General features: G+C 33.9%; 2 protein-coding genes and 2 pseudogenes across 3 annotated transcripts; all 4 read right to left on the bottom strand.

Annotated features, from left to right (window-relative positions):
* Positions 1-31,351: 31,351 nt before the first annotated feature.
* Positions 31,352-41,809, bottom strand: LOC136207435 (pentatricopeptide repeat-containing protein At1g12300, mitochondrial-like). Its single transcript, XM_065998688.1, has 2 exons — positions 39,920-41,809; positions 31,352-33,007 (listed from the first exon to the last, which is right to left on the bottom strand). The coding sequence occupies exons 1-2, from the start codon at positions 41,660-41,662 to the stop codon at positions 31,682-31,684; spliced, it is 3,069 nt and encodes a 1,022-aa protein (XP_065854760.1). The 5' UTR covers positions 41,663-41,809; the 3' UTR covers positions 31,352-31,681.
* Positions 41,810-43,513: 1,704 nt separating this feature from the next.
* On the bottom strand, positions 43,514-47,150 carry LOC136207434 (pentatricopeptide repeat-containing protein At3g22470, mitochondrial-like; annotated as a pseudogene).
* Positions 47,151-62,888: 15,738 nt separating this feature from the next.
* LOC136205791 (pentatricopeptide repeat-containing protein At3g22470, mitochondrial-like) lies at positions 62,889-68,076 on the bottom strand. Of its 2 annotated transcripts, none has more exons than XM_065996580.1 (4): positions 66,109-68,076; positions 64,689-64,806; positions 64,513-64,592; positions 62,889-64,394 (listed from the first exon to the last, which is right to left on the bottom strand). In XM_065996580.1, the coding sequence occupies exon 1, from the start codon at positions 67,886-67,888 to the stop codon at positions 66,146-66,148; it is 1,743 nt and encodes a 580-aa protein (XP_065852652.1). In that variant the 5' UTR covers positions 67,889-68,076; the 3' UTR covers positions 62,889-64,394; positions 64,513-64,592; positions 64,689-64,806; positions 66,109-66,145. The 2 variants fall into 2 exon arrangements, with proteins under 2 accessions (XP_065852652.1, XP_065852651.1); XM_065996579.1 differs by having other exon boundaries at positions 62,893-64,394; positions 64,662-64,806.
* Positions 68,077-71,278: 3,202 nt separating this feature from the next.
* LOC136207433 (scarecrow-like protein 13) overlaps positions 71,279-72,089 on the bottom strand; it is a 1,528-nt pseudogene continuing 717 nt past the window's right edge.

The raw sequence follows: 72,089 nt of genomic DNA, 5'->3' as shown, positions 1-72,089 counted from the left end.
AAAACAATCCAGATATCTACTGATTTTTTAGAACATTATACTTAATTTTTGGACCACAAACTATAAACTTTAGAACATACGTTATGTTTTTTAGAATATACGTTATGTTATTTAGAATATGAGTTATAAATTATATTATAGAACAAATGCAAAAATGGTCCATATATTTACTGTTTTTTTAAACATTATACTTAATTTTTAGAACACAAATTATAAAGTTAAGAACACATGTAACAATATTTAGAACATCGTCCTTAACATTTTAAAACATAAATTATAAAAATATGGAGGAATTAAATAAATAAAAAATTAGAGCATGTTTTTGAATTTTTTTCTATTAATAATTCATTATTATGCACATTTCTTTTTTTCTATTAATAATTCATTATTATGCATATTTAATCAATATTAATAAGTGCATGTGTAAAATATTAAACAATGAAAGCTACAGTGTGGTATATTAATCCGCGCGGCACACATTACACAAGTAAAATAATTAGCTTAGTGGTAAGTAACATGCATTGTAAACTAAGGGTCCTAGATTTGAACCCCCTTGGCAGTAGTGTTTTTTTTTTGTTATTTTTAGACTCAAAACTACGTAGTTTTAGTGGTTCTCACCTAAGAAAGGGTTCTCACAAGAGCGCTCTTATATATATATATATATATATATATATATAAACACACACACACACACACGTTAAACTAGCATTTAATTTTTTTTTTGCCTAAGGTCTATCCTCCCGACCTATAGGTCCTGTATCCGCTACTGATTCAAAGATCCATAAAACTCATATATACCGTCATCCCTAACTTTAATAATAAGTTAAACTAGTGTTTAATTTATTCACACAAATTGAAAATAATTACTTAGGTAAGATTCTATTTCGATTTTTAATTTTACCCTTACTTTTATAAATTGTAAAAGTTTACCATTAATAAAATGGATTTTTTCTTAAAATAATGCTAAATATACAAATAATCCTGGGTTAAATGTTGGGTTTAAAATAAAGACCCCTGTAATGCTCTGATTTTCCTGACATGGTTAGTGGAAACCGGTGAATGGATCACCGGTTTTATAAATTGTAAAGAACCCGGTAAATCATTTACCGGGTTCACTGCCATGTCTGCCATGGAACCAGTGAATCATTCACTGGTTTCATAGGCGTGCGAGTCTCACTATCGTGAGATTCGCACGCCAACTCTGCTTCCTCCTTTGGGGAAGTAGAGTCCGTGAAGGGGCAAAATTATGTTTTGCCCCTTCAATTCGAAAATTACAAAAATAACACACTTTTCAAATTCAATTTATATATACACTTCACTCTCATTCTTTCTTACTCTTCAATTTCTACTCTACACTCTTCACACTTAACTCTTCCCTATTTTCTTCAAAAAAAACTCTTCCCTCTTTTCTTCAAAAAAACTCTTCCCTCTTCATTCTTCTTCTTATTTCATTATCTTATACACAATTAAATTCTCTACTTTTCGTTCCACCATCTTGAAGAATTACTTTCGTAAAAATATTAAAGGTATGTATTTTAATTTACTTAATTTTGTATAAAATGTTGTTATTGATTTAATTTATGTACTTGTGTTATTGTTTTTGCAGTTTAAATATTTTCTGTGTTGCTCTAAAAACAGGTATGTCTATTTACAGTTAATTTATATTTAGTTATGTTGTTAGATTAAATCAGTATTTTGTAAAGTTAGATTAAATCGGTATTTTATAAAGTTAGATAGTATTAATTTTTTTTTATGTAATTAGATAGTATTAGTGCTATTATTTTGTATATATTATTTGTATAATAGAATTTGTTCTTCATTCAAGTAGTATATAACTAGATAACTAATAATAAAAGTATCCATAAAATTAATAAATATAGGTAGTTAATAAAATTATTCATATTGTTATTATTTTGTATGTATTATGTATATTACTAGTTAGTATATTATGTAATTTAAAATAATTGTATAAAATTAAAGTAATACCACCCATAAAATTAATAAATATATGCAGTCAATAAAATTATTCATATTTTTATTATTTTGTATGTATTATGTATATTACTAGTCAATATATTATTTAATTTAATATAATTTTATAAAATTAAAGTAATATCACCCATAAAATTAATAAATGTACGTAGTCAGTAAAATTATTCATATTGTTATTATTTAGTATGTATTATTTATATTACTAGTTAATATATTATTTAATTTAATATAATTTTATAAAATTAACATAATACCATCCATAACATTAAAATGATACGATCAATAAAATAACCACATACATAATAACTATAAAAAAATACTACACAAAATACACATAAAGTGTACATAATATCTCATCCATAAAATATGACTATACATAATAATCATAAAATAATACTATCTATAAAATATTACTACTCATCAAATTAAAATAATACTATCCATAAAATATGACTATACATAATAATCATAAAATAATACTATCCTTAAAATATTACCACCCATTAAATTAAAATAATACTATCCATAAAATATACTATACATAATAACCATAAAATAAGAATCTTAAGAATGACCGAATATACTATGTAGGATTTTTTAAGCTTATAAGAATATTTGACAATATTTGATCATTTTTTATATTATTTTAATTTGTATATTATGTAGGTATTTTAGAATGACCGAATATACTAATTACATCATAAGTTGGGGAGGAGAGATGAGTTTTATTGGCGCCAGTTTTGAATATGATTGGTCTAATGCATTGGCTAGGAATAAGCGACTTAAGTTGAGAAGGAGACCATCATATAACAATCTTGTATCTAAGATCCGAGCAGCTATTGAACTAAACAGTGGTGACAGAATAACCCGAATCGTGTACAAGTATCCTATATTTGGCCAAGCTTCACTATCGTTTTCTCATATGCTTATTTCGAGCGACGACGATGTTGAATTCATTTACGATAATTTGAGCAACGTACCAACATATAATACTGTTGAGTTATTTGTTCAGTTTGAGAGAGTAACCAATGACAGACCCATGTCAAGTATGTTTCCTGTAACCAATGAGTGTGTGAATACTAATATCGGTTATGGGTCTACAACTGCTGGACCTAGCTATCAGCCAACATCATCTTTCTTATCACTAGGCACGAGAGAGTGGGACCAAGCCGGACCATCTTATGCTATCCCAAGTGGCGATTTCCAAGACGACAGACATACTAATATTGGTTACCAATCCAACGTGACTGCATTCCCTAAATATGATGTTGAAATAAATCGATATGAAGTGGGCACAAGCCGAGATTATGATGAACCTGATCCAGTAATTGAATATGGTCTCGATGATCTAGTTGAAAGTGAGAGTGATGACGGATTGGATGTGGAGGAGGATTTTGATTATGAAGAATATGCCGATGAAGACGACGAGGTGGAGGAAGATGTGAATGTGGATCATGAAGGAATGGTAGGGGGTGATTATAGCACAATACCTTCAATTCCTGTTGTGTCTTCATGGATGATGGATTTGAATGTAGCTCCAACTGATGTGCCTGAGTACTATGACATCCCAACAATTGCTCCTTTATCATCATTTACATTTCCAGCTCCTGCATATTCAATGATAGAGGAAGACCGTGTATATGGTGCTTCAAATGATACCGAAGAGATATGCGTATGGGATGGAGTTTCAGAGTTGAGAAAAGGATTAGTGTTTGCTGACAAAGACGACGTTCAATCAGTTGTGAAAAAATATTCAATGAGTAGAAATGTTTCGTACTCAACAGTTGAGTCCCAACCACATAAATTAGTCTTGAAGTGCTGGAAGTCAGAACAAAATTGCGATTGGTGGTTAAGGGCACTTTTGAAGAAAAAATTGGGCTACTGGGTAATAAGTGTGTATCATGGTCCTCACACATGCTTTGGTTCAATGTTGACACAAGATCATAATAAGCTTGATAGTAAAATGATTTCAAACTGCATTATGGATATGGTTACAAAAGATCCAAGGTTGAGTGTCGGAGTTATACAAGCAAACATCAAGACTCAATTCAAGTTTTGTGTCTCCTATAAAAAGGCATGGTTTGGGAAAAAGAAGGCGTTAGAAAAGATCTTTGGCAATTGGGAAGAGTCGTACAACATGTTGCCTCGATACTTGAATGCCATGAAACACTATAATCCGGGATGTGTTAGTTGTCTAGTGACCGATGAAACATATAATCAACAACATCAAATATTCAAACGAGTTTTTTGGAGTTTCAAACCGTGCATCGAGGGTTTCAAACATTGTCGACCCGTGATATTGATAGATGGGACATTTCTCTATGGTAAGTATAAACATACATTGTTGGTGGCAACGTCATTTGATGGCAACAACCACATACTTCCTATTGCATTTGCAATTGTAGAAAACGAGAATCAGTCCAGTTGGTCATGGTTCATGGATTGCATTCGGAGGTATGTCACTCAACGCATTGGTTTAAGCATCATCTCAGATCGACATGCTGGAATTTTGTATGCAATGTCCCAACCAAACTTGGGTTGGGCTGAACCGATGGCATTTCATAGGTTTTGCCTCCGACACTTTGTCAGCAATTACAACCACAGTTTCCATAAGACTGGAATTAAAAAACTTCTATACCGGGCTGGTACGTGTTAGTATATATGTTTCAAATGATTCCATCTCAATATGTAGTGTATGTTTTGACAAAATGTTGAATTGACTTATTTAGGTGCACAAGCACAACCGAGGAAGTTTCAGAAGATAATGGATGCAATCAAGGCAATGGATAAAGCATCGTACAATTGGGCAATGGAGAGACCTATGGATCGATGGAGTCTGTCACATGATAATGGTGCACGGTGCGAGACTATGACAACAAACATTGCAGAATGTGTAAACAGTGTTCTAAAAGGCATCAGACAAATGCCTATACAAAGCATTGTGGAGCATACATTTGCAAAAATGGCGCATTACTTCGAATCGCGCAGACAGGTGTTTAGTAATTTGAAGGATAGAGGTGAGACATACACACCTGTTTGTAAGGATTTGTTGAAAAGGTATGGAAAAAAGGCGAATGGTCACACTGTCATTGAATACGACACTCGAACTGGGTTATGTCAAGTCCGGACAGCTTATGATCCCATCAAACAGAAAGGGAACAACATCCAGAATGTTAACCTCGAGGCTCGTGAGTGTACATGCTACAAATTCCAAAATTTTAAACTACCTAGTTCTCATGCAATTGCAGTGTGCATGCACCTACAAATAAATTTATGGCAATATGTTGACGTGACACATACATTGGCTGAGACTTTGTGTGTATATAACTATCCATTCCAACCGTTAGCTCATCAAGAATATTGGCCTGAGTTTAGTTCACCGAAACTGCATGTTGATCCAAGGTTGAAGCGTAAGCAAGGACGACCTAAGTCAACAAGAATTAGTAATGAGATGGACTTGATTGAGACGGGTACGACTAGTTATACCTGTAGCATTTGCAGACAAAGTGGTCATAATAAGAAGTCATGCCCAGAAAGAGCAAGCAATGTTGGAGGCCAAAATAGGATGCCCAGTTCTACTGGTAGAAATGTAGGCTCTTCGTCTAGACAACGGGGGCGAAATTGATTATGTATTTGTTTTCCAATATGTTGTTATGTTTTTCAATATGTAGAACAATTAGGATATGTTACTTATCTAATTTGTATGGATACATTATTTGTATGGATATATTATTTATGTTGTTTTATGTTTATGTTGTATGGATTGCAACTTACGTTAAAACTTCCTCAAATATTTTGATTAATTCATATTTATATGCTTTGATTTAATAGGATATGGATATTTGGAGTACAAATAATTTCACTAACGGAGATATACTAGATATCTACATTGATCCAGATTGTGAAACATGGTACAGAAAAAAAAGAAAATTTGCCAATGCTAGAACCCACTACCATTTGGTGCGGACAGATGTAGGACATATTTTTGAAGGATACCACACAAAAAACCTACCTGATAATTGCATAGTTAATGAGTATACTCCACCTGAATGGATGAGGTTATGGGAAGTTCGATGTGAGCTTGAAGCATACTGTGTTTGCCACTGTATAAAAAGGCCGAAGATCATATCATCCATGTTGCCAAGACGAACAACAGCAGAAAAATGCATTGTGAAAGAACAACTGCAACGGGAAATAGATATAATGGAGGTTCGACTAGCTAAGGTCCATGATGAGGAAATCACAAAGGAAGAACCGACCACATCAACATCTGATTTATCTTCTGGCAGTGACGATGACGCTTTTCAAACATTTTTACCTCGTTCGTTGCCTCGTTGTTGTTTTACAACTTTTCGCATGTAGGCCATGTCCACATTTTTTTCCAATACTTTTCAATATGTATTTCTGTTTCTTAATATGTACTTGTGTTGTTTATGTTTATGATGTTTGAATGAATATGTTATTTGTAAATGAATATGTTATTTATGTTATTTGTGATAAAAATAAATTTGAAGTATGGAGAGATACTTTTAAGCATGGAAGTATAATAAAAATAATATATATTAAAGCATTTTAGAAATAATACATATTGAAGTTTGCTATAAATAATGTATACAACTTATCTACGTGGTACATATGGTTGACAACTTCCTGTATAACAACTTCTAGCAGTAATAGGTCTACGTCCTTGTTCATCTTCATCCACTTCAGGATTATTAGACCCAACCACAGCTTGGTTTTCATCCACAATTGCCATTTCAGGATTACTAGACCCCCCCACATATTGAGTTGCATCCACAGTTTGGACCCATGATCCTACATCTTGTTGAGTGAGTGAAAAATGATCATAACTTGGCATGTTTAGGTCTAGGCCTATGTGGGAATTATACGGTATAGGTGGTTGACACAGCATATTACCTGCAACAGAAGCACTGCCACCAAATAACCATTGGGTAGAGTCCATTGTTGAATTTCCCACCAAATTGTCTTGTGCACTCCACTGACTCATACCATAATTTGGATTTTCAAAAGAAGGAACAATATTTTGTTGCAGAGTGTAGAACATACTTGACTGTTCTCCTATATCAGTTCCTTCAAATTGATGTGGTGATGTATAGTGGAATGGTGAAAAGTGTTGTGGTGACGGTAACACTATTGGTGAGAATTGTTCAGCAGCCAAACCGAAATGTGATTGTGTCGGTTGGGGACCACTATCCCATACAGATTGTGGACCTGTCTCGGCTGTGGGTTGTGGAATTATTTGAGGTACTTCTGACGGTACTTGGGGCATTTCCTCCTCCGCAGCATGGGAATAAAGATCATAAATCCTTTGCCTAGGTATTTGTTGGATACCAACCGGTGCCGGAAGGTATGGCAATTTCTAACGTCGCGACAATAAAGTCCGTCGCCGCCTCCTTGTTTCGATCTCTGGCTCTTCCATATGTGGAATTGACAATGAAGCTGGAGCAGGTTGTGGTTCATATGTATTTGCCATACGATGCTCTTCATTCATCTCACCTAACATGCTGGCCGTCATTTCTCTTACATTTTGCAAATTATCAGGTTGCATATGATACATATGTTGCAATCCGTCTCCCTACGCACATAAATTTTTGCAAACATTACTTTTTATTTAATATTCAATAAATTAACCTTAATTTAATACTACTTACAATTGCCGGTCTAGCAGCGCTTGTAGGATCAATCCACTTTTTTGTGTGTTGTAGGTACCATTGCATATATTGTGCTTGGGAATGCAATGCAGCTCCTAATGGAACTGATTCTGCTAACCTAGAGTGTCTTTCGTTCCACAAACCAAGTGAAGGTTGATGTCGGTGTTCCCAATTTGTTCCGTGACGCCCTCGCATGTCAAGTGTGTGGTATGATTCAATTTGGAAAGGGTGTTGGGGAATAGGTTGGTTCATACCAAATTGACGAAGACATCTATCCGGTTGATGGAATTCCACTGTGGCATTGAATATTAAAGGAACAACGGATCGCCATATGCTCTCTCCAGCACGACAATATGGAGGCAACATTTGTAGCACATTAGTATATGGCTCCCAAATAAACTAACAAAAATCACATGCAAAATAATTAGTGAGTTACATTAATTAACTGCATACATATGGTGTGATTTTAAAAAATATGTATTTACCTCATCGTCTCTCTGGTGATCTAATGCTATTCTAATTTCTTTAACATTATGATGTACTGTTTGCGCCATATTTTTTGGAAATTTCCACCTACAAGTATAGCACCATCATTTGTACATGTTAATTCATATATATATAGTACTCAATAACCGTATTAAAAATTAAAACAAATTTATTTACTTGGAAGCGAGTGGCCGATCTGTGTGAATTTATGAAGGCACATTCAGCAAGCGTGGCCGAACCATTGGAATTCGCTCGTATGCCCATATTTGCAGAAATTGTAGGCATCCACTAATTTGTTTAGTGGGTGGATTAGTAGCTTTGCACAACTCTCGATATAAAAAAGCTAGCATGGCAGCCCCCCATGCATACTTTTTTGCCCCTTCGTCTGTGACTAGGTCGATTAATAGTGGCAACATCGTCATATGCACTACATCACCACTCTTACTAGCAAACAACATACCACCACATATCCGCATTATCAAAACACGAGTATGGCACTGGATTTCAAAATCAGTAGCATGCTCGGGAAGCTTTTCAAAGTTTTTTTTCAACCAACTAAGTTTTATATTTGCACCAATTACATCATCAGCAGAAGGCAATTGTCCTAAAAAATCTAGGCAATATTGTTTCCAATCTAGATTGGCTTCACCACAAATAACAGCCTCACCATCAACTTTTAATCCGGTTATAACTTCCACGTCTTGTAATGTCGGAGCTGCCTCCCCGACAGTGAGGTGAAAAGTGTGTGTTTCTGGACGCCATCTTTCAACTAGTGCAGTGATTAAAGATTGGTCAACTGACATACCACCAATACTAGTAATCCAGATGATTTTAGATATGCCTCAATCCTTGGATCTATGTTGCGGAATTCCTTGAACCCCAATGCTCCTTGACATCGCAACACATCACCATCATCCTATATATTTATAAACGCAATATGTTAGAATATGTTTGAAAAAAAATTTAGTAAGACTAATATGCTAAGGTTGAAATTTTACCGGATTCATTCATATATTTTGTGAACGATGAGCGGATTGTAGATGCAATAATTCTGCATTCTGTGGATGAGATTGTATAATTTGTTCAGCTCTGCTTTCATATGCCATTGTCTCTTCAGAGTTCACATACATAATAGATGATAGTGAAATTTGATTAGTATAATATTTTGATAATTAAAATGATAAATATATAAAAGCCAACTATTTACCTAAGCATAGTTGTACATTATGAGCTAACTAAAAATAATTTTATTAACAAAGCAAAATATTTTCATACATTATTAACTACTAAATATACTTAGTTGACTAAATATATATTCATCTGCTAAATACTAGTTAACTAAATTTACTACAATATATACTTTCTCACCTTTTAAAACATATTTAGTTAGCTAAAAACACACATTTGCTAACTAAAATTATATTTACTAACAAATCTAAACTATTTAATTATATACACTAATTTAATTTACACTATTTTATATACACTAACTAAAAGATATACACTCTTTTACTAACTAAGAGATATTTAATTAGCTAAAAACACTCATTTCCTAACTAAAAACACATATTTACTAACAAACATAAACAATTTAATTATACTAATTTAATTTACACTATTTTATATATACTGCCAATGTATACACTATTTTACTAACTAAAAGATATTTATTTAACTAAATACACTCATTTACTAACTAAAAACACTAATTTACTAACTAAAAATATATTTGAAAAGTAAAATATACAAGTATTAACATTTTACTATCATCTAATATAAACATTTTAATTACTTGGAACTATAAATTATACAAGTATTAACATTATCATACAAGTTTTCCTCAAAAAAAAAACATGATCATGCAAGTATTAACAATATAATTAATTAGAAAAGTAAATTAAGAGTTATTAATTACCTTGTAGAAGAGAAGTAAGTATGTAGAATTCTTGAAGAAAATAAGTATGTAGAATACTTAAAGAGGAGAAGTATGAGGAAGATAGGAGTTGAGAAGAGAGGATTGTGAAGAGAAGAAGATATGTTTTGGAATTGAAGAAATGAATATGTAAGGGGTATTGTATTGATAATATAGAGAATTTTAAAAATGTTTTCGAAATTGAAGGGGCAAAACAGCATTTTTGCCCATTCATAATTAAAAAAATGACTCTGCTTTCTCTGTGGAAGCAGAGTTGGCGTGTGAATATTATTCGCACGCCTATGAAACCGGTGAATCATTCACCGGTTTCATGACTGCCATGTCTGCTTTTGGCAGACATGGCAGTGAACCCGGTAAATGATTTACCGGGTTCTTTACAATTTATAAAACCGGTGATCCATTCACCGGTTTCCACCAACCATGTCAGAGGAATCAGAGCATTACAAGGGTCTTTATTTTAAACCCAACATTTAACCGAAAATTATTTGTATATTTAGCATTATTTTAAGAAAAAATCCTAATAAAATAGGGTAATCTTAATGTTACAAACTAATAGTTCTTAAAAGTAAGATAACATACTTTGACATTTATATTTATTACTGATTTGATTTTAAGGAAAAGTATGGAAAAAAAATATAGAACTTGTCAGATCTTTGTGATGATATATTGCGACAGCTCATAATATGTCGAGACCTTTTTCTTTCAAGGACTAACTTGATGATTTTATTACTTAAATAAAGCATAAGTATTGAGAGAATATCATTATCAATTAAGATTGGTTTTAATGGTCAAGAGTCGCTTAAGCTATATATTTTGAGTTCGAATTCTAATGTATGGAAAAAACTTTAATTATGAGAGAATCCACTTAAAGGGTGTCAAACAATCCTCGAGTTGAGCCCTTAGAAATTATATAAAAAAACCAGAATGCTATTGGACCAGTTGAAAGAAGTAAAACAAAACTTAATACCTTCGCAGCTCCCTCAACTTTTTGTTTATTTTATATTTTTAGTTGATTTTAATTCGGTATGAACCATGAGGAAAATGCATTGGGGTTGGCTCCCTTGTTTAACTCCGAAAGCTAAATTAGTTCAAATATAGGTGATAAGCACCCAAAATGGCAAGTTTACTAGGCCCTTTTTTTATGGTTATTTCCTCTTTTATGTGTCATATTGTGACTTTTTTACTTGTTTTCTTACATAAGCACTTTCAGGGATCAAATTGGAGAAAAGAAGGCTTGGAGGACTGTTTTGAACCTTTTTCACTCAAAGTTCAGCTTTGCTGTCGCCACTGGTTTAGTCTTGCCCAAGACTAAGGGGGTCGACTTATTCAAAATCGCCAAGTTAGCAGAATCAGAAACTAACTTATCTCCACAGTCTCAAGAGCGTATTTTGAACGAAGGAAATCCCTGAAATCAAGGAAGAAACTCAGAAGAATAAAGATTTTGTGATCAACACTATAAAAGAATTCTTCTATTGTTTTGGGGCATACTTTTTTAATAGACAATTTTATTTTCCTTGATAGGGTTTTGTTAATTATAGCATCATTTTCCATTTTCCTTTACATTCACCATTTTTGTCTTTGTAAGCTATCATAGTCGATTCATGACTATGCATAGCTAAGTTCCCCTATCGATTAAGGGATTAATCAAAGGCTAGTATTATTTTCTATTGTGAGATTATTGTTCTTAATTTCAGTAATCTAATTTTATGGGATCTGTTTACATGTTTATCAGTCTATGAAATCAGACCTTCAATGAAAGTTTAGGTTATAGTTCGGTCGGGCTTCGGCTTTTTCATTCATTGAAACAACGTTAGGTTATAGGATTTGTAATCATCTGAAATCCTAACTATGTTCAAGCGCATAAGCATGTGATTTGGTTTAAATCGGAATCGCTAAGAATTCGGTTAACTTAGATTGGGTCCTTCTAATCCCTAATGCTTTCGACGGATTAAATTCTAAGCGCTAAGTTAGAACTATCTGGTCGAATAGGAGCTTAGCTTTAGGAGCTCTAGTATTTGCTTTACAATTAAGGAAGAATTAGGTCGGGAATGAATAAGGAACGACTATAACCAATCCAAATCATGTTAATTATGATGTCATCTCACTTTCAATGATCGACGAGGAAATAATTGCTCAGCCTGCAAATTTCCCTTGATCGAAATTTCATCATAAAAGAATCACAAATATAATTTCATTTCAATTTTGCAAATTTATTTTAAGAAAACCACCAAACAATCATTTTCCCCTAATTTATATTAATTAGATTTAGTTATATACCTAATCGATCAGTATTAATCCTTCGGGTAAGATCTTTACTTACCATTTCTATAAACCAGTAGTTTGGTCTGTAATAATTATTTATTTGGTGGATTCGACACCTATCAATAGGTTTAAGTGTAAAATTGACCGTTGGATTGCTCATATTGGGTTCTAGGAAGGAGTTGATTTATATCAATGTTATCGGGATCAGACCGGACCGGCCAGGAACCGACGAGGAAGCCGAGCGGGCTTTGAAAATTAGCAAAAGTGGTGGTCAAGTTAAGGGACCTTATTACAATGTGGCATTCGCGTCGCCCACGTCGTGCGAGTGCGCCCCTAACCCGACAATTAATCGATTGCACACCCTGCGCGTGAGAGAGCCTTTTTCCTAGTAATTAGTTAAAGGCTTGTAAATATCATTTACTTATAAACTAGTTAAGTTTATCATTTTTTTCCTATGTGGGATGTGAATGCTTAATTTCCTTTTATCTTCCAAACCATTTTAAATCGTCCATTTTGAGCATCAACTTCTCATTCACCACTTGTCCGTTTTGAGTATATAATATATTTTTAAAAAGATCTCATGGCATAGAATACGTTGATATATTTCAATTTATTCTGAACTTACTTTATTCGTTATATATTTAAGACTCAAATTAACAAAAAAAAATTAACAAACCAAATGTTATTTATAATTTATTTTGGATATATATAATGTATAAAAATAATTTTAAATTAGTTATATATATTTAATATATGTAAATATTATTTATTTATTTATTAGGTTATCCGATTCGACTAATCCGAATCATCTGGTCCGATCAAATGACTCGTAACCTCCAATCTGGTTTGATATCCTGTCCAGTTTTCAAAACATTTGGTGGACCTATCCACTATTGAGTATAAGTTACATGGACTATATCCATTATCAAAGTATTTTTACAGGAAATTACGATAGGAGGAGAGTAGAAGAAGGTGAGAAATAAATAAGGCTATATCAGAGACAAAATCCTTTCACATAGCGACTTTTTTAGGGTTTTTCTGCGACTTTTTTTCTGGAGAAATGAGAAATTAGACGACCTCGCTATTGTTGAGCCTTAGATCTGCCGCCCCACCGTTCGCTTGCTCTGTTCGCCGGCTTCTTCCCTACCTTGCTCTGGTCTCTGTTGTTCGACGCCCTCACCATCTGCTGTTTGCTCTGCCATCGCCGTTTTCCCTATTTTGATTTGTATCCGCCGTCTGGTCGCCGGCTTTCGTTCTGTTCTTTGCTCTGATCACTGCGAATTCGGTGCTGGTCTGATTCCGCCGTGGCGGCTGATTTGGGACTAAAATTCCGTTTGCCTTCCACGGTGGACCTCCTTCCCTGTTTTGTGTTCCATCTCCGTCTGGCCCTATACAACTATCTGATTCCTTTGCTTCAGGTGTCACCGATCTCAGGATTTGTGGCCTAAAATTTAATAACTGACCTAAAATTTAATAACTACTTTCCCTGTTGCTAATGGATGAAATTATTGATAGGAGTGCCCTAATCACCTTTGAGGAGGAAGTTCAATCCGGATTAGTTATTCAACCTGATGTCGCTGAAGTTCAATCCCGTCCCCAAACTTGGTGTTTAATAGGGTCTTTTCTGAAAAACAGGCCAATCAAAACCTCTTTTATGAAATCCACATTAGCGGATGTTTGGAGTCCCTCAAAAGGGATTTTCATTGAAGATATAGGTCCCAATTTATTCCGTTTTGAATTCTACCATCCATGGGAGCGGGATAGGGTAATTCAGGGTGGACCATGGACTTTTGAACAACAATTATTGATGCTAAAGAGCAATGTTATCAGAACCGGACCGGATATCAAACCGCATTTGTAACTGGGGCACGAGTCATTTGGTTGGATCGGATAGCTCGGATTGGTCGGACCGGATGAACTAATAAATAAATAATTATATATTAATTATATATATATTAAAATTATGTTTATAAATATAAATTCACTTCCAATTAAACCAACAATTTAGATTTACATTTTGTCAGGAAAAGAATAAGCATAAATCAATATATCAAAGCATAAATCAACAAGCATAAAAGTATCAGATAACAATAAAAAAATCAGTATCTGGATCACTTCCAAGGAGAATTTCAGCATAGGAGTTTAATTTTTGAAAGGGTTCGATTAAATTAAAAGAAGGTTAAGTATTTCTCACCTGTGAAGTCGATGCAGTCAGAGGCGGAGGAGGCGCTGGGTGGCGGAGGAGCTGGCGCTGGGTGGGTTGGAGAAGGAGGCCAGATGCGATTTTGGAGAGAAAGAAGAAAGAGACAGAAAACTTTTAATTTAGGGTTGGTTTTAGTACAAATCTTTGTTTTTTAATTGGTTGGGGCTGCAGAAAACTTTTAATTTAGGGTTGGTTTTAGTACAAATCTTTGTTTTTTAATTGGTTGGGGCTGCAGAAAACTTTTAATTTAGGGTTGGTTTTAGTACAAATCTTTGTTTTTTAATTGGTTGGGGCTGCTGACAACTTTTCATTTAGGTAGAAAAAATCGAAAGTTTAAAGACCCGGGGTCACAGCGGTTCCTAGGTTTACCCCGGGTCTCTCCGGTTTGTTGAGGATTCAACAAACCGAAGTGGCTCGGACCAGTTTTCTGGCCGGTTTCCGGTTTGACCGGTCCGACCGTCCGGTCCGGTCCGAGCCTGATAACATTGCTAAAGAGGCTTGAGGAGGATCAAAATCCTATGGATATTCACTTGTCTCACACTGATTTTTGGCTGCAGGTTTATGATGTCCCTGTCGGGTTTATGTCTGAAAAGGTAGCTGTTAGCATAGGTAACTTTGTGCGTACTTTTGGAGAATCTGACCCGAATAACTTCACAGGGGTCTCTTGTACCTACCTACGAATTCGTGTTTCAATTAATGTCCTTGCTCCGCTTAAGAGGAAAATGCAAATAAGTGTTCAGGGAGGTACTATTTTTTGGGTAAACTTTAAATATGAGCGGCTCCCAACCTTTTGCTTTGTCTGTGGATATATAGGGCACACAGATAAATTCTGTCACGTTCTATTACAAGTGGCTGATCCGATGAAAGTTGAGAGAGCATATGGGCCCTGGCTTAGAGCCCCTACTCGTCGTTCCCAAGTCCCGAAGCAATCAAGATTTCTGTTTAGCCGACCTCCTCAGAACCTTTCTCAGACGAACAACGTAGTCACTTCAGTTTTTGTCTCAGGGGCCGGTTCAGGTGAAAAGGAGGTTAGTATTCCAAAAATTGCTACAGCTATTCCCCCAGGTTTTAAGGCACTAAATAAGAGTAAGACAACTTCTCAAGACAAGGAGTATATCCATCAGTCTCCAGAAGATATTTGTGTTGAAATTTCTGACCCGAAACGTAAGCGCTCAAGATCATTGGCTGAAGATACACAGGAAAGTTCAGAAAGTCTTATGGATTGCGAAGAGAACAATACAGTGAGATTGGAGGTAGTTGTTGAAAATATACCAGAAGCGAGTCGTGGTAGCCCGACTCGCAAGATAGCATGAGTATACTGTCCTGAAACTGCCGGGGGATAGGGAACACCTAGACAGTTCGTCAGTTGGTGGATTTCTCGGCCAATTTACGTCACGAGTTCATCTTTCTAATGTAGGTTAAATGCAGTCGTCTTAAGGTGGAAGCATTGAAACGAAAGCTTTCCTTTGAGGGCCTGTTTTTTGTTGATCCAATCAACAATGGAGGGGGCTTAGCGCTCTTATGGAGAACTGTTAATTCAGTTCAGTTGCTTGGTTATTCTTCTAATTTTATTGACTTTAGGGTCACTTTACTAGGTCTGTCGGAGTATCGATTAACTGGTTTTTATGGCTTTCCCGAGAGGTCGCGTAGGACAAATTCTTGGCAGTTACTGAGGAGTCTTAGCTTGAATAATTCTAATCCATGGGTGATCATTGGGGACTTCAATGATATGCTATCTCATTCTGAGAAGGGATGAGGTAACAGACACCCGCCTTCCTTGATAAGGGGATTCAGTGATGCTATTACAGATTGTGGGTTGTCAGAAGTAAGTATCAAGGGTTATCCATTCACGTGGGAAAGAGGTCATGGTTTAGGAAATTCTATAGAAGAGAAACTCGATCGGGCCCTTGCTAATAATAGTTGGTTTGCGCAGTTCAGTTTGGCTTCTGTCTTGAATGAAGATGCTCAATGTAGTGATCATACGGTACTCTTCTTGTCTCTAATTAACACTATAGATTCTATGTCTCGCCACTTTCGGTTTGAAAATGCTTGGATCAAATAAGCTGATTGCAAAGACCAGATAGTTTTGGCTTGGCAACAGTCAAATGCCAGAGGAATTTTGGTTAAACAGGAAAAATGTGGCGAAATACTTGCAGCTTGGGGAAACAACATTCGCAGCCGATTTAAGAGAGAAATTCGTTGCTGTAGATCAAAAATTAGAAGACTAAAATCTTGTACTGATAGGCTGGCGATCGAAGCACTATTGGCTGCTAGGAATCGCCTTGATGAGCTTCTCCTCCAACAAGAAACATATTGGAAGCAGAGAAGTAAGACACTTTGGCTCAAAGCTGGGGACCAGAACTCAAAAAATTTTCACTCGGCTGCTAACAGTAGGCGCAAAAGGAATGAAATTCGACGACTGAAAGATGAGGAGGGAAACTGGGTCGACTGGGAGACAGGGTTACCTTCTCTAATTTTAGACTATTTTAAAGAAATCTTCACATCTTCAAGGTATCGCTCTGAACCTATTTTGAGCAATATTCAGCCAAAAATCTCGGCGGAACTAAATGCTGATCTTCTCTAACCATATACTGCAGATGAGATAAAGAGGACGATTTTCTCAATGCATCATGATAAAAGTCCAGGTCCTGATGGTTTTAATCCATGCTTCTACCAACAATATTGGGATTTGGTAGGCGCTAATGTGATTCAATCATGCATTCAATGGCTGAATGAAGGACTATTTCTGGAAAGCATCCATAACACAAATATTGTTCTAATCCCAAAGAAATCTTCTCCAGAAAAAGTTTCAGATCTCAAGCCCATAGTTTTATGCAATGTTATTTACAAGATTCTGGCTAAAACTGTTGCTAACAGGCTAAAAAAGATTCTGGATATTATTATCTCGCCCACATAGAGCGCTTTCATCCCGGGACGACTGATCACAGACAATATTATGCGTGCGTTTGAAGTAAACCATTTTATGGAACATAGAACTCGAGGTAAACATGGGTATGTTTCTCTTAAGATTGATATGGACAAGGCTTATGATCGGGTTGAGTGGGCGTTTTTGGAACAAATGATGCAGAGATTAGGCTTTGATGATCGGTGGATATCTCTGGCAATGCAATGTGTTACAAAGGTCAGGTATAATGTTACTCACAATAATCATGTTATTGGGCCAATTCTGCCACAGCGTGGCCTGCGTCAGGGTGACCCTATCTCTCCCTATCTTTTTCTGATTTGTCCAGAAGGTTTATCAGCGTCGTTGCAAAGTTTATGATATAACCCGGGTTGAAAATCCGGATTCTCATATGGAGCGAATACGTCTACCAGATGGACCTGTTACTCGAGCACGTGCTAAGCAGTTTGAAGAGGAGCTCCAAGCATATGTGGTGCAAATGTTGGATATGTCGGACCAAATTGACACTGGTGGAATTCAAGAAGCTATAACTTTTTCATACCTCTCTGGTTATTCGGAAAGCGGACACATCAAAGAAACCGAATATGGACTAAACAAAACAAGCAGTGAAATTGAGTCAAAAATCACCATGTGAATTTTAACCATTTGGATTTATTAGGAAAATAAAATCAATTCAATATGAATTGATTTAATTATTTCAATGTTCAAAATGACAAATTCAACACAATGTGAACCTTATCAATTCCATATGAATTGACTTGGTTTTTTCATTATTGGGTTTCCATTGTATGGAAACATTTATGTAGTATTTTGTTTTTATGGTTGACTAAGTTAATTCCCTAATTACCCTTGTACTATTGTTATTGTTTAAGGTACATAAGGGGCAATTCTAGTCATAGTTTATTTGTGTTTTATGTATTTAAGGGTGAGCCCTTTCATTTGTAAAAGGCACATTTGATTAAATAAGAAAAAGAGTTTGTGAGTGATTTCTCTTGTGCTCTTTGGGGCACTACTTTGAACAGTTCGGGATTAAAATCCTTAATTGTTGAAGACTGAGATTGGGTCTTTACAATCTAGTTTTGTAAGGGTTCTTTTCTGTCCGACCCTGATTCGTTAGCTTTCCTAGGGATCAAATCTAGTTGTCGGGTTTTCGAGGCACTGTTCCTCGTGGGTTCGCATCAGTTTTGGTATCAGAGCTGAGCTCTAACTTTTCAGGTTTTAACTATCCGTAAATTTATTATTATTATTGTTTTTTTTTTCTATCAAATTTTGAAATTAGAATTATTATTTATCTTAATTTTTTTTTCTAAGTATTTGCCATAATTTTAATCTTGGGTTCTGGAGAAAAAAAAACATATCTCTATTATTATTCACCTTCTGTCATCATGTCCCTTTTCATTTGAAGGGCCAAATCTTCTTTAAATATAAATTATTATATTTGACATTTTTTCCCCTTTTGCGAGATCTTAAAAATAAAAAAAACAAAAAAAACTGAAAGTTCATAATTGAAAAAAAAAGAAAGACTTACGAACTAAAAAAAAAAAAGAAAAAAAGATATCCGAAAAAAAAATCAGTTACATAAACTTACACTTTTTCTTTTTATGTTTTTGTCATATTCAATTGTTGAATATTTGTATTCATTTTTTGTTTTTTTTTTGTTTTTTTGTTTTTTTTTTAAATTTTGTCCCGTTTACATCAATTAAATTTCCAAATCGTCAATATTATATTTTGGTCATCGAGTTGCTTATCTGCGTTCCGTTCATTGTTTCACGTTTTGCTTCTTAGGTTTTACGGTTTAATTTGGTTTTTGACTGATGAGTTTTTAAAACTGAATTTGTTCTACTGAGTTCTTTAAAGAACACTGTAAGAGAAATCGAGCGGTAAAAGGTAGAGTGGTGAGCATATAAAAGAGAATAGCAAAAAAAGAGAGCGAAACACCGAGTGAATCGTGAGTTTTTTTATTATTTTTTTATTATTTTTTTGAATTTCTTTTGCACAATAATATGGCTGACGATCAAGTGTTAACAATGTTGAACCTCTTGATGGAACGTATGGACATCATGGAAGGAAATCAACGAGTTGCTCTAGAAACCAACCAAGGCGATGTAATGTATCATTATGATGGCAGTGGAAGATTGACTAGAAATCATGGTGACCATGATAGAGAAGAAATAGGTCTTGGGAATGTAAAATTCAAAATATCATCGTTTGGTGGAAGAGACGATCCCGAAGCTTATTTGAAGTGAGAGAAAAAAATGGAAATGATTTTCGACTATAACAATTTTTCAGAAAAGAAGAAGGTACAAAAAGCTATTACAGGATTTTCAGATTATGCTTTAATCTGGTGGGATCAATTTGTGACAACCAGAGAGAGGTGTAGAGAGCCACCAATTGATTCTTGGAAAGAGCTAAAAGCCGTTATGAGAAAACGATTAGTTCCTAACAATTTCTATGTGGGTTTGTACAAACACATGCCGAGTCTAATGCAAGATTTCAATCGAGTCGAGGACTGCTACAAAAAACAAGACTTCATATCTCGATATGAGATTATTGGTAACAGCGATAAACGCACATATGTAAGTGAAGAAATAACAGGTGAAAAGACTGGAAAAGTTATTGATGAGTCTGGCAAAGTGAAGGTAGAGTCTAAGAGCACTACATGCAATGATGAGGATGATGCTCTTGAAATTGAAGAACTAACAAAGAAAGATGAAATGCCGCCGAACAAAAAAATTGAAACAAGATCTCAAGTTCAGAATGATGTAGACAAGGTTGAGATTCAATATGTATCTGCATCTGACCAATGCTATGTTTCAGAGATTCTGGTTGCAAGAGAAGATGAGGTAAAAATTGAAGAACAACTATGTGGAGTTGAAAAGACAAATTTTGTTGATTTCGTGGTGTTGAAAAGATACGTACTCACACTAACAAACTTGACATTTGTTTGTTTAGTGTTCTAGATTCTAAATTGCAGGTGTTCATATCTATCCACGAACAATATTGCGATTCGAGGACGAATCGTCTTGAAGAGAGGGGGAATGATGAGAATTGGATCCATGCTAAGAACGAGACTATATTTATAAATTTTAATCCTCTATTCGATAATCATATGAAGCGTGCGAAGTTCAAAATGAAATAATTTATCGAAGATAAAATTGATTAAAAAATCACCATATGAATTTTAACCATTTGGATTTATGGGGAAAATAAAATCAATTCAATATGAATTGATTTAATTCTTTTTCAATGGTCAAAATTACAACTTTCACAAACCATGTGAACCTAATTAATTTCATAAGAATTGATTTTTGTTTTCTCATTTACAATTCTCAATTGTGTGTTGATTTTCTTTGTTTTAATGGTTGACAAAAATAAGCAAAAGGGAGAAGAGAAACCGAGACCAAGCAAACTTCAGTGTTTCAAAGACTCTGAGGAGGCGGAATGCTTCACTAGAGCCGAACGAGGGGAGTCGTTAGTCACTGACACTGACACTGAAAGTGACTGTGATGAGGCCGAAGAAGAAGACGAAGACTCTGAGGAGGCGGAATGCTTCACTAGAGCCGAACGAGGGGAGTCGTTAGTCGTCCTGCGACTATTGAATTCTCAAATGAAGATTGCCGAGGAAAAGATACAATGGGAAAACATCTTCCACACTCGATGTCTCGTGCAAGGCAAGGTATGTAGTGTGATTATTGATAGTGGTAGTTGTGTTAATGTAGCTAGTACCACCTTAGTAGAGAAGCTAGGGTTACCAGTCACAAAGCACCCGCGCCCTTATAATTGCAATGGTTAAATAATTGTGGGGAGATTAAAGTAAATAGACAAGTCTTAGTGTCCCTCAAAATTGGGCAATACAAGGATGAAATACTATGTGATGTCGTACCCATAAAAGTTGGTCATATTTTATTGGGTAGACCATGGCAGTTTGATAGAGATGCTATGCATTTAGGGAGAAAGAACCGTTACAGTTTTGAACATGCTGGTAAAAAAATTGTTTTAGCTCCTTTAACGCCTACAGAGGTCTATGAAGACCAAATTAAGCTTAGAAGTCATAACGGGGCTGTTTCTAATAAACCTCATGTATCATCTGATGATAATCGAGAGTCGAGAGAAAAGCATTGTGAGAAGAGTGATGGAAATGAGGATTTGGTGAGAGAAAAGCAAAATTCAAAAAAAAAAACATGAGAGAATTGATAATGATGTGGTCAAAGAGCGAGAGGGTCGAGGTAAAAGTAATTCTGAAATTACAAAAGGAGAGGGGCCACATGCAAAAGGAGAGTCAAGAGAGAATAAAAGTGTGGGGTGAGGTAAGGCTAATTTCTTTGCAAGGTCCAGCGAGGTTAAGTATGCTCTTTCTATAAATAAACCTGTCTTATTACTTGTTTATAGAGAAGCATATGTAAGTCAAGCTGATAATGTCCTGCCTAGTTCTTGTATTTCTCTTTTGCAGGAAAATCAAGATGTCATGCCCGAGGAATTGCCTGAAGGATTACCACCTATTCGGGGCATCGAACATTAGATCGACCTAGCACCTGGGGCAGCCATTCCTAACCGTCCAGCATATCGGTGTAATCCTGAGGAAACGAAGGAGTTACAACGATAAATGGAAGAGTTACTTGAAAAAGGGTACGTGAGGGAGTCGATGAGCCCGTGTGCCGTACATGTGCTTCTTGTTCCTAAAAAAGATGGAAGTTGGAGAATGTGTGTTGATTGTCGAGCCGTCAACAACATTATGGTAAAATATCGTCACCCTATTCCTAGGTTAGATGATATGTTGGATGAATTACATGGAGCTATTGTGTTTAGTAAAATAGATTTGAAAAGTGGATACCATCAGATTAGGATGAAAGAAGGGGATGAATGGAAAACCGCATTTACAACTAAACACGGATTGTATGAATGGCTCGTTATGCCTTTTGGTCTGACCAATGCACCGTCAAATTTTATGCGCTTAATGAATCATGTGTTGCGTGCATTTATAGGCAAGTTTGTGGTGGTCTACTTTGATGACATATTGGTATATAGTAGGTCTTTAGAAGAGCATTTAGGTCACTTAAGGAGTGTCTTTGATGTGCTTAGAAAAGAACAATTATATGCTAACTTGTCTAAATGTTCCTTTTGCATAGACCAAATTATTTTCCTTGGTTATGTTGTGTCTGCTAAAGGAATTAAAGTAGACGAGGAAAAGGTTAAGGCAATCCGCGATTGGCCTACACCTAGTAGTGTGTCTGAGGTGCGAAGCTTTCATGGCTTAGCATCATTCTACAGACGATTTGTGAGGGACTTTAGCACTTTAGCTGCTCCCTTCACCGAAGTGATTAAAAAGACAGTAGGATTTTCATGGGGAATAGAACAGGAGAATGCTTTTAATATTTTGAAGGATAAATTATGTTCTGCTCCTGTACTTGCATTACCTAACTTTGAGAAAGCATTTGAGATTGAATGTGATGCCTCCGGCATAGGTATTGGTGATGTTTTGATGCAGGATAAAAGACCAATTGCTTTGTTTAGTGAGAAGTTGAGTGGGGTTGCACTTAATTACCCCACCTATGACAAAGAATTATATGCTCTAGTGAGGGCATTGGAAACATGGCAGCATTACCTTTGGCCTAAGGAGTTTGTTATTCATTCTGATCACGAGTCCCTAAAACACCTCAAGGGACAAGGTAAGTTGAATAGACGACATGCCCGGTGGATGGAGTTTATTGAGACTTTTCCATATACTATTCAATACAAGCAAGGTAAAGAAAATGTGGTGGCTGATGCACTATCGCGCAGGTATATTCTTTTAAGTTCCTTGAATACTAAGCTCTTGGGATTTACACATCTTAAGGAGTTGTATAAAGGTGATGTTGATTTTGGTGATATGTATCTTGCATGCAGTAAGTCTGCGGTGGACAAATTCTATTTACTTGATGGCTTTTTATTCCGTGAAAATAGACTATGTGTGCCACAATGTTCATATCGAGAGTTGCTTGTTCGGGAAGCCCACGATGGTGGACTAATGGGACATTTTGGGGTTCGTAAAACTTTAGCTATTTTGCATGAACATTTTTTTTGGCCAAAGATGCGTAGGGATGTCAACAGACTTTGTTCTAGGTGCATCGCTTGTAAAAAGGCTAAGTCTAAGGTTTCATCCCAAGGTCTCTATACCCCGTTACCCGTGCCTACGACATCCTGGGTAGATATTTCGATGGACTTTATTGTTGGGTTACCTAGGACAAAGAAAGGTCGTGATTCCATTTTTGTCGTGGTTGATAGATTTAGCAAAATGGCGCATTTCATTGCATGCAACAAAACCGATGATGCTACTCATGTCGCTAACCTTTTCTTTCGAGAGGTTGTTAAATTGCATGGAGTCCCAAAAACTATAGTATCCGATCGAGATGCTAAATTTTTAAGTCATTTTTGGCGTGTTTTGTGGAGTCGATTGGGTACTAAGCTTTTATATTCTACTGCTTGTCATCCTCAAACGGATGGACAAACCGAGGTCGTTAATCGAACTCTTGGTCAAATTTTGCGTACTGTGGTTGGGAAAAATCTTAAGAATTGGGAAGAGTGTTTACCTATGGTAGAATTTGCATATAATCGTAGTATTCACTCATCTACTTTGTTTTCACCATTTGAAGTTGTTTATGGTCTTAACCCTCTTACTCCTATGGATTTACTACCTTTACCTGTGGATGCCAGGTTTAGTACAGATGGCGTTAAAAAAGCAGAATTAGTGCAATCCATTCATGAGAAGGTTCGCAAGCACATTGAAGAAAAAAATGGACGAGTTGCTTCTAAAGTAAACCAACATCGTAAACGGGTTGTGTTTGCACCTGGCGATTTGGTGTGGGTGCATTTTCGAAAAGAGAGATTTCCAGGACTTCGTAAAAATAAGCTTCAATCCCGAGGCGATGGTCCTTTTTGAGTTTTGGAGCGTGTTAATGACAACGCTTACAAAATTGATTTACCTGGTGAGTATAATGTATCTGCTACTTTTAATGTTACTGATTTATCTTTTTATGAAGCAGATTCTGATTCGAGGTCGAATCCTTCTGAGGAGGGAGGGAATGATATAACCCGGGTTGAAAATCCGGATTCTCATATGGAGCGAATACGTTTACCAGATGGATCTGTTACTCGAGCACGTGCTAAGCAGTTTGAAGAGGAGCTCCAAACATATGTGGTGCAAATGTAGGATATGTCGGACCAAATTGACACTGGTGGAATTCAAGAAGCTATAACTTTTTCATACCTCTCTGGTTATTCGGAAAGCGGACACATCAAAGAAACCAAATATGGACTAAACAAAACAAGCGGTGAAATTGAGTCAAAAATCACCATGTGAATTTTAACCATTTGGATTTATTGGGAAAATAAAATCAATTCAATATGAATTGATTTAATTATTTCAATGGTCAAAATGACAAATTCAACACAATGTGAACCTTATCAATTCCATATGAATTGACTTGGTTTTTCATTATTGGGTTTCCATTGTATGGAAACATTTATGTAGTATTTTGTTTTTATGGTTGACTAAGTTAATTCCCTAATTACCCTTGTACTATTGTTATTGTTTAAGGTACATAAGGGGCAATTCTAGTCATAGTTTATTTGTGTTTTATGTATTTAAAGGTGAGCCCTTTCATTTGTAAAAGGCACATTTGAAGACTGCAAAATCCTTATTAAGGATATAGATAATGTGTCAATCTCATTTATTCGTAAGTCAGCGAATTCCGCTGCTCACTCTTTAACCCGTGCAGCTACACCTGCTTTTGAGAGGAAGGTCTGGATTTCAATACCTCCTCCTTGTGTCTGTACTGCTCTTGCTGCTGATAATTAATAAATTGATCCTTCCTTATAAAAAAATATTGCAATAAAGGTACAAATTAAAAAGACAGAATTACCCCTATAACAAAAAAGGAACCCTTTCTTCATTGTTGTGGTTGTAGCCGTTTCTCATACGGGTCCACATTTCACTCTTTTTTCGTGATTATAAGTTGATCTTCCACAGCCTAGCTAAACATTAATTAACTACACTAAACTAGCTATATTAACATACTAGATGAAAGAGAAAACTAGGTCAAATAGGAGGCTCATTTACATATTTAACCCATTTACTCAACCTACTACATATTTAGATTGCTTTTGTGTGACTTTCCCATAATACCCTCAATATTTACGCGCATCTCGCCCCCTCCAGTCTGACTTTGCAAATTCCATATTATGCGAAGCCTGCGAAGCTAATGTTTGGGTTTATATGCGAAGCCTACGAAGCTAAAGTTTGGTTTACTTGATGAATTTAGTTCGCATATGCGAAGCCTGCGAAGCTAAAGTTTGGTTTACTTGATGAAGTTAGTTCGCATATGCGAAGTCTGGATATGTTTTGAAGCTAATTCGCGAAGTGGTATATAACAAAAAATGGCAAACAACAACGGATTCTAACATTAAAATCATAACATTATCAAAATTTAAAACAAGATTGCCACAATAACAACATTAAAATCATAACATTATAAAAATTTACAACAAGATTGCCACAATAACAACATTAAAATCATAACATTATCAAAATTTACAACAAGATTGCCACAATAAACTCCTAACAAAGCACTTCAAAGTGAACCTAACTAATCCGGTGCACCGTGGGACACATCCATCCCAAAAGGTCTGGACTTCCATTTCTCATCCCAAAAATGGCAGTCCAGACCTTTTGGGATGGATGTGTCTCACAGTGCACACCAAGATTACTCATCCAATTCAAAATTGGTACCGGATTAGTTAGGTTCACTTTGAAGATTGGCACCATGGGATGGACGTGTCCTATGGTGCACCCGAAGGTTGGAACAATCTCTCCTAACTAACCACTTCAGGAGTGAATGTGTCAATCTTGAGGGAATTTCATCCCTATACAAGAAGGAAAATCATCACCCCTACAGACCAGTACGCCGCCTTCCAGAAAGGGATGTTACATATTCAACCACCTTCAGAAAAAATTAATCGTGTTAGGCAGCGAAAAAGACGATTTTGGCTTCGCGTAGCGAAGCTTGCGAATGTAAATGTGCAGGGAAAGAGGTGATTTTACTTCGCTAATCGATTTTTTCACGAGGTATGCGAGGTCTGAAACATGATGATCTACGTCGCATATCGATGCTTTCGCGAAGTCTGCGAGGTCTGAAACGTGACGATCTATTCACAAACTTCGCGAGGTAGATCCACACATTTCAGACTCTTTCTCTTCGCAGATCTTCACGAAATCATCGATTCACGAAGTAGATCGTCACTTTCCAGGCTCTTTCTCTTCGCAAAGCTTCACGAAACCATCGATTTACGAAGTGTATTCATGAAAAAACACAGAAAAAACAACAGATACTTATATTTTTCGCCTCTTTCACCCCCAAAAGCGACAATAACAATATGATAACATGGGAAAAACTAAGGAAATAACGTAGAATAACCATTTCTAACATGGTAACAAGAAGAAAGAAACCAAGTAACGAACAGGAAGATGAAGAACCATGGCTTCGTTTTCTAGGATTAGGAAGTTGCAGAATCAAAAGATGAAGAGAGAAAAAAGAGAAATTCATTGTGATTTGGCGAAATATTGCAGATTTCGTGCAATTTAAAGGAAGAAATGAAGATCAAAAGTCTTGAAATCATTAATGCAGGAGCCAACTTTTCGCGTAACCAATGAGATAGGGGGAGCGACCGTTCGCGAGTAGTGTGAAGTGGGAAGGTTAGGGGTATTATGAGAAAGTCATACAAAATCAGTCTAGATATGTAGTAGGTTCAGTAAATGGGTTAAATATGTAAATGAGCTTCCAATTTGACCTAATTTTGTAATTTTTCCTAGATGAAAAAAAATTAATAATTGAGAGACCCAAACAAGTTACATCTTCAAATTGTGTAAATTATTGGGAAAATTACAAAACTAGGTCAAATGGGAGGCCCATTTACATATTTCACCCATTTACTCAACCTACTATATATCTAGACTGATTTTGTGTGACTTTCCCATAATACCCCTAACCTTCCCACTTCCCACCACATCACGAACGGCCGCTCCCCCTATCTCCTTGGGTACGCAAAAAGTTGGCTCCTGCATTAATGATTTCAAGACTTTTGATCTTCATTTCTTCCTTTAAATTGCACGAAATCTGCACCATTTCGCCAAATCACAATGAATTTCTCTTTTTCCTCTCTTCATCTTTTGATTCTGCAACTTCCTAACCCTAGAAACGAAGCCATGGTTCTTCATCTTCCTGTTCGTTACTTGGTTTCTTTCTTCTTGTTACCATGTTAGAAATGGTTATTCTACGTTATTTCCTTCGTTTTTCCCATGTTATCATATTTCTATTGTCTCTTGTGGGGGTGAAAGGGGCGAAAAATATAAGTATCTGCTGTTTTTTCTGCGTTTTTTCATGAATACACTTCGTGAATCGATGGTTTCGTGAAGCTTTGTGAAGAGAAAGAGCCTGGAAAGTGACGATCTACTTCGTGAATCGATGATTTCATGAAGATCTGCAAAGAGAAAGAGTCTGAAATGTGTGGATCTACCTCGCGAATCAATTAGTTCGCGAAGTCTGCGAATAGATCGTCACGTTTCAGACTTCGCGAAAGCATCAATATGCGACGTAGATCGTCAAGTTTCAGACTTCACATACCTCGCGAAAAAATCGATTAGCGAAGTAAAATTACCTCTTTCCCTGCACATTTACATTCGCATGCTTCACTAATCTTCATTTCGCGAAGCCAAAATCGTCTTTTTCGCTGCCTAACACGATTAATTTTTTCTGAAGGTGGTTGAATACGTAACATCCATTTCTAGAAGGCGGCGTACTGGGCTACAGGGGAGATAACTTTCCTTCCTGTATAGGGATCAACTTCCCTCAAGATTGACACATTCACTCCTGAAATGGTTAGTTAGGAGAGATTGTGCCAATAATCCGGTACCAATTTTGAAACGAATTAGTAATCTTGGTGTGCACCGTGGGACACGTCCATCCCAAAAGGTTTGGACTTCCATTTCTCACCCCAAAAAGAAATGGAAGTCCAGACTTTTTGGGATGACAAATGGAAGTCCAGACCTTTTGGGATGGACGTGTCCCACGGTACACACCAAGATTACTCATCCGATTCAAAATTGGTACCGGATTATTGGTACAATCTCTCCTAACCAACCACTTTAGGAGTGAATGTGCTTTGTTAGGAGTTTATTGTGACAATCTTGTAAATTTTGATGTTGTTGTGATTTTAATGTTGTTATTGTGGCAATCTTGTTGTAAATTTTGATAATGTTATGATTTTAATGTTAGAATCCGTTGTTGTTTGCCATTTTTTGTTATATACCACTTCGCACATTAGCTTCAAAACATATCCAAGCTTTGCATATGCGAACTAAATTCATCAAGTAAACCAAACTTTAGTTTCGCAGGCTTCGCAGGCTTCGAACAAACTTCATCAAGTAAACCAAACTTTAGCTTCGCATATAAACCCAAACATTAGCTTCGCAGACTTCACATAATATGGAATCTGCGAAGTCAGACGGGAGGGGACGAGATGCCCGTAAATATTGAGAGTATTATGAGAAAGTCATATAAAATCAGTCTAGATATGTAGTAGGTTGAGTAAATGGGTTAAATATGTAAATGGGCCTCTAATTTGACCTAGTTTTATAATTTTCCCTAAATTATTTCCTAGCTGCTGTTCATCAGAATGACCGGTGAAATCCTCTTTGAGAAATAGAGGAAAGCGGTTCTACTTCATCAAAATTTGCATCTAAAAGATAACCAATATTTGTAGAATCTTGCAGATCATCGTATGACAATGTTTTTAACAAATCATGTCGCCAAAATGGAAAGATAAGAGCTCCAAAACAAAAATGACGTCCCATTTTAGGAGACACTGTTTCATTTCAAGCATTATTGGAAAAGATTACGTTAAGCCTGTGTCAATAGCTAATGGTTGTGTGAGAACCAAACCAACAAAATTGGACGAAAAGGAGTTCCCAGCATCTGTACTATGGGGAGAGCAAACTGAACTGTCAAAGAATGGTCAAATACAGAAAGATAATGTGGGTTTTGTCTTTAGAATGTTAGGGGTGGCTTTCATCTTGAAAACCACATGATTCAACAAATTCTTGGTAGTCATGCTATATTATATATGTGTATATGTTTGTATGTCTTCAAAACAGAAAATAATATACACATATATAATATAGTATGACTACCAAGAATTTGTTGAATCACGTGGCTTTCAAGATCAAAGCCACCCCTAACATTCTAAAGACAAAACCCGCATTATCTTTCTGTATTTGACCATTCTTTGACAGATCCAGTTCGGTTTCCTCTCCCCATAGTACAGATGTTGACAACTCTTTTGCGTTCAATTCCATTGGTTTGGTTCTCATACAATCATTGGCTATTGGCATGGGCTTAACGTAACTTTTTCCAAGAATACTTGAAATAGTTCCTCCTGAAATGAGGCGCCATTTTTGCTTTGAAGCTCTGACCTTTCCATTTTAGCGATGTGATTTGTCAAAAATATTGTCATATGATTATTCGGAAGATTTTACAAATATTAATTCTTTGTTAGATGCAAATATGGTTTCCCTGCATCTCAAAGAGGATTTGTTAAAAATGACCATTAACCATAGTTGTTAAATCGAGATTCGACTCGTGACTCGAAATCTCATTTGCACAAGCCTTTCTGCTCCTAAACACTCAACAATCAACATGAACTCCGAAGGTTTTAAAACATACCCTAGGGGAAAATAGTTAGTGAAAATAATTCCTACTTAGAGAAACAATTATTATCTATTATGAAGCTAAATAGATCAGGTACACTTTAAGGATATACTGTCCAACCTAGGCATCTATCTATTAAACAATTCGCAATCGGATACGTCTAAGTACATCGGAAACACTACTGAAATGAATAATTTAAGTGCCGTTTTATCTTCCTCCATTGCTTAAACCTCTAAAAACATAATTAAAGGAATGTTCAAGTAGTAAGAACAGCATAAAAAATCATATTCAAGTAGTAACAATCTGCATATTATACAAACTCTGTAATATTCTCACTTGAGAGGTATGACAATATTCATCAATCAAATTGATAAACCTTCAAGAGAAGTAATTTAATTAATAAAATCAACCTCAAAAAGGAAAATAAAATAAAAGTAGTCACTTCATGTTCTTGGGTTGTTTATAATCATCCATTCTTCTATTTTTTTTCTCTATAGAAGAGAGATGGCAAGCCTTCAAGAGATTTTCTAAAACAAACAATATATAATTAACTTAAAACTATATTTGGCAACACACAGAGAAAGAACATACAATGATAACACAATAATCTCTCTAAGTTCTACATAATCATGAGATTTGCAGGTTAGGGGAATTTGAGTATATAGATTTGGGTGATCTTAAACCAAATTTGGTTAGTGGTTGTGGAGAATCAACGAGTAACAGTGAATGAGACATACATAATCAGTAAATACAATTTTTAAGGGGCTTAAATGAGGTATATAACAATGCTAAGGATCAAATCATGATGCTTGATGCACTTGAAATAGTAAATAAAGCCTATTCCATCATACAAAAAAAAAAGAAGGCTAGAAAGTTGTCATAAGAAGCTAGAAGCTAAATATTGTTTAATTTCTGGAATTAGTTTGAGGAAATACTATAGGAACCTGAAACTGTTATTCCTTTTGGGTTCATACCATTAATTATCATTACACAATACAGACGGCTAAGAGAGGGCGAGCCTTGGCGCAACGGTAAACGTTGTTGTCGTGTGACCAAGAGGTCACGGGTTCGAGTCTTAGTACTAAAATAGAATAACACTCAATAAATGAACAGAGCAACCACATGATATGCAGCTTTCACCGAACTAACATCATTTATAGATATCATGGAGATATTCATCCACACCAGCTTTGCTTTAAGAGAAGAATGTAAAAAAATTACAGCTAATTAAGAGTCTCATATTTACCACACAAAAACAGAATAACACAAGCTGTAGAAAAGCAGTATTTTCTGATTTGCTATTCAAAGATCAGTATTATTACTCTCTGTCCGCAGCAAAGACTGAAACATCCTTCAGACAAGCCATACATCTTCTTATCCCAATTCACAACAAATAGTTTTAGTACCACTAATGGAATGCAAATAAATATTACCTAAACACAACAGCTCTTTTAACCTTCCCTTAGCATGGATTTACAAATTTTTCAGAATGTCATAGCCTTTCTTGCATGATAAATCCACTACCAAAGCTACTGTAGTGTTATCTGCTGAAAAGCCATGATCACGCATTTCACGGATAAGCTCTATTGCCTTGGGAAGACTCTTGTGCCGAAGAAATCCTTGAACAATCACATTGTAAGAGCAGCTATTTGGTGAGCAACCATTTTCTTCAATTTCCTTAAAGACATTGTATGCTTCATCTAGTAATCCTTCTCTGCAAAGTCCACTAATTAATATAGTATATGAATGAACATCAGGTTGCAACCCTTGAGCAGGAAGCATTGAAAATAATTGCTTTGCATATTTCAACCTTCCGGCTTTGCACATCCCATCCATTAGAATATTATATATACATGTGTTTGGCTTCAACTTCCTCATTTGCATTTCATGTAGTAGGTCGAAGACAACATCAAAATTCTTAAGTTCACAGAAGCCATGTAGCAAAGTTGAGTAAGCTATTATATTTGGACGATAGCCACCAGCACACAAGTCTTTAAAAAGCTTCATGGCTGCCCCAGGACTTCTTGTATAGCAAAAGCCACGTATAAGAGCATTATAAGTATAATTTTCAGGACTTAAACCTTTACGAAGCATCTCATCCAGAAGTTGCTCTGCCTTATCAATCATTTTCCATTTACAATACCAATGAATCATTATGCTATAAGTACGAACATCAGGATTACAATCCTTGTTTGCCATCATATCAAACACTTTTCTAGCTTGATGCATCTGCCTATCCAAACCAAATCCATCTATCAACGAATTATAAGTGATAACATCGGGCTCTATACCCCTATGAATCATTGTTCCCACCACACATCTAGCTTTATCCACCATGCCTTCCTTACATAATTCATCAACAAGCATATTGAAGGTAACTACATTTGGTGCTATCTTCTGAGTCGGCATTTCATTGAACAATGCAGAAGCTTTTCCCCACTTAGCCGAATAGCATAAACCTTGAATTAAACAAGTGTAAGTAACAACATTAAGTGAAATTCCTTCAATTTTAATCTTTGAGAATAGATTAAATGCTTCGTCAACTTGACCATACTTGCAAAGACGGTCAATAATAGAACTGTATGTCACAACATTAGGCTGGCAACCTCTCCTAGCCATTTCTTCAAGCAAACCAAATGACACGTTGAATTTTCCCATTTTAGACAAAGAATTGACAATCACATTATAGGTCTTCACATTAGGTTGATATCCTATTGCAACTATTTTGTCAAAACAATTTACTGCTTCAATAAGGTTACCTTGTATACATAAACCATTAATTAATAGCAATTGATCAAAATATTAGCAGTACAAACATCAGGAGAAATTCCCACAAAATCCATCTTATTGGAGAAAGAAAGGACAGTATGGAGATGATTCATTCTAACAAGTGCAGATAACAATTTGTTAAATTGAGTAATAGAAGGAGGTGGGTTCATGTGAAGCATGTGGTGAAAGGAAGAAATGAGATCAGGAAAGGTGTATTGGGTTTGAGCTCGTCTTAGTTTGGCAGAGGTTGAATAAAGAGCATGAAGAAGAGAAAATGAAAAGGTAGAAATAGGCGTTACCTGATGATGAAGATGAGATGAAAAAGCAGTGAGAAGGCGTCTGGTGCTGCAGCTTAGCATGGTGGATGGAATGTTAGGGTTAGGAAATAGAATGGAAGGGTGTGAAAGTGTAAAGAAGAGCAAGGAAATGAATGAACAGCTGAAAGTTGTTCGGGAAGAGTGAAATGAAAGTGAGGAGAGATTGGGGATAGAACGGCAATTTCTGACACGAAAATACGATTACAGAGTCAACCCGACAGACATTGATACGAAAATCATTTTTCTGACATTTATAATATATAAAACCATATGGAACATAAATATGAGATAACACGATTTTGACACAAAACACGATAATTGACAGGTCTAACCTTAGATTCAACCCGGCTAAGTTTGTTAAAGCCTGTTTATTTTTTAGACGAGTTTAGGATTTATAAAAAATAATACGGACCGATCCAATCTGGCCTGTCCACAATACCAATCAATAAATTTATATCTTTATTTATTAATATATCTTTTTTGAGAAAATTAATTTTTTAGTATAAATTTTATTTTTATTATTAAAAAATATACATATATATTTATGTGAGTTTAGGTGGGTGGGTTTGGAATTTACTTTCCGAGTCCTTTTTAATTAACAACCGGCTGTACTGGGCCAGAGCCGAGTATTTTTAGATAAAAGCCCGTTGAGTCTTGTCTATGAACATGTCTAATTAGTATATAATGTGTAAATTGATCAAATTCATAGAGGTAATAAAAAGTAACTTTGATTTAACATATATATTAATCTAGCTTAAAAGATTATAAAATGGTTTTAATTATCATCAAAACTTAATGTTGTAATTTAAAATTTATCTTTTTTGTTAGCAAAACACACCATATATTTATAAATTTTTAAACCATAAGCATATGTGAAGAAATGGTAAATTCTAATGAGAAAAAAAAATATAATTCCAAATACGAAATGCACAATATTTTTTAATTAGATTAGATATATATTTAGCAAGCAGAAATTTTAATGTGTATGATTATAATTGTAAATATAGTTTAAATAATTTTAATTTTGAAAAGCTCTTTTCTATGAAAAAGTAACGGTATATTCAATATATAATATACTAAAATGATAAAAATGAATAATCAAATCGTTTCAACTAACTCAATATCTCAATAATTGTATTTTTCTTTTTCATTTTTTTGATAAAATAATTCATGAAATTTTAACTCTTAAAAAAATTGATATCAATATTATAAGAATTTTAATAGTGACCCCTACTATTTGGACGACTTGTGCTCTCACACTGAATGTATGTATCAGAGTTGGCTCTTCTAACCAATTTCTATTATGATCACGTAATAGGTTAGCCAACACAAGACCTGAATTACTTTTACAGACTCCATCCGTATTTAAATTTAATCTTTTTGGTCCCACTGAAAGCATCCCAAATAGTCCAGAGATTGGTGTAAAGTAGTCTACTTTTACTTGGCGCATATGATGTGAAGCTTTCAGTCTTAACTTGGAGAATCCTCCTTCTATCTCTTGGAATTCTACTTGGGCCTTAAAAGTCTCTTATCGCATTAGGAGCTTCCTTTGGCTTAGTGCTAAAAATAGGTTGCTTACTAATGTGGAAAGGAAAAGACGCCATTTAGTGGAGGCAGATACTTGTGGTACGTGTAAAATTCAGGCAGAAACTATCTGTCATGTTCTTAGGGATTGCGCTAAGAGTAAGAAAGTGTGCAAGGATTTGTTTCCGAACCAGTTGCTTCCTGGCTTCTTTGACCATTCTGATGACGAGTGGCTGTTGAATGGTATTAAAGGTTTGTTATTTCCTAGGATGGAGCATGGTGCTACCCTTTTTGCTGTTGTCTGTCACCAGCTTTGGCAGTGGAGGAATTTTAAGGTGATTGGTGAAAAAGCGATTGTGATTCCTAATATTCCTGATTACTTCTCCAAGAAAATTAGCTCTATTATCAATAGATTTAAAGGGGAGTATTTAGCCAGTACTAGCCAGAGATCTGTTGAGCATCTTCTGGGTTGGAGTAAACCGGGCGAAGGGTTGGTGAAATTGAACACCGATGGCTCTTGTCTTGCGGATGATAGAATTGCGGCTAGAGGGGTTCTGAGAGATGCGGATGGTAACTGAGTTTCTGGCTTTTCTCAAAACCTGGGAATGAGGTCTTCCTTTTCAGCTGAGCTCTGGGGTATCTTCTTTGGTATTAAGTTGGCCATTGATCTAGGGCTGAACTGCTCGTGGAGTCTGACAACCTTGAAGCAGTTAATATGGTTGCTAATAACAAAGCTTTGTGCCTGAGTAGTCAAAACCTAGTCAAAGGAATCAGAAGATTGTGTTCTTCTTTCGAGTTCATCTCCTTTTGTCATGTGTACAGGGAGCCGAATATGATGGCAGATCGCCTTGCTGCGGAAGGCCATGAGAGGATGCCAGGAATTTCTACTTTCTCTTCTCCTCCGCAATTCCTTTGTTCTTTTCTTACTGATGATTGGATGGGGGTTAGCTTTCCTAGGCTGATCCTGGGTTAGTTGTTGCTTTTGTTGTTTTTCTTTTCCCTTTCCTACAAAAAAAAATGACGTGTTAAACCTAATGAAATGCATTAAACCTAAGTGATAGACATTGTAATGGAATGACCATTACAATAAAGGCTTATCCACCTATTTTTTTTAACAACTTTCTTAATCGCTAGATTCTTTGTGCAAATGCAACTAACTATAAGGTCTATTTCTTGCTTTTGCTAATAAAAAAAAATAATAGTACTTTTTTATAACATTTTGAATATGCAAGATTTATTTATGTATTTTTCTCTAAAATAAAATACTAAAAATATTTTTCTTTCTTATGTTTAATATTCATTCAATTTGTTTTTATGCTTTTCCTACAAATATAGGATTTTTCTTCAAAAGAAAAACTAAGAATAATAAATTAACAATAATGTTCAATCATTCTTAAGCTTATTAAAATTATAAAGTAAATATTAAAAAATTTAGTGACTCATTAAATTTATTTAACTAGTAATTAACCAGATGACATCAGTGCTAAATTAATTGTTATAACATAAAATAGTTGTTTTTTTAGAGCTAAAACAAGTCTATCATTAAATGTTTTTAATTAAAAAAATATTTTATATAAATTTAGTTTTTTTTTTTTTTTTGAATAAGTATAAATTCAGATTTTAATTCTAAATTGATTAATAAAGCAGGTAATAAAGAGATGCTTATGGGCCAAGCCCAATATCATATTAAAGGTTTTCCCATTTTTAGGTGTAAATCCATCTATTATCATAACCATAAGTTGAATCATTTTTCCATTTTAATAGATAAAAATGCTTTTTTTTATATAGATTTACCATTATTATACAAAATTATATAATTTTATCTCTAATATTTTCAAACAATATTAATTTTATCCTCATCTAGCAAAAAAAAAAATTAAACCAGACTGATGTAATGTTATTTAACTCGTTATTTACCTGTCAAAGCAGACATTTGGAACATCAATTATACTTAATATATTTATTTTTTTATTAAAAAAGTCTACTAAAATACCAATATTTAAATTTGGAAGATACAAATTAATCACAAAAGGTTATTTAAAATGATTATTATTTAACCTTCAAATTTATCCTTATCATTTTGAGGAAAATGCAGATTTACCTTTTGGATAAAACGATGCAATTTTATCCTTAATTTTGCCAAATAATATCAATTTTATCATTGTCTATAAGATTATTAGAATCAATTAATTTGACGGTTATTCGATTGTCACAACAGATCTTCCAAACAAGTTTATCGATAAATGGAAATAATTTTGTATATTTTAACAAGTTGTTTATACTATTTGTGATCTAAATTAGCCCTAAACTTCAATTACTATTGATACAATGTACCCAATCAAAATATGTTCGAAATAAACCTTTGGACATGCCTAATTTTGTGATCTATTAGAGATAATAAAAGTTATTTATGGACCTTAATTTACACTTCTCTCATAATATATATACACTAACGAATACAGAATTATTTAGTTAGGGAACCGATTTTACACGTGGTGTTAAAGAAAAAAAATTGCTAAATTGAATTTGTTCAAAAAAAAGTTAGTATATATATGTTATAATTAGAGTGGTCAAGAACCAATTTTTAAGTATCAATGTAAAACTTTTCAAAATTTAGCTATATTTTGTTTAAGATTTTTTACATGTAAAAAAAAATTGTCTGAAAGAAAAATTCGGATTTAAAGACGGTCTAATAAACAAAAAAAAAAAACTAGAAAATTTGGATTCAACGAGGGCTAACATACCAAATAAATAGGAAAAATTACACAAAAATTCACTTTTAAAAAACTATTTACAACTATACTAGGCTATAATTTTGAATTATATCAAAGTAATAAAATCATTAGTTTTTAAGATTAAATTTTGTAAATTAAGGGTCTAGAATATATTGGCAATTGTTTGGGATTTATGAATTGGGGTTTAAACTTTAAATTAGGTGTAAAAGCATATTTTATTTGGTATATATAAAAAAATGACATATTAAGAATTAAGTTTGATGATATGATTTAGTTGTAATTTTATAGTCAATTATGATATTCGTGTAAAAAGCCAAAAAAAAAAAAAGAATTTTGGATTAAGAATAGGCCAAAAAAATTTGGGGTTTTGGATTTAGAGAGGGTTTTAACCGACCTGTGCCAATTTTGGAGTGCTAATTCAGCACCCGATCATTATTTCTTAGAAACAGGGAACCGCAACCACCACAGCCTCAAATTTCGTGGAGACAGAGGGGAGCCGAAACTACTCGTGGTCATAGTGGTTCCGGTGGCCGGAGGGGCCCGCCCCCTTCCCCTCCTTTGTCTCCGCCCCTATATAGTTATAGTACAAGCAATGTAATATAATTAGCATAAGACTTATGGTTTTATGGTGTATTAGATTACTTTCCTACTAATTGTCAATCCATGTGTTTGTTTACCAAACAAAATGGACATACATACATACATACTTGTTTAGTGGATTAATAATATGTAATTTATAATCATGAAAGGATAATGACAAGTCTTTGTGGAATTATGAACATAATACATGGATGCAAGAGAAAGAGAAACACAAAAGACGTACAATTGAAAAATCTACAACAAATTCACCAAAAGATGTCTTTTCCAGGTTTGCTATATACAACAAGAAAGATTACTATCAGATTGGTTCTTTCTCAACACAAACATAATAATCACTTTATTTCTCTAGCAAACTAAAACATTGTATCTAACTTGAATCTGATAGCCATTCACACTCTAATAATCTTCATAACAATAATTGACCTATATAAATTCAATGTGCTGCAACAGATTTCACACACAACGCAATCAACTCTTGTAGAGGACAAAAAATCAAGTTTCAAACTGTTTTTTCCGGCTTCCTTTGCTGTTACTTCAGTAGGAATTTGTAATTTTTACTCCTAATACCTATTTTGTGGAATATGAGTGATTGATCAACAGGCTATACTAAAAAACCTAATTAAACATTTGCTTATGTGGTAAGTAAATTTGCATCTAAGTATACCACATTACTCTACTCTATGCTCTAAACATAAAAGTTGGGTGAGGATGTGAAGCCTGGGATGGTTTTAATTTGTGTGATGCGTGTCATGTGACAGAAAAACGGGTTTAGTTCAATGTCGATGTGTGAATTCTGTCGCTCTTGCGTAGATGATATTTTACATAACTGCATCGATCCTAGAGAGCTTGATGATGCATTAATATAAATGAAGCTCCTCAATCTGTAGAATTCTGATTGACCTGTAGCCAGCACAGTCTTGTCCACGACTATGAAATATGTAGCTACAGCAACTGATATATGTGGTTATTTTAGGTAGTTCGCTTTCACCAAGGTGACTAGAAAATGTTTAATAGCACATAGATTTATAAATCACTTTCTGCCCATCCTTCAATAACTGCTTTCATTCAACTAGTTGTACTTGTATTTTGAATCAATGGTTTTCCATATTAACAAAATAGTAGTCAGACGATATACTATCATCTTTAATTCGATCCGTTAAACAACAAAAATCAGCATTATATTAGAACAACCATACTATAATCTTTTCTACAAGGATCAATGATTTCTCTACAAATATTATACGAAAAAAAAATCTCAAGTAGAACAGAACAACCACAGCAGAGCTAAAAACACTTCATGGATAGATATAGAGATGCACCTTGAGATATTCATCCACTGCAGCTTTGCTTTAACAGCTGAATCAACCTCAAAGAAAATGTGAGTAGCACATATAAAAAATATACAGCTAATTAAGAGTCTCGTATTTACCACACACAAAAACAAAAATAACATAAGCTGTAGAAAAGCATTATATTGATCAGCACTAAAAGATCAGATTTGTTATTCAAAGATCAACATCAGAGAAGCGAAGAAACATCCTAATGGACTTTCTCTCTCTGTCCACAGCAAAGTAATCAACATCAGAGATACTATCAGAGTATGGTAGTAAGGGACTTAAATAGACATACAAAGAGAGAAACATCCTTCAGACAAGCGATATAGTAGCACTAACGGAATGCAAATAAATATTGCCTAAACATGCTGTCACCAAGCAACAAACACAACAACTCTTTTAATCCTTTAATCTTCCCTTAGCATAGATTTACAAATTCTTCAGAATGTCATAGCCTTTATTGCAAGATAGATCCAATACCACAGCTATCGTAGAGTTATCTGCTGAAAAGCCTTGATCACGCATTTCATGAATAAGTTCTATTGCCTTGGACTGATTATTGTGCCGAAGAAATCCTCGAATAATAACATTGTAAGAGCCACTATTTGGTGAGCAACCATTTTCTTCCATTTCCCTAAAGAGATTATAGGCTTCATCCATTAATGCTTCTTTGGAAAGTCCACTAATTATTATATTATAAGTTTGAACATTAGGCTGCAACCCTTCAACAGAAAGCATAGAAAATAATTTCTTTGCATATTTCAACCTCCCAGCTTTGCACATCCCATCCATTAGAATACCATACACAAATATGTTAGGCTTCAACTTGCTCTCCTTCATTTCATGCAGTAGGCCTAAGGCAACATCAAAACATCCATGCTTACAGAAGCCATGTAGCAAACTTGAGTAACTTACTATATCTGGACGATAGCCACGAGCACACAAGTCTTTAAATAGTTTCATGGCTGCCCCGGGACCTCTTGTAGAGCAAAAGCCACGTATAAGAGCATTATAAGTATAATTGTTAGGCCTTAAACCTTTAAGGGGCATTTCATCCAGAAGTTGCTCTGCCTCGTCAATCATTTTCCATTTACAATACCAATGAATCATTATATTATAAGTACGAACATCAGGATTACAATCCTTGTTTGTCATCACATTGAACACTTTCCTAGCTTGATGCATCTGCCTATCCAAACCAAATCCATCTATCAACGAATTGTAAGTGATAACATTGGGCTCTATACCCATCTGAATCATTATTCCAACCACACATCTAGCTTTATCCACCTTTCCTTCCTTACATAATTCATCAACAAGCATACCGAAGGTTACTATATCTGGTGCTATATTCAGATCCAACATTTCATTGAACAACGTAGAAGCTTTTCTCCACTGACCCGAATAGCATAAACCGTGAATTAAACAACTGTAAGTAACAACATTCAACAAAATTGCTTCCCTTTTAATCTTTGAGAATAGATGAAATGCTTCGTAAACCTGACCATACTTACAAAGACTATCAATAATAGAACTGTATGTCACCACATTAGGCTGGCAACCTCTCCTAGCCATTTCTTCAAGCAACCCAAATGCCACGTTGAATTTTCCCATTTTAGACAAAGAATTGACAATCACATTATAGGTGTTCACATTAGGTTGATATCCTATTGCAACTATCTTGTCAAAACAATTTACTGCTTCAATAAGGTTACCTTGTATACATAAACCATTAATCAAAGTATTAAAGGTTATGATGTTAGGCTCTAAACCAATTTTGCACATCTTTCCTAAAACAGAGAATCCAAAATCTACACGGTGTAAATGGCAGAAGCAATTGATCAAAATATTAGCAGTATAAACATCAGGTTTAATACCCACCGATTCCATCTGCTTGGAGAAAGAAAGGACCGTATGGAGATGATTCATTCTAACAAGTGCAGATAACAATTTGTTAAATTGAATAACAGAAGGGGGCGGGTTCACACGAAGCATGTGGTTGAAGGAAGAAATTAGATCAGGAAAGGTGTATTGGGTTTGAGCTCCTCTTAGTTTTGCAGAGGTGGAATAAGGAGCATGAAGAAGAGAATATAAAAGCGTAGAAATAGGCGTTACCTGATGATGAAGATGAGATGAAAAAGCAGTGAGAAGGCGTCTGGTGCTGCAGCTTAGCATCGTGGATGGAATTTTAGGGTTAGGAAATTGAATGGAAGGGTGTGAAAGTGTAACGAATAGCAAGGAAATCAATGAACAGCTGAAAGTTATTCCTAAAGAATGAAGTGAAGTGAAAGCGTAGAGAGATTGGGGGATAGAAATAGACAGAGATCCTAACTTACTGGGATTGCCCTAATTGGTACTGGCTAAGCCTTTGTTTGGAAGTTAATGAAAGTGAGAGTTAAATGAGGTAATGGAAAGGGAAGGGAAGTGATGGTATGGAAAGTTAAAAGCTAATCTTGTTTGGGAGTTTATAGGATGTAATTGAGGTTAAATGTTTAACCTTGTTTGGGAGTTTAAATATGAAGGGGAATGGAGGTTAAATTTACACTGCAGAGACAAAAAAATTTAAAAAAGTTTACGTTACTCCCATTAACCCCCAATTTGGAGGTTAGAGTTTGGAGGTTAGAGGAAGTAAAGATTTAACCCCATTAACCTCCATTTACTCTCAAAAAATAACTCACAAACAAGGTTAACTTAATACTTAACCTTCCATTACTCCCATTAACCTCCTCCCAAACAAGGGCTAAGGGTACTTTAAGTTCGGGTAAGCTAGTGACGCTTACACACAGTTACTTACGAATTAAATCTCTTAGGGTCAAGTACCATCGGATAACTATAGGTACTTATGAATAAAAATTGGATTGATATAAGATGTAAAAGTATATTCATTAAAGTAATTGGACGAGTATGAGTGATTAAAAAATATACGGTAAAGTTCCAATTAAAAAATATACGGTAAAGTCCCTATATCTGAAAATCATGATTGAATTGCTTTTTTTTTTTTTTTGTAAATTTTAATTAAGAAGAACTATAAACTTATTGAGTGGACTTCATTACCAAAAAAAATAAAAAGAAAAAACAAATATTTTCAGACTAGGGATCATTTTGAACTGCAAATTATATTAAGTACGAGGTATTTGACGTGATACGAACCCGGAAAAACGTTTTTACGGTTGCTTCAAGTACGAGGTAAAAAAATTCTCAATTTGAGGTTATGTTTTACAATTGTACAAGTTTAAAATTAAGTTGTTACAATTGAAAGTTGGAGGGGACAGTTGCAACATTTGGACAAATTTAAGGGGTTAATAAGTGGCCGTCATATTTTATTTTTTTATAAATGAATTAAATTAATGAGGCACAATCTGGTAAAAATTGTCAATAACAAGGTAATTGAAAAAATATAATCGTATCAACCACGTTTTTGGCATCAGACTCAAAAATCACAGTAGAGTATCCTCCCTCGTCAGCCTAGAGCATAGCCTCTGACAAGGCCCCCGCTTCACTTTCCCGAACTGCAGGCGCCACTTCCAACCTTAGAATCCGAGCAGTAATAAACTGGCCAGCATCGTCCCTAACAACAGCACTAATGCCACCCTGTCCGACTGATACAAAGGAAGCTGCATCGACATTGCATTTAAAAGACCTGCTCATAGGAACATGTCAGGCCGAACAAGCCGTAGCTGCTTAAAACTCTGCCTGGCTTTTAATAAATTTTCTGCTTTTTTCTATTCAATTAAATTCTTTGAATACAAGTTAGGTTCACAGGGTATGGAAATCAACTTCCTACCGTAAGTATGATCGAATAAATGCAGCGTAACTTCATAAATTCATATCCAAAAACCACTTCAGCTTGCTTAAATCTAAGAAAACAAAAATAAATCCTCACTTGTTTCCCTATAATACTCATCAAATTTAGCGACATAAACATAGCTATAATCCAGTTCAAGCAAGGAAATTCATTTGCAAGCAAGGAAACAGACCAAAAATTAAATTTTGAAAAAAAATGCACAAAATGAAATTTTAGTCGGTCATTATCATTAATTTATTAGAATTTAAAAAAAAACAGCAATATAATCTCCATCTGTATTTGAAATCACAATTTCGCAAGTTCAATTGCTTAGTAAGCACAAAAGTAGATATGTCTACCTATCTAGCACAAATCTCCTATAAAGAATTCTGACTCATACAGACTAGAGGCACTAGACTCGTATTAAAATACATTGGACTTACCAATAACAAAGAGTAACAAAAAATCGTTGGTAACAAACTATAATATCGTAATCTACAAATGTGTAAACAACCGGTCACTTGAATTGCTTAAGCGAAATCACTGATGCATCAGATGATCCTCAGTACACTCGAGAAAGAAACCTCTGCTCGCCTTCGGATACCTGATTTCAATCACGGCTGCTTGAACTCCCTCAAAGCTACTCCCTCAACTCCTGATCTGGAAATCAATCCTATGATAATAGGTCTCTATGAACAACTGCTGAAGTTAGCCTTTGATGTACTTGCCTGCTTTCAAATCACCATAGAGACTCCTGCCTTCTGTATATAAATTTCACCCAAAATTTGCTGCTGAACTTGAAATTTTTGAATCGACCTATAAGCATATACAAGGCAAATAGGATCAAAATCTTTAACACTTGTGAGCCTAACAAAACAGAGTTACCTTACCTATTCATTGCCAACAATTAATGCAAGTCATACTTTATGTCTTTAATGTATAAAACTACTATAAAAATAACTAGCAAATTAAGAATACAAATTGCTCCAAAAATACTATAATTTGGACAGATATAAGCTCAATAAATTGCATTCTACCTCCAGCTCAACAAGGACAGTCTGAATCAAATAAAATATCAATTGTAATTTGCATAATAATGTGGAAAATGAAAGGAGGAAATAAGAGCATATCAATGAAGTTAAAATAAATTAAGGGGATAAGGGGAAATTTTGCACCTAAAGTTACTAGAGAATCTCAATTTTTTCCTCATCGTACAAAAAGGCTCAATTTTGCTCCATAGTCGAAATTCTAGATCAATTTACCCTTTTTTCAAACAACTTCATCGCTAATTTTCGTCAACGTTGACTTAGAAAAGGGTAAAGATGAATTGACTTTTCTGCCATGAGGGTATAATAAAGCTAAAATTTCTACGATGGGGAAATCATTGGACTATTTTGTACGATAAGATTGATCTTCCCCAATAACCTTAGAAGCAAATTTGACCCTTATCCTGAAACTGAACTTATGTTTCTCATTCAAGACACTTATCCTGAAATTGAACCTTTTTGGATTATGAGATAATAAAATATAAAAAGAAAATAAGGACAAGTTGACAACAAATAAAATTCACATACTAAAGCCGTAACTATCAAATACCTACTCTGTACCCTTTACCCCTATAATGGATGTTTGTATATTCAGAAAGAACATTTCAGCATATAGAAGGAAGAATAACGAAATCAGTCGGACCATTCCTCAATTCCATGTTAGAAATGATATCTAATTAGCCAACAAAGAGCAGACTCCAAAATATCATCCTTTCTCCAGCAACTAAAAGTTAATAATAGTGTCACTACTATCAATAAGAAGAATGCTTAACAAACATAAAGGGTGAAAGGGTTTCCAAAGAAACTTCCATAACTATTTGAGCTAATGAATTTCTCATAGGCTGAGTCATATAATATAACTCATCCTACACAGAGCATTCGAGTCAAGCAGGTTTCAACTCAAGCAACATAATGCCTCAATTTAAATGTAAAAGGAATAGTCATCAACTTTACATTTACTCACTTAAAAAATAAAATAAAAGATTAATCTACTGAATATTTTGAAAAGCTGCTACCTCAGATTTTCAAGCATAGCAATAAAATTGAGACTCACCACCAATTTCAACAGAAACAATGATGCTTAGACATCAAGCCATGGCAACATTACAAATATTAGGTCCACGAACAAATGCTTAGACATCAAGCCAAGTCAGGATCTGAAATCATGTATGTAGTCATATGCATGTGAAATAAGTATCATAAACTCATTCCGTAGCTTGAAAATAACACTAGATTCTAAACTATCATGCAACAACAACAACAAAGCCTTAGTCCCGAAATGATTCGGGGTCGGCTAACATGAACCATCATATAAAACCGTGAAAATCAATTCTAAACTATCATGCAAGTGAGAGAAAATTTTAAGCAGTAAATAACTACTTTGATTTACAGTAATACTCTCAGATTCTATTCTCACATTGCAATTTCACAAATTCAATTGTAAGTTGTTGCCTGTGCTATAAGAGATCACTAATTGCACAACCCAATAAACAAAATTGAACAACTTATATAATCATACATGTTCTTCAAAATAATTTCTCATCCAACACATGAATTTCTATCCCTAGCACAAACTCGTCGTAGACTATTCTGACAGACTCTTTATACTTATATATATGACTCCTACTAGAATAAATTGCATTGGAGTATTGAGCGCAGTAGAACATAATTTGTAAGCTGATGTAATAAAAATGTTAATTTCAACTCATCATCTCACCTTGATATGCATGAGGACTTTTTATAGTAACTTCAAGATGACCTTATTCTCAGCTACCAACACCAATGTGGTGTTATCTGCAGAGAAACCCTTGCAACGCATGTCACGAATAAGCTCCGCTGCCTTGGCTAAATCCTTGCCCCGAAGAAATCCATGAATCATCACATTATAAGAGCAATTATTTGGCGATAAAACATCATTTTCCATATTTCTGAAGACCTGGTATGCTTCATCTACAAATCCTTTCTTGCAAAGTCCATCAATTATTATAGTATATGTGAATTGTAGGCTGCAATCGATCAACAAAAAGTCTAGTCAACAATTTCTTTACATCTTTAAATCTTCCAACTTTGCACATGCCTTCAATTAGGATATTATACGTGGTTATATCAGGCTTTAAATTGCTCACTTGCACTTCATCAAATAAGGAGAATGCTACTTCAAGATACCCGTTTTCAGAAAAACCATGTAGCAAATCAGAGTATGTTACTACATTCGGAAGGTAGCCACTTGCACATATATCTCTAAAAAATTCGAGTGCTTCCCAAGGTCTTCTTGTATAAGAGAACTATAAGTATAATGGTCAGGAATTAAACCTATAGAAGACATTTCGTAGAGAAATTGCTTTGCCTTGTAAATCCATTTCTTCTTACAATACCAATTGATCAAGATGTTATAAGTATGGACATTAGGATTGCAACCCTTTCTCATCATAACATCAAAAACTTTTCTAGCTAGATGCATTTGTCCATGTAGACCATGTCCATCTATAAGCGAACTATATGTAACGACATCAGGCTCAACACCAGTTTGAATCATTCTGCTTAAAATAGATTGAGCCTCTGTTATCATTCCATCTTTGCAAAGTTCATCTACTAATATATTGAAAGTCACTACATTTGATGCGATATTCCTATCCAACATTTCTTCAAACAACGCCAAAGCTTCCTTCCACTTACTTGAATAGCAAAGACCATGAATTAGTGAGGTGTGAGTGACAACATTAGGCAAAATTCCTTGACTCCAAATCTTTTTGAAGAGATCAAATGCTTCATCAACTTGGTTATTCTTGCAAAGTCCGTCAATAATGGCATTGTATGTCACAACCAAAGTCCGTCAATAATGGCATTGTATCTCACATCTTCTCAGCCATTCTTTTGAGCAAACCCATAGCCACATGCAATTTTCCAATTTTACATAGACCATTCACAATCACATTATAAGTACGCACATCAGGTTGATAACCCATAGCCACTATCTTATCAAATAAATCTACAGCATGTCCAATTTTACTATCTCTACATAATCCATTGATTAAAGTATTGAAGGTTATAATATTAGGCTCAAAACCAAGCTTCAAAATTTTGGCGAGTACAGAAAACCCCAAATCCACACGCTGTAAATGGCAGAAGCAATTAATTAAGATGCTACAAGTATAAACATTAGGTTTAATACTTACCAATTCCATCTGCTTGGACAAAGAAATGACAGTCTGAAATTATTTCATCTTCGCCAGTGAAAACGACAATTTATTGAACTCGATAACAGATGGCCGGGGGTTCGTGCGAAGAAGCTTATGGAAGGAAGAGACGAGTTCATTAAGCTCAGCGGCAGAGTAACTCGTATGGAGGGGAGAAATGAAAGCAGGAATCTGATGAAATGGAGAGGGGGTGATAGGTGAGGTTGAAAGGGAAGAAAGAAGAAGGCGTCTGAAGGTGATGGTGAGCATTGTGGATCTGATCTGAATAACAAAAAGCAGATTAGAAATTGAGAAATTTGGGGATTTTGATTTCAATGTTAAACTCGATCGTTTTAAGTGTGCTGTTCTGTTGTTGCATTTTATCTCTACCTTTTAGGTGTATCTTTTACTGTTTCAAGTAGGTCGCAAAATAACACACGATCCGATTACACGATACGAATATTTAGTGTTAGTGCTGAGCTTAATAGGTGATGGATCATTTTGGGTACACGAAACTGACACGCTAATTTTTGGGTTGGGTTAGTGTTGATATTTGAACCCGAAAACGACACGAAATAACACGGATATTGAAAATTATTGTTATATTCGTTCGTGTTTCTTTTTGTCACTTTATTAATAAAGATAATAAAATTATAATTATTAATTGTAAATATTGATTTGAATTTTCTAAATTGTTATGAACACATTACATGACCCTCTAACATGATATTATCGAACTTTTCGATAATTATTGTTAACATACTAATCTAAAAATGATATAAAATGTTTAAAAACAGTATCATATCTTCTAATATTTTTAAGAGTTATTATTAATATATATGCATAATAAACTTACATATAACCTGAAAACACGATACGAAATCGACACTAACCCGAACAGGTTAACACGACTTTGACACGAAAGTTCTTGGATTGGGTTTAGGTTTACTCTTTTTGACACGAATCCGAAATGACACGACACGAACACGACTCGAACACGATAATTATCAGGTCTAGTTTCAAGTATGTCTGATGTTTGTTATTAGTGGCTTAATTATTAGTTTAGTAAAATTATATTGGACTGTTATTATTCGGATTAAATTTTTTTAATATGGACATGTTTTAAATTAATCAATAAAGAAATTATAAGGTGAAAAATGTCCACAATGTTTATAACTAGAAGCAATTTTACTTTTAACGTCTAAAATGATGCAATTTTACCCCCTAATATTATCAAATTGGGTCAATTTCAAATATTATTATAAAGCACAAATATTTCATTTCTTATTGCACATATCAGTTAGTTCTAAAAAAATTCATATTTTGTGTAATTTAATAATAAAATTGAAAATTAATATTTAAAAATTCAACAAAATATTTGAATTTTTTATGCAACTCGTAAAAAAGATAATATATTTTTTTACTTTTTTTTTTAATTTCACATCTAATCATATTTGTGATCTGTTACTAATGATGCACATTGTAATATTCATGATCAAGAAAACAATTTGATCAATTATTTCTCAAATTGACCAAACTTGTCAATGTTAGGGGTAAAATTACTCTTTGACTGCCAATGTTAGGACTAGAATTGCACCATTTTGGACATTAAGGGTGAAATTGCATCTAGCTATAAATGTTAGGGGGTATTTTTGCACCTTATCCTGTTATAAAATAATAAATATGTTACACAAATTAATAAAAGTAATCTATATAAAAAAAAATTATTGAAGGCAACAAAACCTTGTACTGCTGGTAATTATGTTGTAGAAATATAAATAATGTTAAAGAATAAACATATTTTATGGAAATAAGAAGGATAATTTTGTCATGTGATTCGAACCATGACCTCCCAAGGCATAGGTAAGCTCTCAACCACTAGGCTAAGAGCTTCCTCACGAAACAAACACTCTTTTAATATCGTAGACTTCCCAAAATTAACAATAAAAAATTAAATTTAATCTTCCAATTGGATAAATTAAAAATATAAACATGTTTAATTTTTTTTATGTTATTAGTATCATGTTTCATATTAAGCAATAAATAAATTATAAAAATATATAATATATAATATATAAATTAATAAAAATAACTTTCATAACTAAATTAAAAATAATAATTTGTTGTTTTAGTGTTGCATTTAACTTAAAATGTTGAATTAAATATTTTGATTTATCAAAATAAGTGATTTTAACTTAATTAATTAATTTAAGTGGTGAAGAAATAACTTTTATCAAACACACTTAAATTAAATAAATGTTTAACATTTTAATTTAAGTGATAAATGTTATCAAACAAGCCCGATCTATTTTTATTCTAAATCATTCTATCATGCGATTTTATCTCCACTTTTTTATGATTATTTTATTTTTCTATCAATTGAATTCATTCTCAATTTAATAATTTTTGGATATCTTTTAGTTTTTCTACCCACGTCTTCTGCCTTATTTTAATATCATAAGCTTCCGAAAATTAACAATAGAAATTAAATAGAATATTTCAACTAGGATAAATTAAAAATAGAAACATGTTTAATTTTGTTGCTACAGTTAATACGTAAAATTTCATGTTTTATATTAAGTGACAAATAAATTATAAAAATAAAAGATATTTTATATAAATTAATAAAAATAATTTGTAAAGGTAAATTACAATTAAAAATATTAATTTATTGAACGAAATAAAATTTTGTTCTTTCGACAATAACATTATATTGATAGGAACGACGTTAAAGAAGAAACATATGGTTTATGGAATTAAGAAATATAATTTTGTCAAAACTAAAAAGCTATAAATTTCATTCAAAGCTCTAAAACGATGTTGTTTTGATAAAAAAATGCTACACGTTTATTTGGAAAAAGCTGTTATTTCATAAAACTAATCAAACACTATGGCCCTATTTGTTTGAGGGAAAATATTCTGCAGGAAAATATTTTTCCAATTTTCCAGTGTTTGTTTGGGCAGGAAAATAAGTCAAAGGAAAATAAGTGGCAAGTCAATGGAAAAAGAAGGAAGAAATAAGGGAAAATGTTTTACCATTTTCAAAAGGGTAAAACATTTTCCCCAAAACGTATGCGTTTAGAGAAAAATGGGGAAAATGTTAAAAAATATAAAAATACAAAAATACAAAAATATGAAACATGAAAAAACGTGAATAACGTGAAAACGTTACAAAACATGAGAATATGAAAAAAAAACCCGCAAAAAACATGAAAAGGTGAACGGACGTGAAAAACACAAAAACGCAAAAAAAACACACTTGAAAAAGCACAAAACATGAACAATGCGATAAAGTGAAAAACGCGAATTATACAAAAACGTGAAAAATACAAAAAATACAAAGATGCTAAAACACAAAGACGTGACAATAAGTGAAAAACGCGATAAACATGAAAACACGAAAAATGCAAACAAAACACGAAAACGTAAAAAACACAAAAACGTGAATAACACGAAAAAGTAACAAAATACGAAAAATAAAAAAAAGGAAAAAAAGAAAACATAAAAAAGGAAAAAACCGAAAAACTAAACGTGAAAACACGAAAACATGGAGAAAAAATGCAAAAAAAACAGAATAACGTTAATAACACGAGAAAACGTACAAAAAATGCCAAAAATGTTAAAAGACGTTTTTCGTGTTTTCAACATTAATTTTTTTTTCACATTTTTGTGTTTTCCCACTTTTTTCCATGTTTTTAATATTTTTTACTTTTTGTGTTTTTAATAAATTTTCACATTTTTTTTGTGTTTTTCACGTTTTTAGTGGTTGGAAAATATTTTCCATTGTTGTAGCCAAACAACGAAAAATATTTTTCAGTGTGGTTGCCAAACACAGAAAAATATTTTATTTTCCTGCGCAATATTTTCCCTGCATAAAATTTTACAGAACACAATATTTTCCCCCAAACAAACGGGGCCTATATTTCACGTGGTTTGGAATGAAACACTAAAAAACTATTACGAAAAGCTGAAACAAACACCATTTAAAGAAGTTTTCAGAGAGTCCAATGAAACATTTTTTTATATTTAAAAGGTTAATCGATTTTTAAGTAAAGTTTATAAGATTATCGATGTATTCCATCTTTGAAAATGTTATATTATTAGACTGGGTTATACTTAGAATAGTAGAATAGCTCAACGCTAAAACAAAAGAATGCAAGTTACATGACCATCGGTTTGGACTCGACCTGAAGTAGGAACTTTAGCATGCAACATCGATACATGAGTATTTGCTGATAGAGGCTACTGTTCGTTCGGGTTTCTGTTGCGAGATCACAGAGGAGTTTGCTCTTATGCCTCTCACGGTGCACTTAAGGACTTTATGAACCTGCTATAGCCGAAGCCATGGCAGTTAAGGAAGCCTTATCCTGGCTAAAAGCCCAAGGAATCAATAACGTGGAGCTAAGGACAGATTGCATCTCAGTGGTGCATGCTATCCAGGCAACGGACCAAGCGTTATCTTACTTTTCCGACATTATTTCTGATTGTATTACTTTAATAAGCGAGTTAAAGAATGTCTCTATCTCTTTTGTCAAACGATCAGCGAATTGCGCTGCTCATAGCTTAGCTCGAGTAGTGAGTTATGAGTCTGTTCGTAAGGAGTGGTTTGTGAACACTCCCCCCCCCCCCTCCCCCTTTTTTCTTGTTACCATTCTTTCTGCTGAATTCAGCTAATAAAGTTTGTTCTTCCAAAAAAAAAAAAAAAAAAGAACAGCTCAACGCTAAATTCTATTAGTTGGGCCTAATTGAGTTTAGATAGAAACCGAGATAAATGTGTAAAAACACCATATTAAAAACACTTATTCTTTTCTTTTATTAACAGATTTATCACTTGTTTATTTGGTAAGTAATATTAATATTGAATATCATGGCTCTGATACTATGTAAATAAAAGTCTAATTCACTAAAAATGTATCTAAAAAAGAAGGGGAGATGATTGGTTCACATATTTTAAAGAATCATATAGCTTTATAATTTAAATGCGGGATGTTTAACACCATCCAAATCGATTCATATTTTTTAGAATTTGAAAGGTTAAAGATAAATGTATCAAATCATAAATCAGAGCGGATACACCAATATTATTTATACCAAATAACACTTTAAATCTAAATTAAATCTATTAGCATCCTCTCTAGACTATTTCAAATCACATTCCTATTATTGATTCGGTTTTTATCAAACGTCAAGAGGGTCTTTGGAACCATTTGTTTACAATGATCATTGCCAATAAAGCATCATTACAGTCAGTTGCTTACATTGATTTGCAGATGAAGAAATGTGATTTTTTTATTGTCAAAACGAGGATTATTCTTATCAACATTTTCAAATCGATGACTTTTGGATTGCGATTGCCAAATTTGACTGTTAATGACATCAAATTGAAAATTTTCAACAATTAACTTGTTAAATATAGATGACTTAATTGCACAAATTTATATAATTTAATTGAAACATAAATTTTACAACTTTTTTTTATCACTCACAGCATTTACTTAATTCCTCACAATTAACTCTCACTCACTTGCGCACAAGTACACTGTGACACCACTTTCATGTTCAAGCTACCTAACAATCATGAAAAACAACACCCAAAAATAACCGTGTAAGATGAAAAGCGCAAGATTAAACAGCTTGGTGAATGTCATAATTAGTGTTACAGTTGTCAAATCAGACTTGCTTGGCTACTAAGAAACAGGACTCTAATTTAATCACTATGTAAGATGGCTTTTTTTAAGACTTTTACCACCTATGAGACCTCCACTCTCTAAGTCCTTAGGAAAGACATCACTGCCAAACTTGTGCTCCATCCCTATCACTCTTCCATGAGATATCTTTCTTATTCACTTGTATTTTATTTGTGCTTTATTGTGAGAGAAGCTATAAGTATCATTAAACAAGCTCCAACCTATTAGACTACAAGGTACAATTACATCATTCCCAGGCTTACAAGCATATATTCTCACCACTAAGACTTCTCAATTGTTGGTCACTTGAGCTCTTCACATACCTGAATTATTAACAATAATTTTTTGTTTATAGATACTATAATTATTTTAGCTTGCTACTCAACTAAGGCAAAGGTCGTAGCATGCTACTTTCTTTATAGCAAGGCAACATCCTCTAAGAGATTTGTTAGGATCTGAAATCATGTCATCATATGCATGTGGAATAAGCATCATAAACTCATTTCGTAGCTTTAAAATAACAATAGATGCTCAACTATCATGCAAATGACAGAAAATTTTAAGCAAAAAATGATAAAATAACTAACCAATTTTATAAGGCAGTTCCAAATCTGAATTCATTATATTTATCAAAATTCTAACTGAAACTTTAACCTAAATTTATTCATATTATCAAGTTGCTGAATATACATAGATATGTTATCTCTACTATCAAGCAGTTCCTATTCTAAATTTACTAATATCAAATAGATGAAACTCTGATCTATATAAATATATTTATCAACAGCAGATCAGCTTTATAACTGAAAATCAGAACACAAATCCTGATCATTTTCAAGTAGCCAATGCAACTGCATGGGCTTAGGATTTGGAGAAAGAAACAAAACAAGTGGACATATCAAAGGTACTCGAATTCAACTGCATGGCTTCCCTATATTGTTCAAGTAAAAGAAGCCTGGAAAGGCGTCACAAGCTCATTTGGCTACTAGTTTTGACTCTGTCTGATGATGACCAGCCAGCAGAATAACACGATTCCAGAATAGTGAACACACAAAACTAGAACAACATAAGTCGTAGAAGAGCATGACATTCATTTACAGATGATACATATCTGAAAAGAAGATGAGATAACATTGCAAAGTGATGTACAAAAAACTACATTAACCTTTGAGGAATTCAAAGTACATGCTCCAAGTTCCAACGTTAACCCTAGATGTCTAAATCATTGAAATAGAACAAAACTAAGTATTAATAATTAATACATAGCTTAAATCAGTTTCAGCCATAAGGTATCATCAGATGCAGATGAGCTGTCATTTTAGCCATAAGGTATCATCAGATGCTGAATGGGCTGTCAGATATTAATATCAAATGGACCTTTAACTATCAGCTAGAGCTTTTAGTTCAATCCGTTCCATGACATGGTATCAGAACCACTTTAACCAAGTGGTCTAGGGTTCGATTCATGGCAGCCCCATTTGTTGATTTAATTGCAGAACATGGTAATATGGGCCTACGCTTCAAGCCTAGTGGGAATTTGCGTGTGGGGGGTGTATCAGATATTAATATGAAGTGGACTATCAGCTCGAGCTTTTAGTGAAAGAGAAAAAGAAAATTCGAACAAATAAACAAATTATATACTCCAAATTCTTATCAACTCAATTCTGCAGCACATGCAAGTAAGGGAGTAGCCTTTTATTTATTTGCAGAATATTCACCAACACTCTCTAAGATAACCAAAGAAAGTATATGAAAAAAAGATAACATGAAAGGTAGATACCTTTCATGATTAACAAAAACTTAAACTTATACTCAAAGTATGTGAACTTTACTGTGAGCCATTGGCAATATTTCTTGATCACTCCGCAGCAACTATGCTACTGTCCAGTAGCATTCCTTTATAAACAGTGTCACAGCCTCTTCCTGGCCTGGAAATCTGCTCTAGTTGTAGTTCTCTGTAGCTCTTTCTGGCCTTTAGACTCTGCAACAGACGTAGAAAGGTCTCTGTTTACGAATTCTGTTTCTTCTTGTCTTCAAGAACAAACATAACTTAGAGTTGCAAAGGATTAAAGACAAAAGTCCAATACCAATGCCAACACCTGAAATATATACCCGAATAAAGCTATATTAATTAGAAGAATTCATGAAATCTTTTTAATAGATTTGTCCTTTATTTTAAGAGGTACAAACATTTAAGATCCCAACAATACACCCTTAAAAATAATCTAAGACATAAGAAATCCAGCAAACTAAAACTTGATTGCCTCTTGTTGGTACACATCATCTTGATAATAACTATTTACTATTATTACTTACGCTTATTTTAGAAAGCTTAAATCAAGATCAGAAATCATGTAATCATATGCATGGGAAATAAGTACCATAAACTCATTTCGTAGCTTGAAAAAAACACTAGATACCAAACTATCATGCAAATGAAAGAAAATTTTAAGCAATTGACGACCGCTTTTTTTAATATTAGTAACCTCACATTCTATTCTAACATTGCTATTTTAGAGATTAAAACCATTTGACAAAGCTGATCAACTTATCAAAGAAATCACATACTTTTTCATAAAAATTCTCATCCACCGCAAGAATCTCTATCCCTAGCACAAACTACCTATGTATTTTGACCGACTCTTTACACTTTTATAGGGGGATTAGATTCATATTAAAATAAATTGAGTTGGAGTATCAATAAAACATAATTTGTAAGCAGGTGTAATAAATGTAAATTTCAACTCATCATCTCACCTTGATATGCACGAAGACTTTTTATAGTAATTTCAGGATGGCTTTATTCTCAGCTACCAACATCAATGTGGTGTTATCTGCAGAGAAGCCCTTGCCACGCATGTCATGAATAAGCTCTGCTGCTTTGTCTAAATCCTTGCAACGAAGAAATCCGTGAATCATCACATTATAAGAACAATTATCTGGCGAGCAGACATTGTTCTCCATATTTTTGAAGATCTGGTATGCTTCATCTAGAAATCTTCTCTTGCTAAGTCCATCAATTATCATAGTATATGTTTGAATTGTAGGCCGCAATTGATCAATAAAAAGATTAGACAACAATTTCTTTACATCCTTAAACCTTCCAGCTTTGCACATGTCTTCAATTAAGATATTGTATGTAGCTACATCAGGCTTCAAATTGGTCACTTTCATTTCATCAAATAAGGAGAATGCTATGTCAAAATGTCCATTTTCACAAAAGCCATGTAGTAGAGTTGAGTATGTTATAACATTAGGTAGATAGCCAGTTGCACACAAATCCTTAAAGAGCTTGAAGGCTTCCCAGGGTCTTCTTGCATGACATAAACCGTATATAATAGAACTATAAACATAATGATTAGGAACTAAATCTCTAGAAGACATTTCATTAACAAGTTGCTTTGCCGGTGATGGTGAACGTTAGCGATTTTGATTGGGGATTTTGATTAGAATGATAAACTCACCGTCTTTTATTAGCGATTTTGTCGGTTAAATTACACCCATGGCCACTGAACTTTACACATTTTCATATTATGGCCACTGAACTTCATTTTTTTCTGTTATGGCTACTGAATTTTACACTTTTTAACACGGGTGGCCACTTAACACCTCAAAACGACCATTGACGGCTAAAAATAAAAAATCCAAAGCGTTAATGATATTCTAAGGAACTTTAATTCTTGAAAATTTTCGTTTTGAAGTCATTTAGGTGTTGTTTGGTTAGAAGAGAGAAAGTGAATTTTTAGAGAGAGAAAGCTCAAAAAAATGTGATTTTAGAAAATAAAAAATGTGGTTTCATGATAAATGTCATTCTGAACAACTTTAATTCTTGAATATTTTCATTTTGAGATCGTTAACGGTCGTTAACGGTCATTTTCAGAAGTTAGTTAAAATTGAGTGGCCACCAGTGTTAAAAAGTGTAAAGTTCAATGGTCATACCGAGAAGAAATGAAGTTGAGTGGCCATAATATGAAAATAAGTAAAATTTAGTGGCCATAGATGTAATTTAACCCGATTTTGTCTATTATGTTGCAATTAATTAATTTGTAATTATCTCTCATAATTGACAACTTGTTAATAACACCTTTAAATAGTTGAGGGGTAAATAGGTTTTTACATAAATTTATAAAATAACCAAATTGATAAGTTCAGGTTGCGTATGACAAGTTCAGGTTGCGTATGGTTAGACCCTCAGACCCTCTAACTAACTATTCTAAAGCATTCATTCCATTCATGTAGTTTTATGGCTTAATAAAATATTTTTGTCCTGAACTTATCTAAAAAGTTTGATTGGTCTCTTAAATTTTTAAAATGTTCTGATAACTCCCTCAATTTGTATAAAATATTCAGTTAGCCTCCTAAACTTGCGTAAAATATAATCAATTGATCATTCGATTGTAAAAAAAAATAAGTAAAATACGGAAGTTGTATTGCACGAGTCTTAGAAAAAGTAAAACGATCAAAATCGGGGTATATGGTTCTAATATTAGAGAAGAGAAGTTGTATAGTTGAGAAAACAATAACTTCCTTTTTAATCTATTTTTTAATTATGTAATAACATTATAAGATGCATGGAATACATTTTCCGCATTTAACTTACTTTTTTTGTGACCGATTGATCAATTGATTACATTTTGTGCAAGTTCAGGAAGCTAACTGAACATTTTATGTAAGTTGAGAGGGCTATCGGGACACTTTAAAAATTCAAGGGACGAGTCAAGTTTTTTGGTTCAAGGTACAAATAATGTATTAAGCGTCTAACTAACTATTATAAAGCATTCATTCCATTCATGTAGTTTTATCTGATTATTTTAGTCAAATCGTGACTTAATACATCATTTGCGCGTTGAATTTGTTCAAAAAACTTGATTGGCTTCCTGAACTTTCAAAGTGTCTCGATAGCCTCTAACTAACTATTTTAAAGCATTCATTCCATTCATGTAGTTTTATCTGATTATTTTAGTCAAATCGTGACTTAATACATCATTTGCTCTTTGAATTTGTTCAGAAAACTTGATCGGCTCCCTGAACTTTCAAAGTGTCTCGATAGCCCTCTAAACTTGCATAAAATGCTCAGTTCTCCCTGAATTTGCGCAATATGTAATCAATTGATCACTCGATTGCAAAAAAAGTTGAGTTAAATGCGAAAGATGTCTTGCACGCATCTTAAAAAAAGTAAAACGACCAAGATCGGGGTATGCGGTTCTAATATGAGAGAAGACAAGTTTTATTGTTGAGCAAGTAATAACTCCATTTTTAATCTATTTTTAAATTATGTAATAACTTTATAAGATGCGTGGAGGGGTGTCAACATGGGTTCGCGAGTTGTAAATGTGTCGTGTCGACTTACTCAGGTGACCCATTTATCCCAACCCATTTAATAAATGGGTCGACTTGGCACGATTCGTTTAAGAAGCGGGTTGAACGTGTCAACCTGGCTAACTCATTTAATTTTGCAACTCCATAGTAAAAAAAAATATTCAACTAAACAAAATAAAGAAAATAAAAACACGCATAATTACATATAAAAATATAAAATCCAATACAAACTAACAAAACAAATTCAATAAGATTATATCAAAAGTCTAAAATCCAAAATTTACAAACAAAATAAAAAATTTCAATTCCAAATAACAAATAAATTAAAACATTCGATTCAACTTAAACAACATCAGAATTAATATTTTATTCATTAGTCTTTGATTCAATGCATTCCAACTAAGTTATCAATTTCTTTCAACTCATCCTGAACTATTAAATTTAGAATGTGAGCAAAGCATCTCATATGGAAAGAATCTCCACAGTTTAATAGACCACCCTTGCTATTCAATAAATTTTTCAACAAATCTACACATTTATCATTTACACTTGCATTATCCAAAGTAAGTGAAAAAATCTTACCATCAATTTTCCAACCACACAAGAAATTGTGAATTTTTTCACACAGAGCTACACCATTATGTGGAGGATGCAAATAACAAAAGTTTAAAATTCCCTTTTGGATATTCCAATCTTTATCAATAAAATGTCCGGTCAAACAGATATACCCATCTGTTGTAATAGAAGACCAACAATCATAAGTTAGACATATCCTACTAGAAGTTGACTCAACAAAAAACTTACTTGTGGCTAGAGACTGAAGTGTTCACCGGATGTTAATGAAGAGAGGCAGACAGCACAAATTGTTAGGGAAAGAAAGTTGGAAACCTAATGTGTTCTGTAATCTACTAATCTGTATATATATATTAGGGATAAAAATTAAAATTACTTTAATATCCATAAAAAAAAATTTATATTTATATAATATATGGGTCGGGTTAAATGAGTTTGCGGGTTGGGTTGACACAACCCATAGACTCGTCTAAATTATACGGGTTACAATGAATTCGCGAGTCAACCCGCGACCCGACCCGTTTATTTTACGGGTTAGGCGTGTCGACCCATTTATGATCCAAACCCATTTATCTCAACCCTAATTCGTTTAATTTCCGTGTTACACGAATCGTGTTATCGTGTTGTGACTCATATTGACAGCCCTATTCATCTTCCGCATTTAACTTACTTTTTTTTACAACCGAGTGATCGATTGATTACATTTTACGCAAGTTTAATGGGCTAACTGGACATTATATGCAAGTTCAAGAGGCTATCAGAATATTTTGAAAGTTCAGGAGGTCAATCAATCTTTTTGGACAAGTTAAGAGGAGAAATGATGTGTTAAACCTTAAATCATTCATTCCATTCAATCCTTGTGTTATTCATGATGTTGTTGATGTTGGGGATGGATGCTCAGTTATTGTTTTATGGTGTTCAACAATGTGTGTTTTAGTACCTCTTTGGCACAACTTAACAAATAAGCTAGCTATAAGTAGACCCGTCCATGAGTCTGGTATCCGTCCGGTTCGTCCAGATCCGTGTTCCTTGGATCGGACTTGGACAATCAAAATTGATTTTAGATCCAGACCCGTTAAAGCCCGTCTATTTTTTGGACGGGCTTGAGATTAATAGTGGGCTGGACTAGGTTTGGACAGAACATTTTTACCTAAAAATCTGATAGGTCCGGTCCAGCCCATGGACAAATCTAACCATAAGTGATGTAGAAACAATTAATGGTGATACTCTGCTAAGGCAAAGCTCGTAGCATGTTGCTTCTTTTTTTTATAGCAGGCAACGTCCTCTAATGTCTTGTTCTTTATTACTTAATTTTAGTATCAATCAGTTCAGTAACATTTAATTCAGTTTGAGTAAACTTTTTATTATAATTATAATAATTTATTATTATTATTGTTATTATAACTATTATTATTTTTATAAGTTTTTTATTTTAATTATTTCTATTTTTAAAGAATTATATTATTATTTCAATTTCAGTAGAATTCAATTCAATTTAGTAACATTCAGTTCAGTTCAGTTTTTTCCAGTAAACTCTAATGGCACAAGCCCTCCAACCATTCCACCTCACCCATTTCTAAGAACTCTCTCCATAAAACACCAAAAATCCTCTTAAGTGGTTAGTCATTATCATCAATATTTAATGAGAAAAAAGTGCAGAATTGTATTAAATATCTACAAATTTTGATTCCATGTGATTAATTCATTCAAATTAATAATAATAACATATTCCAACAATTGAAAAATTCAAAAGAAATCCATCCCAATATTCCTTTAATTAATTGAAAACCCAAAAGAAAATCCATCTCAAAACAAAATCACTTTTCATACTGGCCTATATATCGGCCACTAACTTCACGAGCTAAAAAAAGAGTGTCTCTCACACACATCTTTCAATTCCACTGATAACAAGTGTGCGTTGTCTATTTACCCTTCATTTGTTTCATTATGCTCTGCATTTTTTTATTCACAAACAACTCGCTCGATTGAGCGACCTGTTGGAGATTAGATGCTCTCCAGCCTTCTTTAATGGTTGGTTAATTTCAAATTGGTTCTTTTACTCACTGCTAGAGTTAGCTCTAAGAGATTGGTTAGGATTTGAAAATAAGTATTCAAAGTTTAATAGATAAAAAGAAGTTCATATGGACTAGGCCCAACATAATTTTACGGGTTTTGGGCCTAGATTCACCAATCGTAATGACTAACCTTTCATTCCATTGACATTTATACTAGTATCTTTAAAAGTGCAGAAGTGGTAAAATTGTATTAAATATCTACAAATTTTGATTCCATACAATTAATTCATCCAACTAAATAATAGTAAAACATTCCAGCAATTGAAAAACTCGAAAGAAATTCATTCCAATATTCATTTAATTAATTGAAAACCTCAAAAAACCCATCTCAAAACAAAATCACTTTTCAGACTGGTCTATATATCGGCCACTAACTTCACAATTTCAAAAACTTGACGCATTAAAAAGAGAGAGTGGCTCTCACACACATTTTTCAATTCCACTAATAACAAGTGTTGTCCACTTTCCCTTCATTTGTGTCATTAAACAACTCGCTCGATCGAACGACTAGTTGGAGCTTGGGTGCTCTCCAACCTTCTTCTCTAATAGTTGGTTACTCCTGCACAATTTCAAATTGGTTCTTTTACTCACCACTACCACTAGAATTGCTCCAAAAGATTGGTTAGGATTTGAAAATAAGTATTTAAAATTTAATAGAGGAAAGAAAAAGTTCATATGGGCTAGGCCCAACATGATTTTGGAGGTTTTGGGCTAGATTCACCAATCATAATGACAAACCTTTCATTCCATTGATATTTATACTAGTATCCTTTAAGGAATAATTAGATCACTCCGATGAGGATGATTTATTATTATTATTATTATTATTATTATTACTACTAAGAAAAAGAAAATCGGAAAGATTGAGTACGTTTTGGGCCTGAGATGCGATGGATTATGTTGACCTTCATATGTTGCAAGTAATACTGATTGACCTTCAATACTTTTTTGCACCTGAATTGAATCCGTATCATCAACACAACAAATATATATATATGATTATCTTAATTATTTCCATTATTAAAATAAATATTATAATGTGGAGTGGTAATTAAATAGAAAACAGTAGACATCTTAATTAGTTTTAATATAAGAAAGTGTAATACATTGATTATGGAGGATGCATAAGAAAGAAACTTCTCTTGTATTAAGAAACAGAGGCACACAATCCTATTTCTCACAATTAATACTCTTATCTCCTTAAGGCTAAATTCAATATAATCTGGAAATCTCTTTAAAATTTAATTCAACAATAATACACTTAAAGAAAGGGATACAAACATAGAGAAAGAAGCCTCAAACTCATTAATAGTCACCTAAATTAAACTAGTTAGTTTACTTTTTGCTAACCTGAACCAAACTCATACAAATAACAATTTACAATTCAATAAACCAATAAGAAATATTTACCAAATAATATCAACTCATTCCTTAACCAATCCAAATTACAGAATCATGACAATCAGAAAAATTAATTAGCACACATGTCATTATTTTCTTCTTGTTTTTTCAATATGTCATTTTGGATTTGATCTGTAAAAAATATCAAGATAAAGGACTAAATTGATACTCAAACATTGTTTTTGGATAAATATCCTACAAGCCAAGTTGAATGAGGAAATTGAGCAATTATCAAGTTCTAATTAAACCCTAAATGAATGAATGCAAGGCACTTGATTGGGTTAAACCTTACCTGACAAATAGCTGGAGATTGCAGTACGTGAAATTCTGTCAAGGGGGGCAGAAACAAGTACACAAGTACTTGAAAGCCAAAGCTAGTAGTGATATTACAAATCTTGCACGGTTTACAATGTTTACAATTAAGATTATGCTCAGCCATAAGACGGAACAAACAAGTTACAGTCTGTTATGGTAACTAATTGGTGTTACCGTCCCACGTCTAGGATAGAGTACAGGTTTTCTACTTACATTTCAATCTAAAACAAGCCCCTGTTTTTCAATATCCTACCCTACATTTTCTGTTATTTCGAGGGTGATTAAGAGAACCTCTAAGCTCTAGAATTACTTTTGAGGAAATAGGAACTTAAACCGAGAAGACATCTGAAAGATAAGTCAAAAATTCCAATTAGGATATAATGTTAATGATATAGTTGCCCCTTAATCGATAACACATACGATTAGACTCGTCTACTAGCATTGGTAAATATTATACACAAAATTGAAAAACAAGACTGGAAAGGTTCTACCAAACTGCCCTGGAAAATATCAGTCTTCTATTGTTCCTTTGAGGAGATAGGAAGGAGCTTAAAATTGTTGTTCCTTTCAGTTCCATTACACAAACTGCCCTGCAACTAAACTGTTAAGACAAACCAGCAGAAACAATATAATATATATTGTGAAAGTGCAGGTTCAGGAAAGTCAGATTTTGGCATTTTGATTTCAGGGACAGGATAAATCTTCAGCTTCAGACTCTCTGCACCTTGTATTTCTTTGGGGCTTCCTTCTGATCGACTCTTGATTGGAGTAAAAGAGGGTTTCGGGTGTCCGCCTAACGCTTTTCTTGTCTGGGATGCATGGTTGAATCTGTGACTGATATACCAGCCTAGCCAGCAGCTGCCACCATACGTGGTTACTTTCTCTACTTTTATACCTGACACTAAGGTGCATATATATTGTGCAAATCCAACTATATATTCATACATACATATATAATTGTAAACCAGTCAAGTTGCAGAAGAGAAAATCCAAGGAATTCTTATTGGTATATCATATATGTTCACACAAGATCAAGTTGATCCCTGAAATCTACCACCCAACTAATTAAGCTGATTTGGACTAAATCTAATGAATCCTTATTCGTATATGTCTGTAGAAGATCAAGCTGATCCTGAAATCTACCCTTTAACTAATTATAAGTTGATTTGGACTAAATGAATAGTACAAGGAAAAAAGGATTGAATCCTAACTAATTAAATCAAACCACAGGCAGTAGCCTTGAAATCTGGGATGACAGCATATACAACCGAATAAAAAGCAACAGAAATGCGCGTCCATGGATCAACCAGCTCTAGATTCATGCTCGGAATCTCAAGTTTCAATATTCTTACCTTGAGTAGCATCACATCCCAGTGGTTTCATGTGATACTCTTGCCTTGGTTCGGTCCTTAGATTGCTGTAACCAAAAGAGTAGCTGCATGTGTTTGGATAATCATCCTCGGATCCTCCTCTACAGTTACTCTGAAGGCAGTCTGGTTGCACATGTTTATTAGAAGCACTCTATTCCAGGCTATAATGTTAACATTCACACACAAACACAATCTAATTAGCATTCATTATTTGAAAGGAAAAGAGGATATATATATATATATATATATATATATATATAATGAATTGGACTGACCGACCTTGTTCTTTGAGCAATAGGTAGGGAAGTATTGTGAGTGGTTGCTAACACCTCCAATTCTCAGTCTCAACGGATAAAATGCTGCAAAACCCAACAACAGAGAGTAAATTACAACTTCCATCCAATTAAATTCCAAAATCAACTGCATACCCTTTATAGCATTAGCCAAGATGTTACTTTGCAAATCATAACTTAAACTGCAAAAAGACTCCACCAATCCAAAGTTGCAGATACGGAATTATCATCTGTGTTTGAGATTGAAATCAATCTTCTTTAACTATGGCATCCTCTGCACCTGTTTTGTAGACATAATAACAACCCGTTATTAAAACCACAAAAACAAAGCTATCTTGTAACCTCAGCTGATTCACCATCACTCGCTATGAGTCTAATTCGATATATATGTTATCTTAAATTTTATGTGCCAGTATCATGTTTGGTACAGAATACTGTTTGGTACATAAAAACAAAGCTATCTTAAATTTTATCCTGTTTGGTACAGACAGGAATGGAATGAGTTTAGGATACACATTTAAACAGATAGAGAGATAACATGATTGAATAAAGTAAAATTAGTACAAATTGAAGTGCTAAATTCATAAGAGTTATAAAGCTATCATCCGCAATTTGATAGAAAGATCCAAGAGACTGACTACTGCCAAGAAAATTTAGTATTTCACAAGCCTTCGACCAAAGTTGAACAAATTATTAAAAATATCGAAATAGTAATAACACCATAAAATAATCATTTTGATGTTATGCTTCATTCGTTAAACAATGCTCTACTAAATCAATTGATTATTATATTATATCTCAACATTAAGCTCATCAACAAAAAAGTCCAAAGAATAGTTTTTAGATAACACCAATCATTTGCAAAAACAAAGATCTAACAGTGCATGGTAAAATTAGATGATTTGGATTGGACTCACCTTATTTGACATGAACTCCCTACTTCTCTTATGCAAAATGTTATGCTAAAACTTGTATTAATTTGCAGGCAGAGAAACATTCCTGAGATGTTAATGAGAATTGCACCTAAAGTTTAAGATGGTCTAAAAGCCTTTTTCATATGAGAGGTAAAGTCTCCATAACAGATCTTGTATGCAATGAAATATTGGGTTGTATGCAATTGTAATCAAAGCTTCTTATTAAAACTCTGTAGAAAGACTTGACAAAATCATTTCAGCAATATTCCCATCTAAACATAAAAAAGGGCGGCCCGGTCGCACTACGCGTCCCCGCTGAGCGAGGGTCCGGGGAGGGGTCCCACCACAAGGGTGTACTGGGGGCAAGCCTTCCCCTGCCAATTTATTTGGCAAGAGGCCGCTCCTAAGACTCGAACCCGTGACCAACAACGTTTACCGTTGCGCCATCTAAACATAAATGTAAAAAATAAAAATAAAAATCCTCAGTATGGAGCTATAACAATATTCAGCAATCAAATTGATAAACCATACCAGCAGTTTGTAATCTAATTCTCATTTGAAAATAATTTTTAAGACATATAATTTGAATTAATTATAAAAACTTCAAAAGAGAAAAATATAATGGTAAGATAATAATTAATAACCACTCTAAGTTCTATAAAGCTTACATCATAAAAAGGTAAGCTTTGTGTCTTTAGGGTGGATTTACAAATTTTCAAGTATGATATCCTTCTTGCACAATAAATCCACTACCAAAGCAAATGTGGTATTATCTGCAGAAAACCCATATTCACGCATTTCATGTATAAGCTCTATCCCCTTACACAAATTCTTGTGCCATAAAAATCCATGAATAATCACGTTGTAAGAGACACGATCTGGTGAGCAGCCATTTCCTTTCATTTTCCTGAACAAATCATGTGCTTCATCTAGCAATCCTTCTTTGCAAAGTCCAGTAATCATTATATTATATGTTTGAACAACCGGTTGCAACCCTCCAACAAAAAGCATAGAAAATATTTTTTTCGCATCTTTAAGCCTTCCAGCTTTGCACATCCCATGAATTAGAATATTACATATACATATATCAGGCTTCAGCTTTCTCATTTGCATTTCATATAGTAGGCTAAAGACAACATCAAAATCCTTAAGTTCACAGAAGCCATGTAGCAACGCTGAGTAAGATACTATATTTGGACGATAGCCACCAGCACACAAGTCTTTAAAAAGCTTCATGGCTACCCCAGGACTTCTTGTATAGCAAAAGCCACGTATAAGAGCATTATAAGTATAATTGTCAGGACTTAAACCTTTACGAAGCATTTCATCCAGAAGTTGCTCTGCCTCATCAATCATTTTCCATTTACAATACCAATGAATCAATATGTTATAGGTACAAACATTAGGATTACAATCCTTGTTTGTCATCACATTAAACACTTTCCTAGCTTGATGCATCTGCCTATCCAAACCAAATCCATCTATCAACGAATTATAAGTGATAACATCGGGCTCTATACCCCTCTGAATCATTGTTCCCACCACACATCTAGCTTTATCCACCATTCCTTCCTTACATAATTCATCAACAAGCATACTAAAGGTAACTCTATCCGGTGCTATGTTTTGATCTAACATGTCATTGAACAATGTAGAAGCTTTTCCCCATTGACCCGAATAGCATAAACCATGAATTAAGGAAGTGTAAGTAACAACACTATGCAAAATTCCTTCAATTTTGATCTTTGAGAATACTTGAAATGCTTCGTCAACTTGACCATACTTGCAAAGGCTATCAATAATAGAATTATAAGTCACCACATTAGGCTGACAACCTCTCCTAGTCATTTCTTCAAGCAAACCAAATGCCACATTGAATTTTCCCATTTTTGACAAAGAATTGACAATTGCACTATAGGTCTTTACATCAGGTTGATATCCTATTGCAACTATCTTGTCAAAACAATTGACTGCTTCAATAAGGTTACCTTGTATACATAAACCATTAATCAAAGTATTAAAGGTTATGATGTCAGGCTTTAAACCAATTTTGCACATTTTCCCTAAAACATAGAATCCAAAATCTACCCGGTGTAAACGGCAAAAGCAATTTATCAAAATAGATGCATTACAAACATCAGGTCTAATACCCACGGATTCCATCTGCTTGGAGAAAGAAAGGACAGTATGGAGATGATTCATTCTAACAAGTGCAGATAATAATTTGTTAAATTGAAAAACAGAAGGGGGCGGGTTCATACGAAGCATGTGGTTAAAGGAAGAAATGAGATGAGGAAAGGTGTATTGGGTTTGAGCTCCTCTTAGTTTTGAAGAGGTGGAGTAAGGAGCATGAAGAAGAGAAAAAGAAAACGTAGAAATCGGCGTTACCTGATGACGAAGATGAGATGAAAAAGCAGTGAGAAGGCGTCTGGTGCTGCAGCTTAGCATGGTGGATGGAGTTTTAGGGTTAGGAAATAGAATGGAAGGGTGTGAAAGTGTAAAGAATAGCAAGGAAATCAATCAACAGCTGAAAGTTGTTCCGGAAGAGGGAAATGAAAGTGTATGTTCATATCATCAAAATATTGTGAGCTTTAATCTAGTCTGAACCGTATCCAGCCCCGTATCTGACATGCTAATTACATTAGATTCAACCCGGCTAAGTTTGTTAAACCCCGTTTATTTTTTAGGCGAGTTCAGAATTTATAAAAATAATACGGATCGATCCAATCTGGCCCGCCTATAATACTAATTAATAAATTTATATTTTTATATATTAATATATCTTTTTAAGAAAATTAATATTAATTTTTTAGTAGAAATTTTATTTTTATTATTAATATATATATATATTTTAGGGAGTAAAACCGTGTGGCGGATTACTTGGTTTCTGCTGGGTATGGGGGATGTTAGGTGTTTCTACCCTTTCTACTCCTCCTTTTCTTTTATCTACTCTTCTCGAGGATAGGGTTTGGGTCAGCCTCTCTAAACTGATCCCGGATTAGGTTTTTTTTTTTTTTTGTTTGCTTTCCTTTCCTTTTCCTACCAACAAAAAAAATATATATATATATATATATGTGTGTGTGTGTGTGTGTGTGAGTTTATGTGGGCGGGTTTGGAATTTACTTTCCGAGTCCTTTTTAATTAACAATCGGCTATACTGGACCAGAGTCGAGTATTTTTAGATAAAAGCCCGTTGAGTCTGGTCTATGAACATGTCTAATTAGTATATAATATGTAAATTGATCAAATTCATAGAGGTAATAAAAAGTAACTTTGATTTAACATATATATTAATCTAGCTTAAAAGATTATAAAATGGTTTTAATTATCATCAAAACTTAATGTTTTAATTTAAAATTTATTTTTTTTGTTAGCAAAACACATCATATATTTATAAATTTTAAACCATAAGCATATGTGAAGAAATGGTAAATTCCGTTGTAAAAAAAAATGGTAAATTCTAATAGCAAAAAAAATATAATTCCAAATACTAAATGATGGATTTTTTTTAATTAGATTAGATATATATTTAGCAAACACGAACTTTAATGTGTATGATTATAATTGTAAATATAGTTTAAATAATTTTAATTTTGAAAAGCTCTTTTCTATGGAAAAGTAAGTGTATATTCAATATATAATATACTAAAATGATAAAAATGAAACAATCAAATCGTTTCAACTAGCTCAATATCCTAATAATAGTATTTTTTTTTCATTTTTTGATAAAATAATTCATAAAATTTTAACTTTTAAAAAAATTGTTATCAATATTATAAGAATTTTAATAGTGAACTCATACTATTTGGACGACTTGTGCTCTCACACTGAATGCATGTGTCGGAGTCGGCTCTCCTAACCAATTCCCATTATGATCACGTAATTGGTTAGCCAACACAAGACCTGAATTACTTTTACAGACTCCATCCATATTTAAATTTAATCTTTTTGGTCCCACTGAAAGCATCCCAAATAGTCCAAAAATTAGTGTAAAGTAGTCTACTTTTACTTGACGCATTTGATGTGTTAAACCTAATGAAATGCATTAAACCTAAGTGATGGACATTATAATGGAATGACCATTACAATAAAGATTTATCCACCTATTTTCTTTAACAACTTTCTTTAATCGTAAGATTATCTATGCAAATGCACCTAATTATAAGGTCTATTTCTTGCTTTTGCTAACAAAAAAAAAATAGTACTTTTTTTATAACATTTTAAATATGCAAGATTTATTTATGTATTTTTCTCTAAAATAAAATACTAAAAATCTTTTTCTTCCTTATGTTTAATATTCAATCATTTTTTTTTATTATTTTCGTACGATTATAGGATTTTTCTTCAAAAGAAAAAAAAATTAACAATAGTGTTCAATCATCCATAAATTTAAGTTTATTAAAATTATAAGGCGAATTTCATTAAATTTATTTGACTGGTAATTAACCACTGCTAAATTAATTGTTATAACATAAAATAGTTATTTTTTTAGAGCTAAAACAAGTCTATCATTAAATTTTTTTAATTAAAAGAAATATTTTATATAAATTCAAATTTTAACTCTAACTTGATTAATAAAGCAGGTAACTTTTAGTTGATAAAGAGATATTTATGGGCCAAGCCCAACATCATATTAAAGGTTTTCCCATTTTTAGATCTAAGTCCATCTATTATCATAAGTTGAATCATTTTTCCATTTTAATAGATACAAATGCTTTTTTTATTATTATAGATTTATCACTAACATATAAAATGATATAATTTTATCTTTAATATTTTTAAAAAATATTAATTTTATCATTCTCTGGCAAAAAAAATTAAACCAGACTGATTTAATGTTATTTGACTCATTATTTACATGTCAAAAAGCATACATTTTGAACATCAATTATCTCTAAAATATTTATTTTGTTACTAAAACAGTCCGCTAAAATACTCATATTTAAATTTGGAAGATACAAAATAATCACAAAGGATTACTTAAAATGATTATTATTTAAGCTTCAGATTTATCTTTATCGTTTTGAGGAAAGTGCGGATTTACCTCTTGTATAAAACGATGCAATTTTATCTTTAATTTTGCCAAATAATATCAATTTTACCATTGTCTATAAGATTATTAGAATCAATTAATTTGACGGTTATTCGATTGTCACAACAGATCTTTCAAACAAGTTTGTCAATAAACATAAATAATTTTATATATTTTAGAAAGTTGTTTATAACTATTTGTAAACATGGCCAATATGTATCATTCTGCTTCTGGCAAAATCAACTCCAAAACAATTTTAAAAGGTATTCTCCACCTAGTGATGAGTTTCTCACATAATTCATCCTAGACTGACCTTCCACGGAAAGAAAAAAACAAGGGAAAGAGCCGAGGGGTCAAACTCGAAATATTTTGGTTTTTCTCATATAATTCATCCTAGACTGACCTTTCATGGAAAGAAAACACAAGGGAAATCTCGAACTCAAAATATTTTGGCAGAAAGACCAGTTGATTGGCTTCTTTATTTTTCAAAAATAGAATAATTGTAGAAAGCCTACATTTACCTTAGAGGAATTCACAGTACACGTTCCAACATACCAAAGACAACAGAGAAGAACTTCACAAGACCGTAAAATGCTTTTAATAAATTTGTTTCTTTATTTTTATGTTAGCTGGTAACAAATCTAGGACATGTGCAGTCTAGGACTAAGTATGCTAGAATTTTGATTGAGATGCATGTTATAGGAATTTTTCTAGATCAGGTATTTTAGGAAGATGAAGGAGTCCATTTTGCTCAAGATGTAGTATCTGAATTTTAGGACATTCTATTGCATATGGAAGATCCAAAACTATAAAAAGCTAAATTTGCCATCCTTCTCTTCAAGTCCGTACACCTCAATGGGTACTGACTTAAATCCAGCCATTCTGAATCTTAATCTTCACTTCCCAAATAGTTCATGTCCTTCGACCCTGTCCGGACCCTCACAAGCAATCATATTCACTATGTCCCGAGCCACACGGTTCTGCTCCACATTTATTCTATGCTTGTCATCCCTAGTCGACCCAGCATCGATTGATTCGAACACTGCTTTATAATATTCTAGTGTTTCCTTGAACCGTGGAAGGAAAGGCTTAGTACTTGTGTTGGATTCTTGCTCGACAAGAGTCACCACTTTCGGTGACAAACTCTTCACCAGCCTCAGGCATGTGGTGCAAAACGTAAGGAAAATTCACAACCACAGCTTCACCAGGTTGAAGTGCAGGATGTTCTAGCTGAACCTCACAGCCAGACATGGCCACATCATGGAACTGAAATGGCACATTATTTTACTGGGAAAAACTTGATAACCTTTGCCTTACAATATGAAGTCCTCCTCCACGAGCATGAGCTGATTGCGAATCATCGACACCAGTTATGCGAATTTAAAGGGGGTCACCTGGCTGATTTGCAAGTGCCTTCATCAAATACGTCCACTGGGTGCCCTGGTCAATCTGGAAATCTATGATGTGAATTCTGCATTCAAATTCCACAGGTTCCAGGATGACAGCATTCGCAGAAGAAACATAAGCGAACTTCCAGTAGGGGCAGATATTAAAGAGAACGACCGTGTAAGTTATGAGATCTGAGCTTACTGGGGCATCACACTTTAAAGCTCGGTA

This window comes from Euphorbia lathyris, chromosome 9 (genome assembly GCF_963576675.1).
Source record: "Euphorbia lathyris chromosome 9, ddEupLath1.1, whole genome shotgun sequence".
In the NCBI taxonomy this organism is placed as follows: Eukaryota; Viridiplantae; Streptophyta; class Magnoliopsida; order Malpighiales; family Euphorbiaceae; genus Euphorbia; species Euphorbia lathyris.
Note: the sequence above shows the minus strand (reverse complement) of the source record. Positions and strands in the feature narration are given on the sequence as shown.

What these genes read in the sequence shown, in the direction of transcription:
- LOC136207435 (XM_065998688.1), bottom strand. Translation starts at nt 41,662, where the DNA reads ATGCTAAGCTGCAGCACCAGACGCCTTCTCACTGCTTTTTCATCTCAT. An exon ending in ATGACATTCTGAAGAATTTG is followed by an intron (nt 33,008 to 39,919) that starts TAAATCTATGCT and finishes TACTGCTAATAT; the next exon opens with TTTGATCAATTGCTATTAAT.
- LOC136205791 (XM_065996580.1), bottom strand. Translation starts at nt 67,888, where the DNA reads ATGCTAAGCTGCAGCACCAGACGCCTTCTCACTGCTTTTTCATCTCAT.